Below are 72,089 nucleotides of genomic sequence, written 5' to 3'. Positions count from 1 at the left end.
ACATAATTCTTTCAAAGTTCTTAGCAGTTTTCTAGACTATTTGCTACTGGTCATTTCCATGAACATGTAAGGTTAGCCAACAATCTCATCTGCATCAATCTTAAGTTCATGAACACATTTGTTTACTCATCTCTAAACTTGGGCCAGTTTCGCTCCAATTCTGTAACAACTTTGAGGCCATTTAAAATAACAGGCGTGGGTGAGACAACAATACGCTTAATTCTATATTTGCCATTGGATTGGCTCCTCTGGTCGCATTCACAACAGGCCCTGGAGAAAGGCTCCGAGACACAGTTTATCTCTTTCTGTTTATGGTGCTGAAACTGTTCAAATCTCCAGCTCCATGAGGCCTAAATTACAAGACTGCTAGTCAATTCAGACGGCAGCCCCAAGCACAGGGGACATCCCTACCCGGGCTGTATTTCCTTCTGTCTCGACTGGCAAACTGACAAATCTTGCCAAACTTCATCGCTCTCTACTAAAAGCAGCAAGAAGCAGCCAATAGAAACCAACATTCTGGTTTTGTCTCACTATTTACCCCAGAGCTGCAGACCGGGTAAGCACGTAACCTGTCTTCAGAGTTATCATAGGAACCAGTTTTACCAATGTTTTGCCACGGTTTGACAAAGGCCATCAGCCTTTCAGCCTGCAATATCTGTTTCCTTGCTGCCCACCCCACAATTGTTAAAGGATCCATTTTAACACAAGTGTTAAAAGATCACACAATTGTGAAAGTGACATAGTGTACATTTTTTTTTACCCCTGCAGGATACTATTTCTGGTCCCAATTTATGTTTTTTTAATGATTCCCACGAAGCTACTGTCACAAAAGACCCCAAAATACAGTATTGCAAAATAGATTGAATTTTCTCTCACAAAATAAGGAGTTTGGGACATGAAAGTGTCTCTGTTTAGAACATCATCCAGGGACCCAGGTCTCTTCTGTATTTTGTTCCATCACCTGCTAGACCCCTGCCCTAGACCCATGGTCATGCGCACCACACCTGCACCCCAGCTCAGGGTGAGTAGAGAGCAAGCGATTCCTTTCTTTTGATGGGTGTGACTCTCAAGTTGCTCACATCATTTCTATTCACATCTCAATTGTGAGGCTGGCGGTGAGACAGGCCTGGGACCTGGGACCCTTTGCTGCAGTCCTACAAAGCTTGCACCTGGACACACCTCTTCTTGATCTACAAAACACAAAGAAACTATATGGGACTAAAATTAACTGTGTGCAGGCAGTTGGGGAAGGTTCTGGACCAAAAGATACAAAAGACTAAAGACAAAACAAAACTCAACTGCCACTTCTGAAGAGCCAGGAGCAAAAACGGCGTTGGGAGCAAAAGCAAGGTACTGAGCATAACCCCTGCACTCGACACCACCCAAAGGGTGGGCAAAACACCCTCCAGTTGGATCCCTGGACACACCCCTACCCTCACCCCATATAAGGAACAAGCTTGTCCCCCCTCAGTGAGCCAGCAAGGCTCGGAACCTGTTGTCTGTTCTCGTTCCTCCCTGCTGCAGCAGGGGCCCCAATAAAGTCTTGCCTGAATTTCTTGTCTGGCCTTTAGTCAATTTCTATTGATTGGGGGAGGCCGAGAACCATGGTCGGTATCAGTTGGAGACCCACTAGCCTGGGTAAAACTTAGTGTGGTAGGGGTCTGTTGCTAAATGCAAGATGGATACAAGGTTGCAAATAGAGCTATTCCACACCCATGAATGATGAATCATTGAACATTGCTTCCCAATTTGGTCTGTAATACATAATGCTTTGCTGATCGTCTTTTTTTTTTTTTAGCATCTTTATTGGAGTATAATTGCTTTACGTTGTTGTGTTGATCATATTTATTTAACAGTTTTTATATACATCTCTGGATGATTTACTTAATAGAGGTATACTTATACTGGAAATGTTACATATGAACACTATAAAGAATTGACTAGTTTCCTACTAGAAAAAGTGTGGCCATTTGTAATTCCAGCCTAAGTATGAAAATCTGCCTCCATATATAATCTCCAATACTTAATATATTTTTTTAATTACTGATATGTTTTGGCAGCACATATTTTGTAGAATATTTTCCATTTAAAAAATATGTATTTATTTTTTTGGCTGTGCCAGGTCTTTGTTGTGGCACACAGGATCTTTAGTTGTGACATGTGGGGTCTAGTTTCCCAACCAGGGATCGAACCTGGGCCCCCTGCATTGGGAGCACAAAGTCCTAACCACTGGACCACGAGGGAAGTCCCCTTAACATTTTTATATTTAAAAAATTCCCCCAGAGGAGCATGATCAAGATAGCAGAGTAGGAAGATCCTTGCATACCCTCTCCCACAGACACACCAAAACTACAATTACATATAGAACAACTCTCTGAGAACATGAGGCCTATCAGAACAGCTCTTCTACAACTAAGGATATAGAGGAAAAACCACATCAAGATGGGTAGGAGGGGCAGAGATCCAGTCTAGTCTGGATGCTCACTCCAAGCAGTGGAGGATACTACAAACTCGGAGGTCCTCCCTAAAGAGCAAGGGGTTGGAGTCCCACATTAGCAACCCCACTCCAGGGGACCTGCACAGGGAAGATAAGCTCCCATAACAATTTACTTATAAAACCAGCAAGGCCAATGTCTGGAAGAGCCAAAGGGCTGTGGGAAACCAAGACTCCACTCTTGAAGGGGCTCATGCACAAAATCATTCACTCCAAGTTCCAGCACAGGGGCAGCATCACTCCAAGTTCCAGCACAGGGGCAGCAGTTTGAAAAATAGCTGGGCTATAATGATGGAGATCCACTGGCTAACTTTAGAATGAGTGTGGAGGAGCAGGAATCTGTTGGAACTTTCTCCAGGAACTGAAGCACTAGCAGGCACCATTTTTTAAAATTCTCCCTCGACCTAGTTGGTCTGCTGCTGGCAAGTGCAATTTCTGATGTTTGCCGTCTACCTTGCCAGCACCGCTCACCCTGCACTGGCTTTCCCCTGCAGACCTGCCCCTGCTGATGCCCCTACATGGTGACTACCACTCACTACACCTGGCGGGAGGTCTCAACCAGTTATGGCACCTCCTTCAAAGCTGCTCCTATTCTGGGGGGCCAACCATACTGCTGGTGCACCTGCACTGGTTGTAGCTGGGCCCCACAGCCAGCCACACCCAGGCTAGCCAAGCCCAACAGGGCACCTGCAGCAACTGTGGCCAAGCCAGCCTGCCAGCCTGGGGGCCAGCCCCACCTGTTGGTTCACCCACTGGTGCCCAACTGTGGCATCTCCACAACAGGAGAGTGTATGCAGCCCATGCAGGGAATACCCCTGGAGTCCCTGGGTCTGATGACCAGAGGGGATTGCTCTTCTGGACCCCACAGGAAACCTTCTATGTAAGGCCACTCCTTCAGGATTGGGAGACTGAGCTGATATATCTAATACATAGAAACAAACACACAGAGTTAGGCTAAATAAGAAGACAGAGAAATATGTTCCAAACAAAATAACCATGGGTAGGGGGGAACTAGATGAAGTGGAGATAAGCAATCTATCTGATAAAGAGTTAAAAGTAATGCTCATAAAGATGCTCATCAAACTCAGGAGAAGAATGAATGAACACAGTGAGAATTTCAAAAAGGAAAGAAAATATAAGAAAAGAATAAATCAGAGGTGAAGAATGCAGTAACTGAAATGAAAAATATGCTAGATAAAGTCAATAGCAGATTAGATGATGCAGAAAAGCAGGTCAGCAATCTTGAAGTCAGGGTAGTGGAAATCACCCAATCAGAAGAGCATAAAGAAAAAAAGAATTTTTAAAGAATGAGGATAGTTTAAGGGATCTCTGGGACAATATCAAGTATAGTAATATTTGCATTATAGGGTCCCAGAAGGTGGAGAGAGAGAGAGAAAAGGACAGAAAGTCTACTTGAAGAAATAATGGCTGAAAAGTTCCCTAACTTAGCAAAGGAAACAGATATCCAAGTCCAGGAAGCACAGAGACCTAAACAAGATAAATCCAAAGAGGTTCACACCAACACACATTATAATTAAAATGTCAAAAGTTAAAGAGAAAGAGAAAAATCTTAAAGGCAGCAAAAGAAAAATAACTAGTTATGTACAAAGGAGCCCCCAAAGGCTGTCAGCTGATTTTTCTGAAGAAACTTTCAAGCCAGGAGGGAGTGGCATTATATATGTTAAATGCTGAAAGGAAAAATCTTACAACCAAAACTATTCTTCCCAACAAGGTTATCATTCAGAATTGAAGGAGAGATAAAGAGTTTCCCAGACAAGCAATAGCTAAAGGAGTTCATCACCACTGAACAGGCTGTACAAGAAATATTAAATGGACTTCTTAAAGTGGAAAAGAAAAGTCCATAACTAGAAATAAGAAAACATATGAAAGGAAAAAAATCTCCCTGATAAAATAAACCATATAGTAAAGGTAATGGATCAATCACTTACAAAGCTACTATAAAGGTTAAATAACAAAAATAGTAAGATCAATTTCAACTACAATAACTAATCAAGGGATACTAGTTATAAATAGTATAAAATAAAAAGATGTAAAATGTGACATCAAAAATGTAAAATGTGGAGAGGTGAGTAAAAATATAGTGCTTTTGAAGTGCACTCAAACTTAAGTGACCATCAACTTAAAATAAATGGTTATATACATATTTTGTTACACTTGAACTTCATGGTAACCACAAACAAAACCTATAATAGATACATGAAAAATAAAGAAAAAGGACTCCAAACATAACACTAAAGTCATCAAATCACAAAGGAAGAGAGCAAGAGAAGAAGAAAGGACAGAAAAGAACTACAAAAACAAGCAGAAAATAATGAACAAATTGGCAGTAAGTACACACTGATCAGTAATACTTTAAATGTAAATGGACTAAATGTTCCAACAAAGAGACATAGGGTGGCTGAATGTATTAAAAGAAAAAACAAAAAAAAAAAACCCAAGACCCACCTATATGCTCACTTCAGAGCTAAAGACAAGAAGAACAAAACTGAAGGTATCATGCTTCCTGAGTTCAAACTATACTACAAAGCTATGGTATTCAAAACAGTATGGTACTGACACAAAAATAGATGCAGAGGTCAGTGGAAAAGAATAGAGAGCCCAGAAATGAATCCACACACATATGGTTAAATAATCTATACAAAGGAGGCAAGAATATACAATGGGGAAAAGAGAGTCTCTTCAATAAATGCTGTTGGGAAAACTGGACAGCTACATACAAAAGAATGGATCTGGACCATTATCTTATACCATATGCAAAAATAAACTCAAAATGGATTAAAGACTTGAATGTAAAACTGAAACCATAAAACTCCTACAAGAAAACATAGGCAGTAAGCTCTTGGACATCCGTCTTAGTGATACTTTTTCAGATCTGTCTCTTCAGGCAAGGGCAAGAAAAGCAAAAATAAACAAACAGGATTAAATCAAACGTAAAAGTTTTGCACAGCAAAGGAAACCAGCAACAAAATAAAAAGGCAACATACTGAATGGGAGAAGATATTTATGAATCATATAACCAATAAGGGGTTAATATCCAAAATATATAAAGAACTCATACAACTTAATATCAAAACCATAATGAGATATCACCTTACACCTGTCAGAATGGCTATTATCAAAAAGACAACAAATAACAAGTGTTGATGAGGATATGAGAAAAGGGAACCCTCATGAACTGTTGGTGGGAATGTAAATTGGTGCAGCCACTAAGGAAAACAGGAGATTCCTCAAAAAATTAAAAATCGAACTACCATACAATCCAGCAATTCCACTTCTGACTATCTGCCCCCCCAAAAAAACCCAAAAACACTAATTCAAAAAGATATATGCACTCCTTTGTTCATTGCAGCATTATTTACAATAACCAATATATGAAAGTAACAGAAGTGTTCATTAATAGATGAATGGATAAAGAAGATGTGGTATGTGGACTTCCCTGGTAGTCCAGTGGATAATACTTCACCTTCTAATGCAGGGGGTGTGGGTTCGATCCCTGGTCATGGATCTAGGACCCCATATGCCTCATGGCCAAAAAACCAAAACATAAAACAGAAGAAATATTGTAATAAATTCAATAAAGACTTTAAAAATGGTCCACATCAAAAAAAATCTTTAAAAAAGAAAAAAAGATGTGGTATATATATGTGCAATGGAATATTACTCAGCCATAAAAATGAATGAGATCTTGCCATTTGCAACAACATGGATAGACCTAAAGGGTATTATGCTAAATGAAATAAGCCAGAGAAAGAAAGACAAATACCATATAATTTCATTTATATGTGTAATCTAAAAAACAAAACAAACAAAACAAAACAGAAACAGCTTCATAAATACATAGAACAAACTCGTGGTTGCCAGACAGGAGGGGAGTGGGGGATGGGCGAAATAGGTGAAGAGGATTAAGAGGCACAAACTTCCATTTATAATGGAATATAAATGTAATATAAAGATGTAATATAAAGAATAGGGAACATAATAATATTATAATAACTTTAAATGGTGACAGAGGGTAACTAGACTTATCGTGGTGATCATCTCAAAATGTATATAAATGTTGAGTCATTTATGTTGTATACTTGAAATTAATATAATATTATACTTCAACTGAAGTCAGTTATACTTCAATTTAAAAAAAAAACCAAGCTGAAAAAATCCTCCCCCAATTTGATATATTCTTGCCTTTAGAAGTGGTTTTTACTGCAAGAAATGAAATCATCAACCACAAATATTTACTGACCACCTATAACAATACATTTGCTGAAGAAACAAGGTAAATAGAATGATTTTTTAATGGTCCCTTTGTGTTTTAGCAGAATATTTAGGGAGCAGAGAAGAGTCAGTTTGGAGCATCTTAAACAAGTTTTAAACTATGTGTGTTTGCTTATAAAATGCATTTTCTAATTTAAAAAATTAATACGATCTCATTGGGAGATACTGGGGGAAAAAACAGAAAAATGTAAAGAAAATGAGAGTCACGCCTAATTACACCAGAATAGAAAAGCACCTTTTAACAGTTTATTGTATATCTACCTATTCTTTTTCTAACTACTTATATTTCCATTTATCTTTATATTATTTACAAATATGTTCTCTTAATTTATATATAATTTCACATCCTTTTTTGTTCATTTAAAAACATATTTACACGTTTTCCCATGATATTAGAAGTCCTTCAAAAATCTAATTTTTAGTGGCTACATTTTATAATGACTATGTTATATGGCTATATTTAATTATATATTATATAGCTATTATATTATACTATGGCTACATAATAGAAGCCAGCATTTATTCAACATACTAAAATAGCAGCAATTGAATTTTTTCTCATGAGGAATTCCTTCTACTAGGATGTTGGGCCTTGTGGATGGATCATTTGATTTTGTCTTTTATTTCTTTTTTTTTAAATTTATTTTATTGAAGTATAGTTGACTTACAACATTGTGTTAATTTCTGCTGTACAGCAAAGTGATTCAGTTACATACATATATACATTCTTTTTTGTATTCTTTTCCATTATGGTTTATCACAAGATACTGACTATAGTTCCCTGTGCTATACAGTAGGACCTTGTTGTTTACCCATTCTATATATAATAGTTTGCATCTGCTAGTCCCAAATTCCCAATCCAACCTTCCCCTGCCTCCCTCTTCCCCTTGGCAACCACATGTCTGTTCTATATGTCTGTGAATCTGTTTCCGTTTCATAGATAAGTTCCTTTGTGTCATATTTTAGATTCCACATATAAGTGATATCACATGGTACTTGTCTTTCTTTTTCTGACTTACTTCACTTAGTATGATAATCTCTAGGTCCATCCATGTTGCTGCAAATGACATTATTTCATTCTTTTTTATGGCTGAGTAGTATTCCATCTACACATCTTCTTTATCCATTCATCTGTCAGTGGACATTTAGGTCGTTTCCATGTCTTGGCCATTGTGAATAGTGAGCAGCAGTTGAATTTAATCCTCTGAAATCAGTTTAAGTTCAATAATATTATAATCCTCACAGGAGCAGATCTCATTACTGTACCTAACTCTTCACCTCTCCCTACAGACTAATGGTTCTCAACCAGGACCAATTTTGCCCTCTAGGGAACATTTGTTGATGTCTGGAGACATTTTGATTGTCACAGTTATGAAGGGGCTTCTAGTGTGTAGAGGCCAGGGATGCTGCTGAACATTAAATGATTCATAGGACAGCCCCCCACAAGGAAGGATCATCTGGTCCCAAAGGCCAAGAGTGCCAGTGTTGAGAATTCCTGCCATGGAGTCATAACCTTCACTGTGTGATTTGTTTTACTACTTGACTTGAGGTTTGGTCTATGTGACTTGCTTTCACCAGTAGAATGAGGTAGAAATTACAATGTGACATTGTCTTACACATCTTCGCATTTTCTTCTTGTGGCTCTTCTAGCACCACGTGAAGAGCATGCTTGTTGATCCCACTAGGATCAGAGAGAAGGATGAAGGACACATGGAGCAGAGTGTCCACAAGACACACTGACCTGTGGGGAGCTGAGGCGCCCAGCCCAGTCTCCATCAGGCCAACCCCAGCCAACCTGCACATGTGGAAGCTACGATAATTAATGATTGTTGTCTTAAGCCACTGAGCTTGGGGGCAGTTTTTAATTTAGCAATAGCTAATTAATACATTAGGTGAAAAAACTAATTTGCTCCGACTCACAAAGTTAGTAAGTTTAAGAGCTGTGTTTCAAACTCAGTCCTGGCCGACTGCAAAGTCCATTCGTAATGTTGAGACTATACTGTTTTTCTGATACCATCATTTATGAAATCATTCTTATGTTAGATAACTAAGTAATTTTCTGTATTTTGCAGTTGTAAAGAATATTTCTTTGGTTAACATCTTTTTACATATATGTGTCCCTCCCATTCTGGTTTCTCTAGGATAAAATTTCTCTGTCAAAGGGTATGGACTTTTTAAGGAACTTGATGCATTTTGACTGCATATTTTTAAGAAATTTGAATCATCCAAAGAATAATACTAATTTAAAAAATTCTAGTAATAATTTTGCAATATATACATGTGTGAAATCATTATCTTGTACACTTTAAGCTTACATGTTATGTCAACATCTCAATAAACCTGGAAGTAATAAAATAAAATGACACCTCCTCAAATTCTAATAATTAATTAAGAATTTAACATGTCCCAGAGCCAACATTAATTTTAGATAAAATATACAATGCATAAGGAATGCACTCTTAGGCAATGTTTATAAAATTTAAACTGTATGAGGAATGCTTCTATTACAGACAGTCATGGGGTTTTATGCAAGATGCAATATGTCTGTGCTCTTATATTATTATATATCACTGGCTGCATCTCATAGTCAGATATAAGTTGATTCTTATACCTGGAAATATTGCAACCCATTTCTATAGCAATTTATTTTGAGGAGTCATTTTTAACAATGAATCAGTTCCAAAAAAAATAAAAGTGGCCCTGTCTAAACAAGGCACTCCCTGAAGGTGAAGTTAGCCGCAACTGTGTGGCAGCAGAGGAGTTAAAGCTAGCTGAAGGGTGATGTTTTTCAGCGGTCGTACGTCTAATAAAATGCATGTCGAACTGTGACATGTGAATAATGTTACTTCTCCACTGTAAGCCTCGGTAAAAAAAAAATAGATGGATGTAAATGGCTCCCTAAAGCCAGCATGTGACCCCAGTGCGGAAGGCAGGATTTATTAGTGTTTATTTTCACTTAGCGTAACCACTTCAGCCCTAGAACATCAGTGTCCAAACCCTCCTCCCAATAGATGGTAGTCAGCAAAAACTAAGGCAAACAAAGACCATCCTTGGTCTCCTTGAAAGGAGGGCGGAGGAGGCTGAGCCTGTAGATCTGACGCAGGGAACCTAATAAAACGACTCTTTGTGTTTTCAAACTTGTGATTTGACGTTGCCTTTAGAAGACCTCCAGGCAGAACCGACCCCACCTCCTCCGCCAAGCCCACCTGGCTTTGCTGCAGAGTCTAGCACCCAACTGCGGCTACGCAGAGCCCGAGACCAGTGCGCTCTTCGCGGCCCTGCAACCTAGGGGTTTAAGACTCTGCCAGCACTGGCTTAAAGTTCTTAGTAATTTTATCTTTTAATTACTTGCTTTACAACTGAAGTCTGATAGAACAATGGAGCATGAGCTGGGATCTTGGAGTGTCAGCTCGCTGGCAGTCCCACCTGCCACTGCCTCTCCCATCCCTGTCCCCATCCCCTCCCCACTCCCAACTGCTCCCCATCCTCCCCAGAGGCAACTGTACCCCCCATCCTATGGCGACCGGGTCAGGGGGGTATTGGGAGGAGGAGAAGCTCACTCACAGCCCTTGGCCTCTGCCCCCAGCAAACACAGGGAAGGGAGAGAGGGGATTAACTTCCCCATTGTCATTGCGTCCTGTCCCCTCGTGCACCTTCTTCTCACACACTCCACCGCATTATTTACTGATTCAGTATTGTCGTGGTCAGAGGGGTCTATGTCTGAATGCTGTCTTCCTCTGGCTGGTTGCTCCCACTCTCCGCGCCTCTCCCAGCAGTGGGGGTGTGCCTGTTCACTCTTTCTTTCTTTCCTCCAATTCCATAGTCATGAAGATAATAGTCATCATTTACAGTCTTAGTATCTTCATCTTAGTAATGAGGAAACTTTACACTGAAAGGTCACATGGCTTGTTCAGGGTCACAGAACTAGCAAATGGCAGAGCCTAGACTTGAGCTGGATCTTGTGACTAAATCCCAATTCCAGATCCAGCCTCCCCCCACTGTGGTCACTGGGGGCCTTGATTAGAGGACCTAATAAACGATGGTGAAGCCCAATTCCTGCCCGACCTCTCCAGTCTAAAGGTAATGGCTGCATTGAGCTCTCAGTAACTGCTGTTGCCTGGTGTTTAGACAGGATGCGGATAGAAAATGGAAGACAGTGCATACCTGGCCCATTGTATTGTGTATAATACCCTGTTGCCTAGTGGCCTATGGAATATAACTGCCTGGATTTGAATTTGGGCTCTGCCACTTACTGTGTGCCCTTGGCCAGGTTTCTGACCTTTCTTGCCTCATTTCCAAATCTATACAGTGAGGATAATAGTAACAATTTTTTAAACATCTTTATTGGAGTATAATTGCTTTACAATGGTGTGTTACTTTCTGCTTTATAACAAAGTGAATCAGTTATACATATATATATATATATATATCCCCATATCTCTTCCCTCTTGTGTCTCCCTCCCTCCCACCCTCCCTATCCCACCCCTCTAGGTGGTCGCAAAACACCGAGCTGATCTCCCTGTGCTATGCGGCTGCTTCCCACTAGCTATCTATTTTACATTTGGTAGTGCATATATATCCATGCCACTCTTTCACTTTGTCCCAGCTTACCCTTCCCCCTCCCCGTGTCCTCAAGTCCATTCTCTAGTAGGTCTGCATCTTTATTCCTGTCTTGCCCCTAGGTTCTTCATGACCATTTTTGTTTGTTTGTTTTTTAGATTCCATATATATGTGTTAGCGTACGGTATTTGTTTTGCTCTTTCTGACTTACTTCACTCTGTAAGACAGACTCTAGGTCCATACACCTCACTACAAATAACTCAATTTTGTTTCTTTTTATGGCTGAGTAATATCCCATTGTATATATGTGCCACATCTTCTTTATCCATTCATCTATTGGTGGCAATTATTTTGTGGGGATGTTAAGCTTGATGGTGCCTGGTAATCTCTCAATAAATGTTAATTATCATAATGTGATAATATATAATTATTTTTACAATACAATCTTTCACTATTTTTGCAGCTTGGCATGGGGGTGGAATGAGGTGTGTGCCCATGTGTCCTTACCATCTTTGAACATCAGTATTTTGGATGCTGAAATCTGACCCTGCAGCAATAACCTTCTGACTGTTCTCCCCACACTCTTACTTTCCCACCCCCTCGTCCCCATAATCTCTATTTAGCTTATAAAGTGACACCATGTAGGAAATTCAACCAGCCTGAGGCAGCCGTGGTAGAAAGCACCTCTAGCCAACAGCATCAACTGCCAGCCATGAGGGAAGATGTCTCTAAGTGATTCCAGCCAAATGGTTGCTTTATGCAACCATTAAGTTTTGGGTTAGTTTTTTATGTAGCAATAATAATCAGAACAATGACACAAATATTGAAGTTATCAAGCATATCAAACTCAGATTAATCAGTTCAAAAGTAGATGACAAAAGGGAGAAGTTCAGTGAAAAACTACTTATGAAAAAAATCAAATAGAAATTCTAGGACTGGGACTTCCCTGGTGGCGCAGTGGTTAAAAATCTGCCTGCCAATGCAGGGAACATGTGTTTAAGCCCTGGTCCAGGAAGATCCCACATGCTGCGGAGCAACTAAGCCTGTGCACCACAACTACTGAGCCTGTGCTCTAGAGCCCGTGCTCTAGAGCCCACATTCTGCAAATGCTGAGCCCACACGCTGCAATTACTGAGGCCCACTCGCCTTGAGCCCACACTCTGCAACAAGAGAAGCCACCGCAATGAGAAGCCCACGCACCACAATGAAGAGTAGCCCCCACTCGCAGCAACTAGAGAAAGCCCACACGCAGCAACGAAGACCCAACACAGCCAAAAATAAATAAAATAAATTTATATAAAAAAAGAAATTCTAGAACTAAAGAATACAGTAATTAAAATCTATACATTAAAAGGAATTAACAGCAATAAGACACAGTAAAGGCTAGGATTAGTGAGCTGGAAAACAGATCAGTAGAAAATACCCAGACTGAAGCATGGAGATCAAAAATGATGGAAAGTGAAGAAGAGAGTGTGGGATGCACATGGAAAGAGTGAAAGGTCTAATATACGTGAAATTGGAGTTCGTAGAAAGAGAGGAGAGAGAGAATACTGTGAAAAGCAGATTTGCAAAGGAAAGCCCAGAGAAACAAAAAAGAGGCTGATCATCTGACTTCTGCATTCAGGTTCAGTGAGATGTGAAAATAGGGGCATTCTCGGGACCTTGTGCAGTGACATCCAAGGTTTAGAAACAACAGAGAACTAAAGAGCAGGGAAAGTTTATGAGGTGAGAAAAGAGGATGATGAAATCTGAAGTACCCAGAAGAGAAGATTGAGATAACTAAATTGTAGACCACTGAAGGCCATGTCTAATTATTTTCTTTTCTAATGGCATTTGGCACATGACTGGCACAGAAAAGACTCTCAGTATAGCATTTGCTGAGTGAGGAGCATCTGTTCCACAGAGAGAAGGCTGTGGCTGCGCTGTTTAGGCTGGCTATTGAAGAGCTGCCTGGGGCAGCTAGATACCCTCCAGATGTTACCTTCAGATCTTTTCATTACCTTCAGTCTTCATTTGTAGTCTTGGCCAGAGATAAGACTTGAGAGGGGGAGGAGGAGTACTAGGATTTAGGACAGCAAGTTGACCAGCTTCCTTCATTCCTGCTCCCTCCCTCCCTCCCTCCCTCCCTTCCTTCCTCCCTTCCTTTCCTCATTAAATATTCCTTGGGCAGCCCCTAGTTTCTGGTCATTGGGCTGAGTACCATGCCCACAAAGATGAATTTTTAAAAAAAAGTCCCTGCTCTAGTGAGGAGAACAAATAGTAAATAAATAATTACAATTTAACCTTTGAGCACTAAACCAAAGGACCACAGGGGCCCAGAGAAAGGATCAACTGGCTGAGGGTCATGAGAATAAAGAAAGTTTCATGCAAAAGATGATGTTGGAGCTGTACATTCAAGGATAAGGGACAGATATGAGGCAGAGAGGGGGAAAGCCCACCCAGAGCAGCAGGCACAGTCTCAGAGGGGTGAAGGGCATGGGTGGCCAATGAGGTAATAGGTGGTGTTTTGTTTGTTTGTTTTTTGGCCGCACCACACAGCTTGTGGGATCTTAGTTCCCCGACCAGGAATCGAACCCAGGCCCTCAGCAGTGAGAGCACAGAGTCCTAACCACTGGACCGCCAGGGAATTCCCAACAGGTGGTATTTTGGTGCAACGGGAGCATAGCCTGTAGAGGCCAGGGGACAGAAATTTCAGGAGAAAAACTTGCAAAAAGAGGTTGATGCCAGTAGATGTTTTGCACTTAGTCTGTGGGCATTGAGAAATGATGTACGGCTCCAGTGACTGACATGACTGTGACTGTATTTTAGAAAATCGTCCTGTCAAGAGAGGACCGTGAAGGCGGATTGGGAGCCAGCAGAGGTGGGGGTCGGGTCGGAAGAGCAGACTGGGCTTTGGCCGCATCAACTGGTTGACACACATTTGACTGTTGTTCAGCTGAAACATGTTTCTCCATCATCTGAATGACCAATTTTTGCAGTCATTTGGGCCAGTTGTGCAGTTGATCCAAAGCAATTGTTAAGTCATCTCAGAACTTAGAATGACTACTGATGTCATGTTCTGAGCAGCCAAACAAGTTTGGAACAACAAACCTCTAGCAAGCCAGGAAGGGCTCATGTTAAAAGAACAGAAAGCTTCCATATTACATCCTTAGTGTATTGGCTAGAGCAGGACATTTAAGGGGTATTTCAGATTTCAGAAAAAATGTGTGCATGCTGGAAATCCAGCCCCAAAGCATTACTTTTAAGCCAAGTAAGCATGGAGGGAAAGGTTCAGGTGAAGGTCACACAGCTGTGAGTGGATTAGCGCTCAATGGGGTTTTGCTGCAGAGAAATCCTCCAGTTTGCCTTCTGTACACAAAAGTGGTATAAAAATTCCTTATCAATATGGCTTTCCAGAAGCTGCGCATACAGCTTCCTCTGCTCTCATCTGGCTTCTAGCTAGAAGCCGGTTTGTGGGAATTGCAAAACTTACTCCCTTCACTGCTGGGAGCCCCTCAAGGGCACTGGCTAAGACTGGGCTAGCCGTGCTTATTATTTTTACCTCTGAACATTGTTGTATCCGGATTTGATGCCCGGAACTGCTGCGACCATTTTGCTAACATCAAGAGGGTGAAGCCAACACATGAAGGAGAACAGATCAAAGGGAACAGTAAGAAGCAGACCTGGAGCCTTGACATATATCTGTAGGCTGATCGTCCGCTGGATTTCTTGTTATGCAAAAAAAAAAATTACCTAATTCCCCCATTGTTTGTTTAAGTCACTTTGAGGGTGACTCTCTTACTTACAGATAAAAGCATCCTGAGTTATACTTTCCAAATACACATGGACGCAACACACATATGCACCCCCCCCCAAAATATCTCTTTTCTAACCAACGCTTGCTGTCTGAAATGCTTCTCCGTATGAGCCATTCTTTTTATTGGGGAATTTTCCTTCTACTGTAACACACATACCTCTCGGAGATCCTCTCTAAGACTTTTTATTTTTCTAAAAATTGGCTTAAATTTTGCTCTGTATTTTATTGAATCCTTATTAAGTGCTAGACACTCTAGGCTGTGAGGATTTTAGATGGAGGTGGTCTTTAAATGCTCTTTTTTTTTTTCTTAATTTGGCCATGCCACACACACCATGCGGGATCTTAGTTCCATGACCAGGGATTGAACCTGTGCCCCCTGCAGTGGAAGCACAGTCTTAACCACTGGACTGCCAGGGAGGTCCCTAAAGAATCATTTTTTTAAAAAATGAAGAATTATCTCAGATGCCATCTCCATGGACTCCCCTCATTTTTACCACAAGGCTGATCAGCTCCCCCAGGCTGAGAGCGAGAAGTATAGAAGTGCTCGGTGGACGGGGAGAAGAAGATGGATTTGGTCCTGAGACTGACTCATTGCTACTTCAAGGATATTTTTACTTTGCCTGCAGGAAAGAGAAAGTGATCCATTATAACTACGATGAAAATGCACTCCCTTTCTGCCTTTCCTCCTTTCTCTTCTTTCCTTTAGAAAAAGGAAAGTTGGAAAGAGATGAGCTCAGCCTATGGGATGTGAAACCAGAGCTCAACAGGAGAAAAACCACTTGAAATGTCAAATCAAAATAGAATTCATTTGAAGATCTGGGTCAACATAGAGACCAGCACATGAATTGATCCCATAGACCCCTAAAATCTTCCCCAGAAATGATTTCTGGTTGGGAGATGGTACCAAAGGGGGTGAGAATGAGCTGGACTTCAGGACAGCTCCTAGATGCCAATCAGGTCCAACTGAGTAACTGGTCAGACTGCCTTCAAGAATTATGACACGATTCAACCCATAGTATAATTTATTCCCTTTGACACGTTTGCACATTTGTTTTACTTGAACTCTCAAAAACTCAAGGTAGGTGAAGTGGCTATTATTCGTTGGCCAAAAGGTTCTTTCGGTTTGTTCTGTAAGATGGCTCTAGAAGCACTTAGTTGTCTTTAATTTAATTTGAAACAATTTTGTTAGATTGTATGTGACAGCTGTCATATCAGCATGCATTTTAAAAAAGACATCAAAATTGGTGAAATCTGTGTAGCCTTTTTAATATTGAAGATGAAAGAAAAAAAGCAACATTTTCAGCATATTATGCTTTATTACTTCAAGAAAGGTAAAAATTCAACTGAAACGCACAAAAAGATTTGTGCAGTGTATGGAGAAGGTGCTGTGACTGATTGAATGTGTCAAAGTGGTTTGCTAAATTTTGTGCTGGAGATTTCTCGCTGGACGATGCTCCACGGTCGGATAGACCAGTTGAAGTTGATAGCGGTCAAATTGAGACATTAATTGAGAACAATGTTATACCACGCAGGAGATAGCTGACATACTCAAAATATCCAAATCAAGCATTAAAAATCATTTGCACCAGCTTGGTTATGTCATTCGCTTTGATGTTTGGGTTCCACATAAGTTAAGTGAAGAAAACCTTCTTGACCGTATTTCCTCATGCGGTTCTCTACTTAAACGTAATGAAAACGTTCCGTTTTTAAAACGAATTGTGACACGCAATGAAAACTGGATACTGTACAATAATGTGGAATGGAAGAGATCATGGGGCAAGTGAAATGAACTGTCACCAATCACATCAAAGGCCAGTCTTCATCCAAAGAAGGTGATGTTGTGTATATGGTGGGATTGGAAGGGAGTCCTCAATATGAGCTCCATCCAGAAAACCAAATAATTACTTCCAACAAGTACTGCTCCCAGTTAGACCAACTGAAAGCAGCACTTGATGAAAAGCATCCAGAATTAGTCAACAGAAAACACATAATTTTCCACCAGGATAACTCAAGACAGCACGTTTCTTTGATGACCAGGCAAAAACTGTCACAGCTTGGCTGGGAAGTCTTCATTCATCTGCTGTATTCACCAGACATTGCACCTTTGGATTTCCATTTGTTTCGGTCTTTACAAAATTCTCTTAATGGAAAAAATGTCAATTCCCTGGAAGACTGTAAAAGGCATCTGGAAGAGTTTTTTGCTCAAAAAGATAAAAAGTTTTGGGAAGATGGGATTATGAAGTTACCTGAAAAATGACAGAAGGTAGTGGAACAAAAGAGTGAATATGTTGTTCAATAAGGTTCTTGGTGAAAATGAAAAATGTGTCTTTTATTTTTACCAAAAAACCTAAGGCACTTTTTGGCCAACCCAAATATTTTAATCTTGTGAATATAGAAGGTAAGCTACAGAAAGATTAAGTGTCTGATCCAAAATTTGAGACAGTTATTGCAGGGGCAAGACCAGCTCTCTGATCTCAAAACATGAAACTTGCTCTGCTTTCCACTCTGTTGTATCTCCCTGCCATGGGATTTGATGTAAGGCACTACACCTGAAAAAAATGCATAAACGTGGCCCCATTGGTTCCATTCCCCCTCCCACCACTCACCCCATTCTGTGTAGCCTCAGCAGGAAGTTGGGGCCAAAATTCAAGGGGCTCTTAAGAGTTACACACACAAATAGGGCTATGGATGCTTACGATTTACAGAGGACACAGGTGAATTCATCAATCATGTACTCCACAAGCCTGTATCAAGTTCTTTTCACCTGCCCCCCTCCCTTATCTGCTTGGCACATTTGGGAGTACAAGAGAAGCACAGAGAACAGCCTCCCTGGTACTGAAGCAGCTCACACCCCTCTTGGAAGACATGACCACGACTGAGGAGACAATCAAAAGTGGTAGAAGACAAGAGATAACTGAGTCTTAGATTTGGTTAAAACACAAAGAACAGTGCTAAATAACTCTTGGTTACATGAATGAATGATTAGACTGGATACTCACGTTAGTTGACTTGGAGAGTATGTATATCAGTCAAGGTTAAAGAAGAGAAGCAGAATCACTAGAATAGACACACATACCACACACATACATACACTCACACAGACACACAACCACAGAGAACAATAGGAATTCACAAGGAAAAGATGACTGATGGATTCATGGGGAATGTGGGGCTTACACAAGGTCTTGAAGGATGGTGAGAATCTGGTCAGGGGAGAAGTGGCAGGGCATTTCAGGTAGAAGGAATGATGCAGTCACATTGTCTGTGACTGCAGGAGTGCCAAAAAAAGCCTACTACATTTTCACATTCAAATCCCAAACACACAAACACACACACATACACATGCACTCCAGATGTCACTTATTATTTATGAGTCTATAAAATGGGATCATAACAGTCATTACACTGAATTGTAGTGAGGATTATAATAGATTATGTATGAAAATAGCCTAGCATAATGTTCAGTATATAGGAGACTCTCAAAACCTGAAAAGAAACATGTCTTACTATTGCCTGATTCACAATTTTTAACCATGGGACTAATGCTGGCATGGATTTGGTAAAAAAGAAACAAATGCAGGTATTTCTTAATCATTGATCAAGGCAAAGAAAAATGCATGAAAATGCATTAATAGACTTGATTTTTGACAATTGGATGTACTATAGTTCATAAGCCCTTTTCTGGGATAAGAAGGGAAATTTTTTTTTTTTTGAAAGACAGGTGACTGCAGTGTACATTTTACAGAGCCAAATTGGGTGGGCTGGCGGGGCTCATGGCTGGGGCACTTGAAATGTAAGAAGATAGAGGTGAAAAGGGTATATTTACTTCTCTGTGTGCCAGGAAGGAATTCATGTTTGTCCCCTGGGGCATCCGTAGAGATTTGGCTCCTAAGGGGTGTGTTCCTCTAATGAAAAGGAGCTGCTGTACTATTTACGGGGGTTCTGATGAACTTCAGCAGTCCTTTACACTGAGTGATATGCAAGTTTGGGCCAGATCTGAACTGTTCAGGACAGCCAAAAGGAGACTTAATATAGCCACCAGCAGCTCCCTTCTCTGCCTTTATATATTCATCACTCTTCTCTCTTAAAAATAACATTTTAAAATATCTGTTCAAGATGTATTTAAGTGGACTAAATTGGTCTACCACTTCTGGGTCAGGACCTGCATTCTGGTAGACCCAGGACATTAAATGACTCATTCCTTCCAGGGGTACCAATAACCACAGAAATCTCCCTAAGCCCCCTATAGAAACAAGATTATGTTATATTATGGCTTTTTAAAAATAATTTAAAAGCTATGATATTAACAGTGCACAACAAATTTCAAAGGATTTTATTGTGAAGCACAGATAAGAAAGGTTTTCTGGGACTTCCCTGGTGGCACAGTGGTTAAGAATCTACCTAACAATTCAGGGGACATGGGTTTGATCCCTGGTCCAGGAAGATCTCACATGTCACAGAGCAACTAAGCCCATGTGCCACAACTATTGAAACCTGTGTGCCTAGAGCCCGTGCTCAGCCACAAGAGAAGCCACCGCAATGAGAAGCCCATGCACTGCAATGAAGAGTAGCCCCCATTCGCTGCAACTAGAGAAACCCTGTGCTCAGCAACGAAGGTCCAATGCAACCAAAAATAAATAAATAAATAAATAAATTTATTATTTTTTTTTAAAAAAAGAAGAAAGGTTTTCTACCCATGTTTGCCTGTTTTCCTCCCTTTAGCCAGCCTTTACTGATGGAAAAGCAGAATTTTTGCAATGGTATAGGGCCAGAAGCCGAACCCCCTTTTCAGGCCAGTAGATGCTCTATAGACACCATAGCTTGCAGGTTTGGACTTCAATGGGCCAATATTTCAGACTTAAATAAAAATTCCTAGGTTTTGAAACACCGAAGTTTCTGTTTTTAACAAATGCCTTCATTGCCTTTATCACCAATCCTTACTATGTCACAAACAAAAGTGTTCAGCTGACTTGTTGAGTTCCTTTTAACAATCTAGTTTTCTTAAAAAAAAACACAACCCACACACCTAATTAAACAGCCATGCCACAAGGATGCCATCTTTCCGTCTTTACCCAAGGAGCTTGCCAGCTAAGGGGACATTTCAATTAACTTGTCTCTGTCTATCAAGCTTAGTACCTTGCTGAGGGCAGAAAACAAGGTGAACAAGTTGTCAAGTCATCTTTAAAAATTTAATTCAGAGCCTCCTGGGTTTAACACATTCAGGAAAAGATTCGTCTTTGAAACTGTGCTGCTTCCTCATCTTGTCTTCTAAAATCAGGAGAGTGGTGGAAAAACATGTATCAGAAGAGAATGAGGGAATGTTGGATGATAAGCCTGTTCCTGTTCCTAATTTCAACACTGGGGAGAGGTCACTTCTTCTCATTCTAAAACACACTTTCCCCAAGCTTCTAGAGTATTCCATTTCAAAATCACAGGTCCATGGACCTAGAGATTATCATATTAAGTGAAGTAAGTCAGAAAGAGAAAGAGAAATATCATATAATATCACTTATATGTGGAATCTAAAAAAAAATGATACAAATGAACTTATTTACAAAACAGAAATACACTCACAGACATAGAAAACAAACTTATGGTTTCCAAAGGGGATAGCGGGGTGGAGGGTGGATAAATTAAGAGCTTGGGATTAACATATACACACTACTATATATGAAATAAACAACAAGGACCTACTGTATAGCACGGGGAAATATATTCAATATCTTGTAATAACCTATAATGGAAAAGAAGCTGAAAAAGAATATATATGTATGTATGTTTGTGTGTATGCATAACTGAATCACTTTGCTGTACACTTGAAACTAACACAACATTGTAAATTAACTATTCTTCAATTAAAAAAAAATAGCACACAGGCTTACATCATGGAGCTCTAGGATTATTTAGCGCCAAAAGCTTCAATGTTGTTTCTCTATTGAAAAGATCAGCTTTAATGCTCTTTATTATTGAATTCAATGGTAGTGTCATAACAGGAAAATTTTGAAATGAAGAAAATATCCCTAATTCCATCTCCGTAACACAGCAACAGTCTCATATTTGTTACCTCTGGGATCTGTCTCCATGCAAGCCACAGATCGAGGGATTTTTGGATCATTCATTCTTTTACTTACAGTTTCCCCAGTCCCAGCCTCTTCCCTGGAAGCCATCGCTGCCGAAAGGAGGATACCAGGGTGGCTGGTCCAATTAATGGTTGGGATTTGGAAAGTTTAGTAAGTTGAATGGTGGCCCCCCAAAGACACGTCTACATCCTAGCCCCTAGAATCTCTGGATGTCGCCTTATTTAGGAAACAGGTCATTGCAGATGTAATTAAGGATCTTGAGAGATCTTCCTGGATTATCCAGGCAGGCCCTAAATCCAACGACAGTTATCCTTATAAGAAACAGAAGGAAAGAAGACATGGGGAGATGGGGAGAAGGCCAAGAGAAGACAGAGTCAGAGACTGATGTGAAACAGCCATAGGGGACTCTTGGAGCCACCAGCAGCTGGGAGAAACAAGAAAGGAGTCTCCCCTCGATCTACCAGAGCAAGAGCAGCCCTGCCCAAGCTTTGATTTTAGATTTCTGGCTCCAGAACTTTGGGAATAAGTTTTTTTGTTTTAAGCCACCGAGTCTGTGGCTATTTGTCCAGCAGCTCCAGGACACTAATAGGGAGGGTAACAGCCTCTAGCGGTTTCCGGATCAGGATTGCATGGAAACTTCCTGACATTTCCCACAAGGAAGCCCACCAGCCCACCAGCCAGTCAGTCCAGTTCTCCCAGGAACATGGACACTGGGGTTTCTACACAGCCTAGGGCTCCCCCATGTCTTGGCAGCGGGCACCGCCCGTACCTCCAGACGGCTGGGGCTGGACCCACTTCTGGGGATCCTGCCAGTCTTCTTTCAAAATTGAACCCCTGCTTGAGCCTTTGGCCACACACTACTCATCCCTGAACCGACATGGATTCTCACCCACAAGTTGCTTTCCTATTTCATTCCCATAGGCCAGACACTCCTCGCAGCTCCCTAACTATTGACTTGGGCCTAGTAGGGGATGGGACTTGCCTTTTGGATTACGGGCCACCTATTTGGTGATTTTGTAGAAAAGAAGGCAACGGAAGGTGCCGCTTCTGTTTCTAGTATAGACCTGACACGCCGTGGGTGTCTCTTTCTTCCTCTGCTGCAGTGTCTCTCTGCACCTTGGGATTTAGGTAAACTCCTCTAGATGCCCCTTGCCTATTTCATGATGTGTTTCCTCACTTGGACATTCTTGGTAAGTCTCATTTATTATTTGTGCTTTCCCTAGAAGTTGTGTGTGAACTTTTCTCCTTTGACTTATTAGGGTCTAGGATGTCTTCCTTCTAAATTTGAATACTCCATCTTAAACCTGAACAAGTGTCCTCAGCACAGGTTTCCCCACCCAGAGAAGGTTCAAGGACCCCGCCTCAAAGTACAGCACCTCCACCCCAAGGTCATGGCTGTGGCCCCACACTTCCCTCCTCTCCTGCTTCTGCAGGATGCTCTGTTCTGCATCTCACAGTGTTTGGGCAAATGCTGTCCTTCCACTGGCTCCCACCAGAAATGCAATAAAAACAAACGCATGAGGATGCTGGTAACTTACCAAAGATTTCAGGGTCACAGGTGTGGTTCTGATCTCTCAACCCCCCCTCCCTTCCTGCCACCAGCCACGTGACCATCCTGCAGCCCCAGGAAATTAATACCATCTCTCTCCTGGTGTCCCCCGCAACTCAGAGCATAGTGCTTTGCTCAACACAGGCTGTGCCAGGCAGCTAGAGAAAAAGAGGACAAACTATGTGTGTGACCTGGGACTCGGGATGTAGCAAATGGGATGAGAGGTTAAAAAACGGTGGCTCCAGGCTTCCCTGGTGGCGCAGTGGTTGAGAGTCCGCCTGCCGATGCAGGGGACACGGGTTCATGCCCCCGTCCGGGAGGATCCCACATGCCGCGGAGCGGCTGGGCCCATGAGCCATGGCCACTGAGCCTGTGCGTCCGGAGCCTGTGCTCCGCAACGGGAGAGGCCACAGCAGTGAGAGGCCCGCGTACCGCAAAAAAAAAACCAAAACAAACAAACAAACAAAAAAACGGTGGCTCCTATTTGAGCACCTCCCATTGCTAATCCTCACAACTCTTCAACACAGACAGGGAGACTCCTGCTTTACAAGGAAGGAGACTGAAATCCGAGTGGTGGCCATCTGCCCAGGGTTACCAGGCAGCAGAGCTCAGATTCCAAGCCTGAATCTGGCTGATGCCCAAATCTGCGATCCTTCCTCCAAAAGATGTTCATGTCTCATGAGGTACTTTCATTCCACCAACGTGGGATTGTTGAGATCAGTCTTTTGAGGCAACACAGCTTCTTCAGAATCCATAGGAAAAGGAAGAAAATGGATTTTTCCCAAGAGAATGACATCCCTTGATTTTAAGACCCTGATAAGGGAGACTGAAATATCTATTATCTTTTATCAGGAGAACTTCTTGTCTCTGAAACCAGCCCTGATCCCCGGTATCTTAGCTCTGGCTGCTACAAACGGAGCAAGTGACTCCTAGCTCGTTCCTTTGCCAACGGAATGGGCTTACCTCTTTGAATTTTCAAAGCAGATGATTCTACAGGATTTTTCTACAGATATGGAAAGCCAGTGGCATATGAATAATGTTGTAAGTGGTCCACATCTGATAATATCAAAGAGCTTGTCACTGCAAATAGCCAGAGCAGTGGTCAAGATGCAATAACAACAGAAAAAAAATCAGTCAGCAAAGGAGGAGGGATGTGAGGGTAGATGGTTAGGAAACAATTTTTGAACTACAAGACTAGAAGGGTAGCAGTATCATAAAAGTATTATTAATCAAAAGGATAGATTTCTGTTTTATAGCTAATACTCACTGTGTACAAATTTTTTATTGTACAAAGGGACACAAGGCTAAATCATAATAATGTGACTCAATAACTAATTAGCATTTATAAATGCAACTACTGGGGAACATATATCAATTTCATTGCAAGGAAGCTAGAGAATCATTAACAAAGCCAAGCCTGAAGCCAGCACGTGCTTGGAGTGCCCCTCAGTGACTCCACAGGCTAAACGTGGAACTGCAGGTTGAGTCAAAGTTGGGTCCCTAAAATGTGTACGTATAACCCCAGGCTGCTATCTCTAGCCACATTGATAATTATACACACAGAGAGAGGATGAAGCGTGAGCTGCTTAGGTTCCCACCTAAGTCACTGGGGAAATGGATCTTCTCTGGTTAGTTCTCTAGGATGGCCTGATGGAGATGAATGAGACAAAAGGAAGGAGGAAAGGGAGGAAAACAAATTTGCTAGACAAGGATGGCTGCACATGTAGTGTTTTGGGAAGATGCAAGGATGCATGGACCTGGTATAGATGTCAAAACCGACTCAAGAAGAGAGATGACTTCAAATTTGGCATGCTTCCCTTGCTTCAGATTTGGCAGGTGTTGGGAAGAAGATTGAAATGGAGTAGGTAAAATAAGCAAACAGTTCCATTTGCCCTAGCATCCCGTATGTGTTGGTTTCTTGACATATTTTGTCACTCCTCAACCTTCACTTCACTGTGCTGAGTGCTGACATGGTCGGGTACTATTACAATCAGATGCAGCAGCCTTCTATTCCACGAGGGCCATCAGAGAAACTAAATAGTCCTCTGAGGCAAGAGCCAGGAATTAGGGGAAAAGAAAAAACAGGATTAAAACACTCAAGAGTGGAGGTGGAAAAGGGGGTGAGTGAGAAGAAAAAGCAGGAGTAAAAAGTAGCATGTGAGTGGGAAAAGTAGAGTTTGGATCCTGTGTTTTGGATTCTGCTATTCAGATCCTGGAAAGCCTTGAGTGTCACTAGAAAAGAGAACAAGCCTTTCCCAGACCTCCTGGCATATCCATTTGCTACAGTTGCCTCCTTCAAGGCACAGGCCAGTTCACACCAACATTTCATTGACATAGATTCATTCCAGCGAAGCTCTAAATATCCCTGACCTATCAGGTCGTCAACATACACAAAATTCACATTACGGTCAGGCTGAATATTCAAGGTCTTCTCTAGAGGATCTCTCTTAGCATGGCAGACCATCCACCATGTTAGTTCTTCAGTCTGGCTAGTGCCACCATGTATTTTCTTACTAGATTCCAGGTTTATTCCATCCCTAGGACTTGGGTTTTAGCTCATTTTTGAGAGACTGCAAGTTAGTTGCCTCTAAGTTAAAAGTGGGAATGGATATTCAGCCCACCTCCTATCCAGTTTTGATTTCATTTCTAGACCTCCTGTGATCCCCACTATTGGGTTCAGTGGCCTCCTTTCTGTTCCTACAGCATTCTGTAGATGCCCAAGACTTGGAGATTACCACACTGTTACTAGGCTGACTCCCCACTGAAATGAAGTTTCCTGCAGGGCAAGAGGAGTGCCATAGTATCCCCAGTGCCTGGTACAGTGCCTAGCACATAGTTGATGCTCAATAAATAACGTGCAGCAAACAAGCAAATGAATGAATGAATGTTATTCACCTTTGGAAATGATAGAATCATATTCTAGAAGCCAGGGTAGCTAATAAGGCTCTCTATGTAACAAGATTTTGTGTCAGTGGAGAGTAGAGAAATTCTCCAGTGGCCCCTCAAAGTTAATTTTTCCTTAAACAAAGAATATCTGGGACCAACAATTGGGATATGTAACAGACATTTTGTACAAATCTACCTCAGATTTACTGATAGTTTGAAAACAATAGGTGTATTTTGGTCAATGATCAAGTCCCACCCCCAAAAAGAATTGACAATTTTTTTCTTTGTAACCTCTGCCATTTTTCTCCTTTTATCCTGTTCCAACCATCAAGAAACATTTATCCACAAATGGCAAGTGCCTTGAATTATAGCTTCCTGTGTCTTCACAAGCTGTTCACTTCCTTCTGTCTCATGTGGAGTAATCAACATGGGCTAGATGGCTCCCTCACATAAATTTCCATGAGGACGAGCATCCATACACTCTTAATGCTTCTTCACTAGTAAGAGATACAACGTTCAGGGTTTCCTCCAGGTCAAATGATTGTTCTGAAGGGCATTATGAACTTGTGCAAAGCACTATTTTTTCTCACGATATAGGCATAACAAACTTTTCTTTTTTGAGTGGTGAAACCTCTGTGTTCTATCTGGCTACATTCTTGCATACAAATCCCTTGTAAATTATTTTTCAAATTCCGAGGTTCAACAATTTAATTGAATCGGTTCCTAATTTTTAATTAAATCTGCATTTCTCCCAGTAACCTTTGGAAAGATAGAAGCCACATTACCATATTGGAGAGAAAGGATCACAGAGCAAGACAGACATAAAAGAGAAGCACAAAATCACAAGGCAGGTTTTCCTATAAATTTATTTTCATACCAAAAAAAAATAACATTCTAAGGCAATGTTTTTATTATATAGTATAAAATAACGTCCACTAAATTAAAAATGGAATTTTTTTTTTGCTATAAGCCACTGATAACTTTTCCATGAAAAAAATTTACAATTTGCAGCACCTGTAGAAAAAAACACCTGTTCAATAATTATATAAATACTCTTGACAGATCCCAGTAGCCCATTATGTATCCTTTTTGGCAATGTCAGCTTTCTAAAGCTGTCATTAGCTTCTAAATTTGAAAGGCACCTGGTGGTCAACATTCTGCTTATTATTCAAGGCATCCATTTTAATTTTTTGGAAATAGACTTAAGAAGTCTGAAAAATCTATTAAGTTAAAAAGAATGAAGAAGTATCATACAGTTGATATGAGCAAACAACATTTTTCCCCTTAGCTGCAAGTTTTCCCCAGGGGATTTACAAAGTGCACCAGTTAAATACGTCTGTACATTTAAAACATTAAATATGTCAACAGCAAGACATTTTTAAATATTTTGAATCAAATACTATAGCACAAATATAATTTACAATACTTTGCACAGAAAACATTACATCTGAAATATAACTTTAGATATTATATAAAAATACATATATTTTTTTTTCTCCTCATTAGAAAAAGTATTTATTTGCAGGTTCCAGCATGATGTAACAATTCAAAAGAATTTAACCCTTCAGATGGTCATCAGTTTGCAATTAGACGACCCCCTTTCCACTTCAGCTGCATCTTGGCACCTAACCACGGATTAGAGACAGAGAATTAACCCCTCCCATAGCCCAAAGGCAGTTTTTCATAAAGGCAACCATAATTGCTCCAATCTGCTTTAATTCTAGGAATTCATTACAAAATTTAAAAACCACTGTGTAAGAAAACCCTTAGATTGTAACACACCTTGAGTCCAACATCTCCCATCGGCTGTAAATACATTCGCTCCCTACAGAGTCAAAGGCATGGGTCTTCTTGTACCCTGTGGGTCATAGCCCTTAGTAGTCTCACACACCTACATATATCTTTCTTGGCTTGTTTTTAAAGTTTTCTATACATCCTAGGAAATACGTGAAAACACTTCATAAAATGGGGCTCAATCTATATCTCGAACTTTAAAAGCCCCAAAGTACGTTGCATCTTGATCTGGATCCAGTAGTGAAGGGTTGGATACCTCAATGCTTATTTCCTCACCAGACCGTAGCTTAAAAAATCCTCCAACATTTATGGAGTAAAAATGGAATTCAGAATTCCCCGACCAGTATTTGGTGCTTCCTCCTTTCATGAGGGTATGAGAACTCGGGATTTTGATGCTGGTCTTGGTGACATACACCATTAGCTGCAGATAATTCGCAGTGAGGTTTCCCGAAGTTTCATGATGTCGAAAGCAAATGTTGGCATACAGGTAATAAAAGCCATCTTGGTTAACTATTAGTTTTCCATTGCTGAAAGTCATGTTGGAGATCTTGGCCCAACCTCGGTCATGGTACCAGCAGGACAGACTCACTTTATGGGAACCTGAGGAAAAGAGAGGCACGTGATTTAAAGCCCACCCCTTCAAGGAGAAGGACATCCTCACAATTCTATGAGGTTGGAGAAGGACTTACTGTCCAGTCATTGTTCCAATGGGAAAATAATTTCTCAGAATTTATTTTCTAAAAGGGGAGTACCAGTACATTAAGAAGTACTTGTGCTGTCTGCTAGGCACCTGAGAGGGGACAAAGACAAAATCTCAATTTTCCTGCCCTCAAGGAGCCTATAGTACACAAGGGATAAGTATGATATACGTTCAGACAGGAAGCAAGGCGCGGCCCTGATAAGAAAGGTGTGGATATTGCAATGGGAATTCAAAGGAAAGAGATTACTTCCTCCCAGAGGGCTCAAGAATGATTTTGCTGGGCTACTGAGCCTGATAACTTAAAGGAGGAATTCAGCCAACAGAAGCATAAAGGTCATTCAAGGTTGAAGGAAGAGAATCAGACAAAGGCAGTTGAAACAAGAAAGCAAGAAACAAGTATAGGAAGAGAATATCCAGACTTCACATGACCCCACTTTCTCTTTTAATTCACGGAGACAGGTATATAGAAGGAGCTGAAAATCTGGGTCACAGCAACTTTGACCAAAAAGTCAAAATCTTAAACTATATTCTCATCACCATTGATTTTCCCCTCCTCCAATAGCCCAAATGCCTCCCAAGGCCACACGACTGAAAAGCTGCCCCCAGAGAAGTTCACAAAGAACACATCCTTGGCATTGCACTCCCCAGCTTCACAACTTCATGCAATCCTTTGTGCCCAAAGGATGGTAAAATCTCTTCTAATTATTAGACCAGAACTCTCCTTTAGCTCCTTCTCACACCTGAAATGTGACAACCGATCTTCATGTCACTGTTTCTGGAGCAGCAGAAGTTTCTAGAAAATCTTCTAAGTCAGCAAAGCATCCAATGCTTTGAATATTTCAGGTCTTTAGTGTACTTTACTAGGTCTTTAAAAATTGGGACTACCTCCATGATAAACCTCATTAATCAAATATTTATATTTATATGGATACCTATTAGCCAACTGGAAAAGATGTCAGCTAGTGGGGAAAAAGCTGTTATACGGTGGAAAGTCCAGAGTTTTCCTCCAGAGGATTTTGTAAACACTTATGCTAAGTTAAGGTTGTCATCTGCTAGGATTTCAACAAGGCAAAACAGAGCTGAGGAGTCTCAGAATGGGGTGGGGAGTAGTTTCTGAAGCCAGGGAGAAGTTCTTTGCTGCCTGTCACCCAAGAGAAATCCCCCCACAGAATTTAGACTTAAAGTGGATTCCACGGATCCATCAGAGCTGACGACACTTTGGCTAGAGTGGGTCTTTGGGAGATCTTTATAGACCAGAAACCCACACTGGCTAACTTGCAAGACTGGCCTGAATCCTGGGAAAACGTGAACACCTGCATCTTACTCTGGAGAGCCACAAAAAAATGTTCTATTGTCCCTGGATGGGTACTGGGCAGCTGGGATATGGTCTGGGGACCTCAATACCAGGCTGTTCCAGAACCAACTAGATGGTAGGGTAAGTGGAAGAAAAAAAAATGCGGCGGCGTCCAAGCTATGGTGGGGCAACCCCCCATCCTTAGACATGCCTGCAAAGGCAAAGAAGCCAATGGTTTCGATCCCCGTGCTCAGGGGCAGGACAGATTTCCTGAACTGCACATCGTATCCACAGGAGGGCGCCCGAGCGAGCCTGAGAAGCCATCACAGGCACTGCTGCCTCCAGAACCCAACACAGCGCCCTGCCCTTTTTCATCGGAGGTCCTACCTCAGATCATCCTAAATTAAAGCATCCCAAATGTAAATATCATTCCATGGTCGCAAGTGAGTCAAAATGAGACTGTAAGACTCTATGCATCACATCCTCATGAACACTAGCAAAGAAACTTCTCCAGGCTGGTAAACAGCCACCTAGTCCATTGACAGAGCTAAAAAAACTCAAGGTGTTTCCTATTTCAAACCATCCCATGGTTACCGCCTTCTTCCCCTACTCTTGTATTCAATCCTTTATGCAATCAATTATCGGTCTTATAGTTTATCTCCTATGACGGCCCTTAACAGATAGCAGCAGAATGACTAAAGTGACGTCTACCCTCTCGACAGGTTGGATCAGCTAGTGTTAAACCAAGGGCTCAGTGATACAGTCCAGGGAAGGCAGGGAAGGATATGAAAGAGAGAGGAGAACACAAAAACCCTGACCGCATAGCACTCCTGTTGTTAGCTCAAGTCAAGTTGAAGGAGTGTCCTTATTTCCTTCTATACGTGCCTATATTTATCCATTCACTGATCAATTTAGTCATTTAGTACATATCTGAATGGTGCTTTCTATGGGCATTCACTCTATCCACAGTTAAGAAATGCATCAAGCAGTATACCCTCAAGGCACTTAGTAGTGGAGAAAAGAAGAAATGGGCACACCAAATGAAAAATATAACATTTTCATGTCTGCAGGTCACACAGCACATGGTTGAAGTTCAGTTAAAGCACCTGCCAAGTGGAAGGTGCAGAAATTAGTGGCGACCACGTGAACTCAGCCCAGTGACAGAGGGCAGGGAGAACTTGCGTCAAATGTGGACGGGCTGAGAAAAGGGAGAGGATTGTGATCGAGGGAAACTGTTCGAGCAAAGAACGCAATGCACACAGCACGCAGAGGAAAAGGGAGAAGAACTGTCAGTGTGAACTGGAGGGCTCATGAATAGCGATAGTGGGAGAAAAGATGAGAATAGCGGCCCCATCAGGTTAGAGGCCCTCACACAGCAAGCCTGGGCTTCCATCACTAGAGACCTTCAGCCTCCCCAGCTGCCCCAGCCCCTAGGGTCACTGCTATTAGATATTAGAGAAGAAGTCTCTCCAGATATTTAGCCTGAGCTGCCCTTAAGAAAGCCATGAATGCTGACCTCACAAAATACTCCCCAATGCATTTTATTCAAGAAGCTTTGAAATACAGTCAGTATAAGGCAGATTCTGATTTCTTTCTTATGTGTAAATAAGTACAAATAAGTATGGAACAGAGGCCCCGAATGAACATGCAAAATTAAAGCCATCTTCCTCTGAAGTATCCAATCCTGGCCCAAACTGGGAGATACATGGACTCAAGGAGTCACTGGCCAAGCCAGAAGAGCAAATTCTATTTTCTTAAACAGAAGCATACACTAACTCATTTCACTCTGTCTCAAGCTCAATAACCATCCGAAAATAACCAGGAGTTTTGCCTTCTTTTTGGCAATGATTTGATGCGAGGTGCCCGGAGGGAGAGCTATATATAACTAAAACATGCTTGTTATTGCCAAATAGACTTTGGCACACAGTCTAATGCAATATTTATCATATGCCATTTAAAATGAACTGAAAAGATAAATGCAGACTACATTCACAGCACACACAGCTGATAGATCAGTATTAATTTGATTGCCTTTGCTAACATGCAAAATAGTTTTCCACTCAGAAAATTAGTGCAGTTCCACCATAAGACACACACATACACACACACACACAGAAAGAGAGAGAGAGAGAGAGAGAGAGGGAGAGAGAGAATTTGTTTATGAAGCAAATATCTGGGACAGTATAGATAGTTTAGGAAAATCTAAAAATCAAACAGTTGGTTTCTCCTTTCAATGTCTGTAGTCAGGAAAAATTCCTTTGTGGCCCATACTATATTAGTAGCTTCAAAACTGCTTATTAAAACTTGGATTTTTTTTAACTCTAAGAAGAACTTGCCTTGAATCATTTTTGTAAAACAAAAAATAGAATATATAAAATTATTTAATTAAACTTTAAATAATGACAAATTACATTCACTAAGTTCTTACTATATGCCCACTTCCATATAAGCATTTTAGTATATAACCTCATTAAATCTTTATAGCTGCCCCATGAGGTACAAACTGTTACCATCCCCATGAAGAAGCTGACACACAAAGGATTCCAAGAATTTGCACAAGGTCACCCAGCCAGGTAGTACAGTGGGACCTCAAACCCAGGCCATCAGACTTGAGACGCCCTGCTATTAAAACCACATTAATCTACTTCTTTGATGAAAAGAGGAACATAAGCGCTCTGAATTTATTCCCCTCTGACAAAGCCAACAGGCCACAAGATACTTACGTGATAACCTATAGTATAAAAAGCATGGACTTGGGAATCAACTAGAGTGGAATTCAACTTCTAATCCTGCCACATTGTAACCTCGATCAGATAACTTACACTAGGTGGAACTTGGTTTCCCTGTTTGCAAAATCTGAATGATAATCACTGCCTTGCAGGGTTGTAGTAAGGTTTAGAGATAACGAATACAGAGCAAAATGCCTGATACAAAGTGTGTGTATAAATGGTATAAGAATAATAACAATAATATTCCATTGTCACTCCATCATAATGTCCTTTGTGATCTTTCTGATGCTCACCTAACCCGAGGTGAAGTAACCAGTGGGGATTATATGATGGAAATCACTGGTACATTAGGAAGATGTAGACACAGAGCTCTGGGTTTCCTCATTTCCAAAAGATAATGAGGTCTCCAGTCTATTGAGCTAAATTCTTAGCCAGAAAAAAATGATAAGTCCCTGGAGAATGAGGATGTCTCATTTTCTAGAGGGCTATTGCCTCTTAAATATCACTCTGTTGAGCTCCTGCCTGGAACTCTGCAGGAGATGGCTGAGTATATGACTACCTGGAGGAATTCATGCACCTCACAGGCCAGCAATGGGGATGTGTCAACTTTTGCTTGGAAAGATAAGAGATGAGTATAACACGGGATTATCCTTCCCAGTTATGCAACCTCAACTTGCAGTCTTTTAAAATAAACTCACTCTGATGATCTGAAAATGAATATAGTGATGATGTCCATTCTGGCACGATTGAGAATCACTGTTTCCATGATGTGGAGGACCAACTGAAGAATAGATGATCTTTCTTCTGGTCTAGAAGTTAAGGGCTCTCAAAATTTTGCTAACAGGCTAAGAGTAGGTCTGAGTATTCAGATGGGCTGATAAATGACTTTTTTTAAACATCTTTATTGGAGTATAATTGCTTTACAATGGTGTGTTAGTTTCTGCTTTATAACAAAGTGAATCAGCTATATGTATACATATATCCCCATATCTCCTCCCTCTTGCATCTCCCTCCCACCCTCCCTATCCCACCCCTCCTATCCCACCCCTCTAGGTGGTCACAAAGCACGGAGCTGATCTCCCTATGCGATGCAGCTGCTTCCCGCTAGCTATCTTTTTTTTTTTTTTTTTCTTTTGCGGTACGCGGGCCTCTCACTGTTGTGGCCTCTCCCATTGCGGAGCACAGGCTCCAGACGCGCAGGCTCAGCGGCCATGGCTCACGGGCCCAGCCGCTCCACGGCATGTGGGATCCTCCCGGACCGGGGCATGAACCCATGTCCCCTGCATCGGCAGGTGGACTCTCAACCACTGCGCCACCAGGGAAGCCCCTAGCTATCTATTTTACATTTGGTAGTGTATATATGTCAATGCTACTCTCTCATTTCGTCCCAGCTTACCCTTCCCCCTCCCTGTGTCCCCAAGTCCATTCTCTATGTCTGCATCTTTATTCCTGTCCTGCCCCTAGGTTCATCAGAACTTTTTTTTTTTTAATTCCATATATATACTGTTAGCATACGGTATTTGTTTTTCTCTTTCTGACTTACTCTTGAAATATTTTTCAGGCTGGATATAAATGGAACTTACCTGATGGGATGTCAATGGCATTAATCGTGAGATGGGCAAAGGGCTGAGTCTCAGGCTTGTTCCTTCTGGCCAGATCTAACCATGAACCTTCCACCATGGCTGGAGACGAGAGAAGCCATGTTAGCTCAAAGAGGAGTCACCCTAGGGGTTTTCAAATATTTATACAGATCCATGCTTACCTTTTTCTGCTCTGATGTGTTGTGATTTAACAATATGTTGCATTTCCTGCAATAAAAAGAAAAAAGAATCTATTTATACACTCTTTTGATAAAGCAGTTAAGAATTCAGTACTGTCGGACATACAATAAATTAATCCTCTTTCCTTCAAAATATGCCAGAAGTACATAGGCAGTAAAATTTCTTGATGTTCTAAGTAGCTATCAAGGGAAGTTCACCCCAAAGAATTATGTTGATGTGCTTAAAAAGCAGACTACACACATACCATCCAATAAAATACTTTGGACAATAAGAGGAAATAAAAGACAATGTAAATTATAAAACACGGAATCACTGAACATAATTAAACACTTGTAGCAGGTACACAAATGGAGATGAAGTTAACTAGGAAAATAACAATTAACCACAGAATATATGACCCTCTTAAATTTTCAGAGAGTCTCTTTTTATGTCTGTTTCATGAGTGAATTCCTGTTATAATGTTGAAGCTCAGCCCATAAGAAATAGAAAGATGCTTGGCTTCCAGTGGTTAATTTTTTATTTTAAAAAGTCACAGTGTATTTAAAGTACCACATGGAAGTCTAAGAGCTTTTTAGATTACCAATCATTAACTTAAAATATTGCCACAAATAGAGGTTTAGAAGTGCAAGCCAGTAAAAGAAAGAACTCAAGTATATAAAGAATATAGGTAATTGTGTATCTCAATTTGAGCCCTGACGATGAAGGGTCCAATAAGTAACTGCAGGCCCACCTGGATCAAGACCTTAGCTACCATTAAATAGTAAAGTGATGCGGATGGAACTTCAGGCTTTGACTTCAGCTCAAATCCCTTCTCAGTCACCTACAAATACTGAGGATATTAACAGCACCTTTATCATCAGTGGTTGTGAAGACTCAATAAGATCATGCATGTAGGCATTCAGCAGAGGGTCTGGTAACTCCATACATCTAAACATGACTAGAAACACTCTGGAGAGATTCCTAATTTCTCGGTTATTGGGGTGACCATCCATGCTCACTACCCCACCCCCTCATGATGTTTGAAAGATAGGCCAGATAGCTTAAGTTCTTGGAATGTCTGGAGAGAAGGGCTTTGAGATAGAGGATAGTTAGATAGATAGAGGCTATAACAAAACTTCGACTGTTAGCAGTTGGAAGGGTTCTAGTGGTAAAATTACATTGATTCTTCTCTCTGCCTTCAAGACCCCCAAGAGAGAAGAGAATCAATTCTATTTTTTAAAGACCCTTGGAGGATAGCACAGCTGTCTTCAGTTCCCTATTCTAACATCCTAAAGAAGTCACAGCATGACTGATTTTTAGAAGGAAACTTTATAGCCTCATCCAAGGCTACTTCCTGCCCTTGCCTTGACCCAGGGCACTGCTCTGCACAGCTCTGGGAGCATCTCTGCAGGAAATTCCAGGCAAATGATGGCTGGCTCTTTTGGGTTGTGCAATGCAGTGGCCCTTACCAGGCTTTGTTCCTCTCCCCACTCCATCCAAGATTTATTTCTCTCCCCTGCTGACTGCCAATCTCCCAAGTCTTTTCTCATGATCTTTGGATTCCCAGTGGTACCCTGATTTCTGGAATTTCCTGGTTTAGTCTTCCCTGCATTCACAACAGAGATTTATATATGCACAATGTACCTATTATACATTGTGTATACCTTTATACATTTATATATACACAGTGTATCTTTTACCTTTATAAATACATAATACATTCCATATAATATATATATAGTGTATCTTTATTCATTGTATATATCTTTTTACATTTATAATGGAGATATATACACACACAATGTTTACTATACATTGTATATAGCTTTATACATTTATGATACAATATATCTTTTTTTTTTGTGGTACGCGGGCCTCTCCCTGTTGTGGCCTCTCCCGTTGCGGAGCACAGGCTCCGGATGCGCAGGCTCAGCGGCCATGGCTCACGGGCCCAGCCGCTCCGCGGCATATGGGATCCTCCCGGACCGGGGCACGAACCCGTATCCCCTGCATCGGCAGGCGGACTCTCAACCACTGCGCCACCAGGGAGGCCCGATACAATATATCTTTATACATTGTGTATCTCTTTATATAGTTATATATTTGTATATAATGTAACTTTATCTGATTATTATCTCTTAAAAAATTGGAACAAATAGGAACCTGGATGACAGTAATTCAGAGATTTAAAGCTACCCCTCATTTTCCCTCTAGCTCCGATCTGCCTCATCCTCAGAAGGAAGAGGGGAGAGAGAAGAAGGAAGGAAAGCAAAGTATGACATATGCCTACAAATGCCTGCTTGGTGCTTTTCTATTGAGAAAAGCATACTTATTATTGAGAAAAACAAGGTAAGATCCATTTTGCTAGCTCAGTGGTTCTCAACCTTGAACATGAAGCACGATCTCCCAGAGGGCTTGTTGAAACACAGTTTCGGATCTGCTTGGTCTGGGGCGGGACCTGAGAATTTGCATTTCTAACAGACGAGCTGGTGTTGCTGACCTGGGGCCTCCATTTGAGAAGAGCAATCCCTCTCACATCCCAAAAGATTTCAGAGATGAGCAAATCTGAGATTTTCTTGAAGCTTGAGACCAGGCCAAAGGAGCAGCGGACAAAAGTCACTGATTAAGTGGGCAGGGAAAGTTTGTTCTCTCCTACCTGGGAATGAACTTCTCCTGCCCATTTAATCAGCAGGTGCTAGGTCAGAGCTGTCACGGAAACTTTTCATTTCAAGAAAATTCAATAACCAGTGCCATTCAGAAACACTTTCAATGTCTGCTTAAAAAAAAAAAAAAAAAGTGTGTCATGACCCAAGATGAATTAAAACTTGAGCTAAAGGCCCATGAGGTAATGCTGCTTTCATGTTATATATTGTTGGGTATCCAAGAATTGCAATGCCTCTTAGAAACCCTATAGGTAAGTTTCCACATGAAAAGCAAAGTACATGATGTGTCTATAGCCTCGGCTACGAAAAATGTAGTCTCAGTATCTGTTCTTATATCCCTACCACACCCCAATCTTTTGAACTCAATATCATTGTTATTTATGTGCACAGATATCAACCACAAACATAACATTCTTCTAAGACTACAGTTTTAGGGTACCCTGGCCCAACTCCAGCCAGTCTAACTCAATTAGTCTGATATTGACTTGGTAGCTTTTTACAAGAATCTCCCCAGGTGATTCTAATATGCAGCAGGCATTGAGAAACATTATGACTAATTGAGCATTTCCGTGAATGGTTGCTTGGCGACAGCTCTATTTCGTCCTAGATTTATTATATCCTCACGATTTATATATATTCCAAGTGTTGAAAATTAAATCATCCCGGGCTTCCCTGGTGGCGCAGTGGTTGGGAGTCCGCCTGCCAATTCAGGGGACATGGGTTCGTGCCCCGGTCCGGGAAGATCCCACATGCTGCAGAGCGGCTGGGCCCGTGAGCCATGGCCGCTGAGCCTGTGCGTCCGGAGCCTGTGCTCCGCAACGGGAGAGGCCACAACAGTGAGGGGCCCGCGTACCGCAAAAAAAAAAAATTAAATCATCCCTTACATCTGCAGCCAGCAAAAAGCCAACTATCTCCCCTTGTATTACCCTGTTTGATTCATGTTAGAATCAGAGGCTGGGTAACTACTACTAAGCTCACTTTTCAGACTGGAAAATGGAGGCCAAGGGAGAATAAGGATGCCCCCAATAACTCTGGGACTTGAGCCTACACCTTCCCAGTCCTCTTCTAGAGCTATCAGCCCACCCCCCTTCACAAGATGTGGTCAACAACTCTACTCCTGGAAGCTGGCAGGAAAGTATCAGTGGCCTGTGATGGGGTTCAGGACATGCTACCCCCAAATATGGTGCTTTGGCAAGTGGAATATTTTAAGCTAAAGGATTTGGGGAAATGGCAGAGGCAGGAAGGACTACCTGGCTTTGTCCTTCTCCCCTGAAGCAGGTCACAGACCCTCATGTGAGAAGTGCCTTACCACTGGGAAGAAAGGAGCGTCTTCGTCTCTTAAGACGGGAGGACGCCTAGAGGAATCTGAAGGAACAGGCCTTGCTCCGTTTCCCCCAGTTTACCATCCTTAGCTCAGACCCTGTCCTGTCCTGTCCTGTCTCATTTTTCTACACCTTTCCACCCTTCATCAAACTGGGTATAAAAACCACTCAGCTTAACTATTCCTGTGGGTCTTCATTTCCTAATGAAAGCTCCTGTATCACATAAAACTTACATTAAATAAATTGGTATGCTTTTCTCTTATAATTTATCTCTTGTCAGTCTAATTTACAGGGCCCCAACTGGTGAACCTAAGTGGGGAGAGGGAAGAAATTTTTTTTCCCTCTCTATACCTGTCAGGAAATTCTTAGAGGGTGGTCCCCTCCCTGAAGTAGAAACTCTGAAAGGAGGCCCACCTTGACCAGGGATCTGACAAAAAGGAACCTCAACATCAGGAAATATGGTCTCCGAATTCTTGGGGAGGGGGCTTCAGAAAACAGCAGGCTCAGAACCTGCCAAGACTTGTTCAGAGCTTGGCTAGTGAAGCCTCCAAAGTAAGCCATGAGGGCCCTGGACACGGGGGCCTCACGTCTCTAAATGTGACTCCACCGAGGCCACTCCACAGAGCAGGGCCACTCTGTTTGGTCATTTTTCTCAAAGATCAGATACTTTGCTACGTACATACCAAGCATAGTTTTCTCTTGAATGGCCCCCTAATATTTTTAATTTTCAAAATTATAAGAAACTCTTTTAAAGGAGTACCCAAACTTCACCCCAACGGACAATTCCATTTATTTCCTAAGCTTTGCATTTATGTTTATTTTCATCCACAGTAGTCCTCTTCTTTTGTCACATTAATTAGAGTGTTTTAAAATTTGCAGAGTTCTTTAAGTCCCAAATTTAATCATTCAGACATTGCTTCTGGTTTCTTTGAATGCAGAAAGTTCTGATTCATCTATTAATAATTTGGGGAAGACACTACAAAGAACATCCTAACTCCTTTCCTCTGAACAAATTATTCACATGAAAGAGATCTTTTAAAAAATGTTATATGTGTTTTATCTTATTTTATATCCAGCTGTAAATTAGAAAAAAAAAGTTAACTCTCTGGATAGACATTCAATGCACTCATATGTCGTCTACACTCTCAGAATGCCCACAGCTTTTCATAAAGACGTATAGGCAGTTCTGATACACCTCCCAGCAAACAGCCTCCAACAGAAGCCAGAAACAGTTTCCAGGCTGAGGAAGCCGGGCAGACAGCCCTCCGTGCGCTCTTCTCTTGGCTGAAAGCTACTAAAGAGAGCCCAGTGCCCCGCTCCCCAGGAAGATCAGCGATCTACCTTCTCAGAATACAGCATGTTTAGCATCTGTCACATGCAAGGACAAAGAGAACTACCCCCTGGTTTCCAAAACCTACTCATGACCGTTAGGATCACCTGTAAGTTACTAAGAAAAATCCCATGAATGAAGGAACCTATTTATGGTCACACTGTAACAAGTAGGCTTTTCAGAGAATTTATGCACTTCTTAAATAAGCATAATTTGCGCCTAAATTATGAGAGCTCCATTTAACCCTTCAAAACAGGACAAAAAGGAAAACCGACCGACTGGTAGACAGCCAAAGAAATCGCTGCCAATTCAAGGATAGAAGAAATCCTCTGACATACTGCCACCTAGTGGACACTGTCTAACATTGCCAAGCCTGGGCTTCCACAGCCAGATCTCGCAGATTTGAAACTGCCTTGGCCCCCAACTCCAAAGTCTAAAAACAAGAGAGATGCAGAAGTTTCACAACATTTGAAAATCTGCTCCTTGTGGTATCTTCCTATTTAGACTGCACTGACTTTTCGTCTTTGCTGTCCGAGTACATTTTGAACAGACAAGAAAACAACCGGTATGATTTTTCTTTCCTTTTAAATTTCGACTTTTTATTTCACTCATAGAAAAAATGTTGGGATTTCACAATTTCTCCTCCAGGAAAGAAAGTACACAAAAGATTAATATGATTGTGTAACTGTGGTCTGTAGGACTGCTTCTCTTTAACTTCGCCTGAATTCAACATCCCAGAAGTACAATTCCCAGGAGTGTGACAGGGAGACTGCTGGGACAGGCTCCCTTGAATATCTTGGATCTTTTTCCAAAAGAGGGAGGAGGGAGACATCCCAGAACTGGCTCAGTCTTGATATATCAAAGTCACTTAGGAGAGATTGTACTCCGTAAGAATAAATATAAACACCTATCAGTACTTTCAACTTCTTTTGAGTAATTATGGGAATTTTGCTCCAGGTAATTTAAACATTTACAGCAAATGCTTAAGCCAGCCTTTGCAAACTCAGCTGGATAACTGCCCCAAACAAGACTTTGATAGCATACCAATTCAAGAGCGAATGTTATTAAATTGGCCTTAGTTTGTCTGACTGAAGTGGTTTTTTTTTTTTTTTTGGTCTTACAAAATCATATGTATAAATAGATTTAAATTTGCACTGGGGACACTCCCAGCTGTAAAGATTCCCTGAAAAAAGGTCAAGTTCCTGGAGTCTGGCCTTATCAGACTGAAAATCCCATCTGTTCATTGTGATGTGAATTGTGTGATCCATGTGGGACCTGTCTATCAGCACAGGAGAAACAATTTGTCTAGCCAGATGCTTCCAGAAACCACTGGCACCAGCTCCTACCTGGGGTCTCAGGTGGCTGGCTCCCCCTGCAACCCCAATGGCAGCTGCAGGGACATCTGGCTGGTTGAACAAGGATTTAACACCCCGTTTGCCAGATATAATACAGGGTTCATACACTTGTTAACATATGCAATGCATTCATTTTAACATCTGAATGATACCCTTCCTGTAATTCTTCTCCAACTTAGTTACAAGAATAGTGTTTTCATCAGCTGAGTTAGCACATAAATGCCACATATGGGTTGCTTCTGAAAATGAATAGCCAGTTTCCTAATTTTGCAGAGAAATCCTGCAGACTTCCACCTTGTAAATAGCTCAGAAATCCATCCTCTCCTCTCCAGCCAGAGGACCACTGCCTTCCTTCAAGCTTTATCATTTCTCATTAGGATTCCAATAATAACCTCCTACCTCCTCTCCTGATCTCCTGCTTTCCTCCAACTGGTCCATTGCTGCTAGAGTGAGCATCAGAAAGTCTGCATGGAAGCAAGCCCCTTCTCTTCTTTTTTGAAAGGTTTTTAAAAATTCTTATGGAAATAGAGTTGATTTACAATGTTGTGTTAGTTTCAGGCACACAGCAAAGTGATTCAATTATATAGATAGATAGATAGATGATAGATAGATTCTTTTTAAGATTCTTTTCCATTATAGGTTATTACAAGATATTGAATATAGTTCCCTGTGCTATACGGTAAGGCCTTGTTGGTTATCTATTTTATATACAGTAGTGTGTATATTTTAATCCCAAACTCCTAATTTATCCCTCCCTTTCCCCTTTGGTAACCGTAAGTTTGTTTCCTATGTCTGTGAGTCTATTTCTGTTTCGTAAATAAGTTCAGTTGTAGTATGACAATACTACAAATACTACTTAGTATGACAATCTCTAAGTCAATCCACGTGCTGCAAATGGCATTATTTCATTCTTTTTTTATGGCTGAGTAATATTCCATTGTGTATATATACCACATCTCCTTTATCCATTCCTCTGTCAATGAAGTCCCTTCTCTTCTGAAAACCCTCCAGGGGCTGCCTGCAGACTTCAGGAACAAGTCTACATTCCTTACCTGGGTTTATAAGGCCCTGCACGACCAGGCTGGTTACCATTCCGGACCCTCCAGCTATTCCTCCCCTGCACCCCCAAACTCCATCACCCCTGAGGACACTCTGGACACTCAAGCCACACAGAACTACTTAGAGTTATTTCTCTCTGCAGGTCTCCTGCCCTCCCATCCGTGCAGACTTGGCGTACAACTGCTCCCCTGGAGAAATGTCTTACTGCCTTATCGATAGCTCATCTTTAATTGTAAAGATTTTTTTCCCATGGCATTCTTGGCTCACAAGGCACCGAAAGAATAGCCACCAGGTGTTGTGGAGCAACTAAAGAGACAGGATTAGAATTGATGCCTTAGCTTCGCTTGCCTGCTCTCCGAAAGCTCACGTGGAGCTTCCAATCCACAGGACATGCGGGAACACTCTGTATGCACTTGGATGGAGCTCGAGGCCCCCCAGCTTGTCATGAAGAGTCAATGGTGACAGTTCGAAAACACTTCAAAGCAAAGAACTTTAAGAGCAGGAGCCATTAAAGGTTCTGTCACCTAAATACATGTCATTCAGCTAGAGTGGAGCCTGTGCTTCTCAGCCCAGATCCCCTGGAACAGAGCCCTACAGGGTACCCGGCACCAGCAAGGAGAGGGCAGGAGCACGGGGAAGGGGGAAGGGCATCTCCCCCCAATCCCCACAGGGGAGGGGGAGGGGAGGGGAGGGGGATATAGGAGGGGCCCAGGGTCCAGCAAGGGTCGGGGCAGGTGAGAGAGTAGATAAGGCATAAGCCCCTCTAATCCTGAAGGTGAGAGACTTGAATTTGTAACTTTACCCTCTCGTCCCTAAAATTCTTGATTTCTTACTATGAACTACTGATTTTAAAAATTCTCTCAAAGCCAGAGTCTTCTCCACGGGATTCTATCTCCCCCGCCCTCATGCACCCCAGCTCTGAACCCCCTCATCTCTTTGTCTCCTCACTGAATTAGCCACCAACCCACGACCATCCCCGGAAATTCTCAAGAAAGAGTTTTACCAAGAAAAATGTGGACTGGCCTCCTCCTTCCACCCCAAGTACAGTCAGCGAGGGCTCATTTCTCCCAGAAGAAGTCTGCTGATTGGAAAAGACATGTCTTTGCACACACATAATGTACTCTACCCACCGAACGGCTAAAGAATACGGTGCCCTTGTTTTCCTGAAGCACAGTGATGCTTTCCCGGCAGGGCGATGGCTATGCTGGGAATAGAAAATTAGTTTTTATTGTTTAACCTTCATGGTTTAAATGAGGAAGCTTCTGCTCTAGATAAAGGTCCCTTCGGGTTTTCATAAAGTAGCCCTATGACAGCAATATTAGTCTTCATAAAAAGCCCAATTTTAAAGTGTCTTGAGCTAGGGTACTCGTTTAAAAAGTTTCATCTAGGGCTTCCCTGGTGGCACAGTGGTTGAGAGTCCGCCTGACGATGCAGGGGACATGGGTTCGTGCCCCAGTCCGGGAAGATCCCACATGCCGCGGAGCGGCTGGGCCGGTGAGCCATGGCCGCTGAGCCTGTGCGTCCGGAGCCTGTGCTCCGCAACGGGAGAGGCCGCACCAGTGAGAGGCCCGCATACCGCAAAAAAAAAAAAAAAAAGTTTCATCTGAGGCTTGGCAGGGTAACTGCAGTGGGGAATCTTGGGCTAACTGTGCTATTTACCACGTCTCTGCTCTCTTTTGCCACTTGAAACATAATTATGCCATCTCACATTGGCAGAGCTTCTGACATTCACAAAGCCCTATCTCCTCCGTAGAAGGCTTACTCTCACATCGACCCTTCCCCAAAGTATTTCTGACTGCTACAAATGGAACTAAAGGGGAACAGAGGTACCAGGCCAACCACTGTGGACCAGTGAGGCCAGGGAGGGAAGGGGCAGGATGGCCGTGAAGGTCCTCCAGACTCCAAGTCCCTATGGTGTTCATGCCCCAAAGAGGGAAGACGCTCCCTCTTGAAGAAGACCTCCACCACTTGACGAGAACCTTCCAGGCCCTTGTAATGTGGCTAGCTTCCGACAAGATTAAACAACCAGCCACCTGATGACACCGAGAGCAGGGATGAGCACAGATCACTCGTGTATTCATTAAACGTGTTCTTTAAACATTAACTGAGCACCTACTCGTTGTACCTGTCATTGGCTAGAGAAACCAAACATCACATAGTCTCTGTCCTTGGAAAGCTCACATCTGGGTGAGTCAGACCCACACCCGGCTCCTGGGGTCAATGCTATGATGGGGTGAATATGAGAAGCCCTAGGTGTGCACAAAAGGGGCCCCTAACCCCAAAGGTGGGCAGGCGGGCATCACTGGGGGACTCTTTGGGAAGTAATGCCTGAGCTAAATTTTGAAAGACAATTAGAAAACTGTACACAAAGAGCCTGGAATGGCACATAAAGAACATGCGCAAAGACCCATAATTCATCCATCATTTCATCCATCCATCCATCCATCCATCCATCCATCCCACAAAGCTCACTGATGGCTGCTAGGGCCAGATGCTCTGCAGGATGCTAAGATGCTGCATGTCCTGGATGGATATGCTCTCTGCCTTCACTGTGTTTATGGCTGTAGCAGGGGGGCGGGGGTGGGGTGGGGAAGGGCACAGCCAGGTTAGGGAACTTCTAGCACCTTCCTGAGGTGGGTCCACCGAGCACAAGCTGAGGTGGGGTGAGGAGATGGAGCCACAAGGTAATGAGCCTGGAGAGGCTGGCGTTGGAAGGAGGGTTCCAGAACACAAAAGGCTTTGTGTTGTGTGTTCAGCAGCTCAGAATTTATCCTGATGACTATAGGGGGTCCCCCAAAGGATTTCCTTAAGTAGGAAAGTAAGATTGGAATTTGAGAAGTCACTCAGCTGTGGAGGATGGACTGGAGGTATTGTGAGTAGGATGGGGTGCCCACTTGCAGTGGTCCAGATGCAAAATGACAGTGGTGATGGTGACACCTGTGTTCAGGTGACAACAGCAGTGACACAGAGTGAAGTATGTGAAGGTTTCGTAAGGAGGTAGAATTCCCAGGACGGGGGTGAGATGAAAAGTCAGTGAGTAAGTGTCTAAGACCATCTTCTGCCTTCTGATTTGGGGTGATGGAGATAATATCATAGTAATTCACCACACAAGGGTAGATCAGATGAGAAGCAGGTACAGGCACTGAGGAGAAGAGATTCTGAGTTCACCTAAACTTTCTGATGAAGATAAGCCTTACAGTTTATAATTATCAAGATTATTTTTACTGCTGCTACTGCTGCTATTACCACCTAGTGCTCTCAAAGGGCAATAACTAAGGACTGGTGTAGCACCCTCGTGATGAGGAAGCTACGAGAGAATGGACCTCTCAGACCCTGAATCTCAAAAAGTTCAAGCAAACATTTATTGTCTGGTCATCTCAGATACGGACTGTTCTCTGCAACTTCCAAGACCCGTCTTCTCCACACAACACAGGCTGAATCCTACTTCTTAAATATAGTCATTCATTCATCAATGGCTCCCCTGTCCTCCAGTGGCCCTCAACTCTTCTTAGGATGCTTAGAACACCTCTTTGGTCAGTATCCACCCTGAAGCCTTCTTGTAAAGATGGACCAGCCCCCAGCCCTTCTAAAAAAAGATTTCCCATGTCACAAAGTCTACTCCTAAACTACCAAATCAGAATCTTTGTAACAGTAATCTAGGAACCTTTTTCTTTCTTTTGTAAACAAGGCCCCCAAGTGATTCTTAAGATCAAGCAGGTTTGGAAAACGCTGCTCTAGGGCAGGCCATTCTCTCCAGTTCCACAGGCTGTACTTCTCCTAGGACGAGCCACTCCTGGTGGAGCAATCCAACCATCCTTTACCAAGTCCCCTCCAACTGAGGACCCTCAGATTTCCTGACTTCTGGAGTCTTAGCTCAAGATCCCCATGCCACATAACGAGATGCTCCTCTTTCAGGAACGTCCTTCTTCTGCTCTGTTTCTTTAAAAATGTCAAGCCAGAATATCTTTCCTTCCACCCTGGAGTACTTCTAGCACGAAGATAAGCCCACCTCTGACAACATCACTCCCTGGTTATTTCCCACGTGCAGACCCTCCTACCTTTTGCCCTGGGTCTCCCCTGAGATTGAGCGCATCACGGCCAATGGCCCATTGTTGGGCAAAAGGCAGTAGATGGCCTTGGTTTTGTAGGAAAATTCTGTGGGTCATACTTTGGCTTTCCCATAAAGGCAGCTTTTATAAATGCTAGATATAATTGGGGTTGATTGAATTGCAGTTCCCAAAACTGTTATGGCAGAGATGAAATCCCATTGGAAAACCACTACATGACTAACATCTTGATTTGGGAACATCAGTGCCCCCAAACCCCAAGTTGCCTTGTGGGTTTACAAGAAACTTTCTTGGGACACATACTCTTATATACAAAGGCAAAGAGATAATGAACGGGGTTTAATTTTTCCCCTTGTTTCTGTTGTGTGTGTATTAACTAAAAAGCAAATGAGAAATAATGGCTATGTAACAACTCCAGTGATTACAATTTCATAAACAGTTAAGATCTACTCAACTTTTAATTGATTTCTTATGTACTTTAGTTTTAAAAATGGGAATAGGTTTCCCGTAATAATTGACATTGGAATTCTAAGGAATCAGCTTCACAGATGAAAAAAACAACCACTCAATCTGATGAACTTTCTGGTTTTAAATTAATGTTCTTGAATCCACAAAACCTACTAAAAACTGGACAAGTGAGAATCAAGGTTTATTCACAGATCACAGATGCATATGACTAAATGAACCTTTGAGAGTTCCTCAGAAAGATGCATGCTGTTAAATCTACCTTCAAATTTCTCTCTCTTCTGGAATCTAAATAATCTTAAAGTACTTTAACTTTTAGAAAATAAAATCTTGACTGTTCCAATTTTTCATAGACTTGTATATATAAAGAGTTACCTCTTGTTCATAAAGTGAACCCACTTTCCTGCCTAAATAGGGTTTAATGAGCACTGGAGATCACGCACTGTCCCCCTAGAATCCATCCTCTCCTCTCTCCAGTTAGTTACAGGCAACCCCTTTCCTCAAGCTTTGGTGCAAATGGTTGCCCCGCTAGAGACTACAATGTGTAGCCTACTTTGACATGACATCCATGTGTCATTTTATGAGTAAGTTCCAGCCAATAAGACGCTACTAGAAATGATTGACCTCTCAACTTCCAGGTACCACCTTGACTTTTTCTTTCTCCCTTTCCTCTGTATGGAGATGACAATATATGGAGAAACCAATTTGGATCCAGAGATGGAAGGTACCTGTTGAGGATGGAGGTGCCTTCCTGCCAGCCCTGAACTGCCACCTCCAGATTACTGCACACGAGAGCAAAAACTTCTATCTTATTTTGTCCAATGAGGGATGAGTCTCTTTGTTAGGGCAGCATAGACTATATGAAATAACAGTGAATATATGACTGAGGATCAAAGGGCTGTGAATCTTTGGGTACATCATTCTTAGCACCAGGAGATAGTTTCATTTATATTGTGAATCCTGCAAGAGATAAGGCCAACTATGCACTGATTCCCAGGGAATAAAATAAGAATTCCAGGTAAGAATTAATTGTTCAGTGATTATGGCTCTGGTTTTACTCCCCATTTTCCAGTAAATCTTTGGAGGCTCAGAGACTAACTGACTCCAGGAAATGGTTAGTCAAGAATATGCTAACAACATAGCTTACTGGTAGTCATCATCACCATTGGCTTTTCATATTTTGGGATGAAATAAGAGAGTTTTACAAAAACATATAAGAAGCCAGAGCTGTGTTTTTAGTTCACATTGTAAACCTGCCTCTACATAGTTTATAAGCTATGAAGAGGCAAATAGACCTGGGGAAAACATGATTAAAGCAAGAAGTCCAGATGAACATAACTTTCAACAAAAATTAACCTGTAGTATGATTATATGGAGGCATTATTGCTTCAGGCTATAATATTAATAATTATCAATTATAACATTGGTAAGACATCCAATAGATGAGAACCAGGCTTATAACATTCTGAATGGCTTTGTGAGTTGGTCAATGACTCATGTTTATTTAAAAATATTAGTTTACAGAGTTCAAGAAGTCATCAGTCATTTACTTGTTCTTTTCCTTCAATCTTTTTTTTTTTTTTTTTTTTTTGGTGGTACGCGGGCCTCTCACTGTTGTGGCCTCTCCTGTTGTAGAGCACAGGCTCTGGATGCACAGGCTCAGCGGCCATGGCTCACGGGCCTAGCCGCTCCGTGGCATGTGGGATCTTCCTGGACTGGGGCACGAACCCGTGTCCCCTGCATCGGCAGGAGGACTCTCAACAACTGCGCCACCAGGGAAGCCCTCCTTCAATCTTGAGTCTACATTAGATGTGATATATTCAAATGTGAGCAGTGGCTGCAGTTCTTGTCCTGATGGAACTGCAGATTCGTTCCAAGATCTCTAAGCATTTCTGACTGTGTAGCTTCTTCAGGGAAAAATTTTTAATGCTCCCAAACATGCATATTTATTTATTTAAGTATTAAATAAAAACCTTCCTGTATATTAGCTACCTTATAAAATATTCACAAAAATAGTTTGAAGCCAGTATTAAAATATACAGATACATGTAAATCACCTTGCTTCCTTCCAGCGTCCTAGGGAGGTCACCTTGAATGCACTGAACAACCCACATTGGAGAGCAAGGTGATTGGTGTGATTTGCATATTGATCTCTCTCCTCCATATCACCCTTTCAGATACATTTCAAAGTAAGTTTCAGGAAGTCTTTCACAAACAGGTACCCAATGTGAAATCAACAAGCAGGCATACTAACATCAAGTAGAGTCACATCCCAGGGCTCAGGATGTATAAATATGTATAAACAGATGGCTTTCCACTGAGACTGGTCGGGAGGTCTGAAGGCCAAGTGCTCCTGCTTAGGCCTGAGCCCCCCGCACTGCTCCTCAGGCTGGCAGAGGCCAGAGAGGCGGCCAAAGCTGGAGCAAGAATTGCTTTATACATCGGACACCGTATTTGTACTAGTGTTTTCTTTATTGTCATAGACTGTTATGAGAGACTTTGTAAATTGTGGTTGGTAGGGTTGGATCACTAAGAGGCTTTCAGAGTTCTGTGCTAAAGGGAAAAAAAGCCAAGAAAACCCAGCCACAAACAAAAAAGGCGGAAAAAACAGCATTACTTGTCTGACCAAAGACGGGCTGGGTAAACACCACTTTTTGCACACATAGAATGTGATATTGTGCTTATGTCTAGCATTTGTTACCATTGGATGGGTAGATCTCTCAGTAATGACTGCAGCCACAAAAGTAATTGTGTTTTATGGGTTCACCCCATATCTATATTAGAACTGAAACTAAGATACAAACCTACTTATGAATGCCTGATACATCCATCCTATTTTTAGCATCAGCAAGGGACATGAGAAATTTGATTATTTTGGCAAGATGTGTAGGCTGTCACCTTAACCAATAATCCTCATCAAAGGATAACACATTAGGCAAATTGTTATTTAGCCGAGGTAAGAGAAGGGTAAATCCTTGGTTAAAGGACAAGTTATAGCAAAGTGCCTAGCACAGTGTGTGCACTGAATAAAACTGCTTGAGTCTAATGATAAGATGAATAACGTGTGTCTCCTTCCTAAAGAGTCTCTTGTCTGGGGGAAGAAATGGTGTCTTCTACCTCCAAACACACAATGGTATATTATGACAACTTCTTATTCCTTAAAAAGAATGACCTGTGTGTAATATTGTCACCCATGAGTAACAATCCTATAGCACAACAAAAGCAAATATTAAATTAATGAAATAAAGTTCTACTCATCCTGTGAGTCACACTAGTCTGTTAGTATAATTAAAGCTGTGTGTCTTGGGAATTCCCTGGTGGTCCAGTGGTTAAGACTTTGACTTCCAGTGCAGATGGTGCGGGTTCATTCCCTGGTCGGGGAGCTAAGATCCCACATGCCTCACGGCCAAAAAACCAAAACATAAAACAGAACAACGTTGTAACAAACTCAGTAAAGACTTGAAAAATGGTCCACATCAAACAATCTTAAAAAAAAAACAAAAAACACCTGTGTGTCTTTAATAAGAGCAGTTGACTATTCTTGTCCGCCCACAAATCTTTCTCCTTCTGGCTTCCCAGGCACTGAATCTCTCATAATTAGTGTTACTCATGTGGAATGAGGCACCCTGTCCCCAACAAGCTCCTAAAATAGTGAAAATTCTTTCATTATTGTTCATCAACATCTTTAAGTACAAATTGGCTTATCGTACTTTCTATACAGTCAGTTAGAAAGCTCAAAGGAAATGGGACAATGAACAAGTAAGTTCTGATGGGGGAGTTAGCGGCGGAAAGTTCACCGAGGGAGCAGAAGTGTCAGACTGCCAGGGAGCAGCTATTGGCCACGTCTCTCCATCTGGCATTTGTTTTCACTTAGGACGTGAGATAAGGCTATCACTTTTTAAAAAAACAGCAAACTGTCCTAGTCCCATTTTTGAATAACCCAAATTACACTCACTTATTCAAAATAATTTTCTATTATATTAAATTATACACACACATACATTCACACACATAAAATGAGGTCTACTCCAAGGTGTATGTTCTCGTTCATGGACTATGGCTTTGCATAGTTCCGTCTTTACATTATCCAATCCTATTTTAAATGCCTCTATAGAGTTTTCTAGCTTTGTACATTCCTTGTTAAGCTAATTTTTCAGGCTTTTTAAAAATTATGAATGAAATCTTTCATTCATGTTTTCTAATTATTGTTTGAAATGGGGGCAGCTAGTGATTATTACCTATTAACTATTTTTTTTAATAAATAAATAAATTTATTTATTTATTTTTGGCTGCCTTGGGTCTGTTGCTGCGCACGGGCTTTCTCTAGTTGCAGCGAGCGGGGCTACTCTTCGTTGCTGTGCATGGGGGTCTCATTGCAGTGGCTTCTCTTGTTGCGGAGCACAGGCTCTAGGCACGCGGGCTTCAGTAGTTGTGGCTTGCGGGCTCAGTAGTTGTGGCTGACGGGCTCTAGAGCGCAGGCTCAGTAGTTGTGGAGCACAGGCTTAGTTGCTCTGCGGCATGAGGGATCTTCCCGGACCCGTGTCCCCTACATTGGCAGGCGGATTCTTAACCACTGTGCCACTAGGGAAGTCCCTACTTATTAACTTTTACAAACTGATTTATTTTGCTTGTAGCTTTTCAGTTCTTTTGAATTTTCCCAAGTATACGATCATATCACATGCAGATTCTACCTTCTATATATTTTCTTTCATTCTCATATGTAATTACATTTGCTGGCACATTCTGAACAATGTTAAATAACAAGGGGACAGTGGGCATCTTTGGTGTATTCCTGATATTAAGAGAAATGCTCCTATTTTTCATCATTAGCTAACTTTTAGTTTGAGCTATTTAGGATAAAATCAGGAATCCATCTCGTTCTGTTTTCTAATGGATTTTAAACATCAGAAATAAGTGCAAAATTTTGTCAATCACTTCTCAGTGTCTATGAGATAACATTTTTCTCCTTTGACCTGTTAAGATGAACCATCCTTGCATTCTCATAGGTAAATGTTAATGGTATCTGTTCTTCTTAATATTACTTATTTTCCAAATTATCTTGGCTGATCTTGCATACTTATTCTTCCAGAGGAAACCCAAAGTATAATTTTTAAGAACCAAAACACCATTGAAATTAAAAGTTTATCTCTTTTTCATTGTAAGGATATACAGTATGGGTTGATTTAAACAGAAAATTAGGAGACAGTCATTTACCTAACCAGAATTACCTTAATTAGAGGTTCAGCTTTGAACTAACAGATTACCTCTGGTACATGTCAATGTTTATAGATAGACCACTCAGTATTTAGGAGGTGGGATAAAAAACTGACTACTGAAAATGAAACATAAAACAAAAACAATAAAAAATGAAACATAAAACAAAAACAATAAAAAATGAATTAGAATTTGTCTTTCTCTGACTGACTTAACTTCACTAATATAATATTCTTTAGGTCCATCCATGTTGCTGCAAATGGCAATATTTCATTCTTTTTTTTTAATATATCACTTACATGTGAAATCTAAAAAACAATCCAGAAGAATGTATATGCAAAAACAGAAACAGACTCACAGACAGAAAACAAACTTGTGGTTACCAGAGGGGGAGAGGGAGGGAAGGAGGGACAAACTAGGAGTATGGGACTAACAGATACAAACTCCTATACATAAAATAGAATAAGCAACAAGGATTTACTGTATAGCCCAGGGAATTATATCCAACATTTTGTAATAACCTATAATGGAATATAATCTGAAAAAAAACTGAATCACTTTGCTGTATACCTGAAACTAACACAATATTGTAAATCAACTATACTTCAATAAGAAAAGAATAGCAAATTGAGTATTAGATTAATAGATAGCTCAGTAGATCCTCTTTTTCCCAATGTAGATCAGGATTTTTAACGATAATTTTAAATTGAGGGTCTTGCAAATGTTATGTCTTTCTCTCCTCCACTAATACACTATCCTTCAACATATAGCTTAAAATGCCTTAAGAATAGGCTGTTTAATTACTTACTGTATTAATTAAATTAATTAATTATACATCTTAAATAGACCTAGAAGTTTCCTAAGGATAGTATATAATCAACATGTTTATTGCTGCTGGTGATAAAAGTGTCACAGTGGTTTTCTGCAACTTGCTTCAGTGTCCTATTGTTTTGTCCTATTGCATGTTTAGAAAAATGATCAAACCTGCTCTATCTAAACTTTTAAAATATGTCTTTGATTAAATCATCAACAGTGACAATGAATTAGTAATAATCATGATAAAAGTAATATATAAACATTTAATGAGTGCATACTATATTTCCAGTACTGTGCTTAGGTCCTTTACATCTTTTATTTCAAATCAGCCACAGTCCTGCTATGGAGGGATTGTGAGCTCCACTTTTTAAAGATGAGGAAGCCAAAGCGAAGAAATGTTAAGTATTTTCCAAGATCACATTTATTTAATCATAAGTCTGACTTCACATGCCACGATTTTTCCCACAAAATATATATGAATTAAGATGATGTGAGCAGAGGTAAATACAGTATAGTAGCCATTAAATTTCCAATTTCTTTCCATAGTAAAAAATCAGAAGTTAGTCATTTTTCTCTTATTTTTAGTAGTTTAATTTTTTGCAAAAGCAGAAAAAGAAAATGTTATAGAACTTTAAAACATGAATTAGACTAGTGGAATTGCTGTTGCTGTAGCTCAAAAATTACAATGTAAGATAAAAAGATCAAATTTAAACCCACATTTTAAAATATGCATCTACTGCGTAAAGCTAAGCACCTACACACTATAATGAAAATGTAATATTTTTAAGCCATAGCTCTTATAGATATTAGAATAATATGTACTTCCTTGATTCTATGATTTTTGTGTGTGTGTGGTACATGGGCCTCTCACTGTGTGGCCTCTCCCGTTGCGGAGCACAGGCTTCGGACGCGCCAGCTCAGCGGCCATGGCTCAAGGGCCTAGCTGCTCCGCGGCATGTGGGATCTTCCCGAACCGGGGCATGAACCCGTGTCTCCTGCATCGGCAGGCAGGCTCTCAACCACTGCGCCACCAGGGAAGCCCGATGTATTATTTTCATATTTCAGAATCTCTGAAATTGATGCAACGAGAATCTATAATGATCATGTTTAATTCTTCAGTTAAAATTTTTTTCTTTCTTTGTGATGCATGAAATAAAGTAAGCTGAAAATTCGTGGTATCTTAGATTTGTTGAAATATAGCAAATATCAGTTTTAAGGGTTATATAAAACAGCTTTATCGCCCTACTTCTATGTCCAATACATATCCTCTTTTTATTATTTTATTTTTTTATTTTTGCAGTACTCGGGCCTCTCACTGTTGTGGCCTCTCCCGTTGTGGAGCACAGGCTCCAGACGCGCAGGCCCAGCGGCCATGGCTCACGGGCCCAGCCGCCCCGCGGCATGTGGGATCTTCCCGGACCGGGGCACGAACCCATGTCCCCTGCATCGGCAGGCGGACTCTCAACCACTGCGCCACCAGGGAAGCCCCCCATATCCTCTTTTTAAAAAATGCTATTACTATTTGTGAATCTTTAAGAAAAAAACTAATTAAATTTTAGTTTAGATTCAAGGCATTTGAGAACTTTAGTATTTACTCTAAGATAATCAGAGATAGCCCAGGGAGTTGCAAACTAGAGGTTGGGATGTATGAGCGGATGCAGGAATCCATGCAGATGTGCACGCACGTATGCAATGTATACAGATGTGCATGCACTGGAGTCACAGGATTCTACCTGGTTTTTGGGTAGAAGTAAAATAATTGCAAGGCTGCAGAATTCTCAAGTGACTTTATCCAGGAAAGTAAAGCAGGCAGTTATTACAGGGTTTCTCAGTTGAGGCTGTCGGTGTAGAGAAGTCATCTGTCTTCTCTGTCCCCATCTCCTCCCTTCTCACCCAGCTCTCCCGGAGAATGAAAAATGGACAGAGAATTTCCATCTCACCCACCACACCAATTCTTGCTCTACTCGCTTTACCCCCTCACTTCGGATGACAACAGTGGACCAGCTCTAGTTATTCTCAACAGAGACCTGGATCCACAGATGTGGAATAGAGGTTCCTACAATTGTAAAACCAAATATAAAGGAAGTGGCCAGCAGAGAATCCTGTGAGCTAAAGGAATGTCTTCTAAGGCTGGGAATTCAAACTAGCAAACTAACCCACTGACTACCACAAACCATCTTTGTCCTCCTTCCAAGTGTGAATGTAAATCCCTCCTCCAAAATAAGAGAAGAAAAAGAAAGAAAAAAAAGAAAAGAAAGAAAGGAAGGAAGGAAGAAAGAAAAAGAAGGAAAGAAAGAAAGGAAGGAAGGAAGGAAGGAAGAAAGAAAGAGAGAAAGGAAGGAAAGAAAAGAATATCTGCATGAATGTTGCTGGTCACCAAAACTAACCACTACCAACTTCAAAAGAATTCTGCTAATCCCGCAAAAAATTCTCTTTAGCTCTTTTACAAATTATTAAAATAAAAAAGAACAAAGTCAACAGCACTTAGCCAGTTTTAATTTTCAATATTAGGAGAGTCAGTGAGGGCCCTTGACTTATCTCAATGTGGACTCACCTTTTGCACAGCTGCTTGAAAGGCCTGTTTAATTCTCTTACACGAATCAGGTACTAATTTTGAGTCTTGACTCTCCAGAGTTGCGTCTTGCAAATCCGTGTTTTCATGGAATTTGAAAATTCTATTAATGCAGTGAGTGTCATCTTCTGATATTCTATTAGGATCCATCTGAGGGGGGAAAAATGTGAGGACGTCAGAGTGGTTATCACTGATCATTCTGTTATTCAATAAAGTGTGACTTAAGGACAAACGAATTCATTCTTGCAAGAGTCATTATGTCCCCAACAACTAATAGTTAATACAGTTACCATCGAGTTGGTGAAAAAATTGACTTCTTTTTTTTTTTTTTTGCGGTATGCGGGCCTCTCACTGTTGTGGCCTCCCCCGTTGTGGAGCACAGGCTCCGGACGCGCAGGCTCAGCGGCCATGGCTCACGGGCCCAGCTGCTCCGCAGCATGTGGGATCTTCCCGGACCGGGGCACGAACCCGTGTCCCTTGCATCGGCAGGCGGACTCTCAACCACTGCGCCACCAGGGAAGCCCTCTAATTCATTTTTATGAGTAGCTGACTACCATCCACAACACACCTGTACACATGTGATTCATGGGGAAATTATCAAAATCGTCTGACATTGTAAAAGTGCTCACTGAGGGGAGGGGAATCAAAGAAATGACATGTGTTCAGTACAGGGAGAGACGGCCTTTTATCTTTAAGTCCCCCCCATGCAGCACACTATGTGGGATTATGAAGCCCACTTGGATGTTCAAAGCATGAAACCTATGTAAGTCAGGTGAAATTAACATCATGTTCAGCTCCCATGTTTGCCTGGCCTTTTCCCTTAATCAATGTGTGTTTTAATCAGCTGAAGAAGGGAGGGAGAAATCCATTTCCTAGCCCCAAAGAAAATCTAAAGCCATAAGCATAATTTCCCTTGTCGTTGATCCTCTCATCAGTTTTCTTAACCTGGAGTGGCACGTCTGTCAGAGGGTGCCTAAGAATGTGTGTGGTGATACTTGGTGTGAGCTGGGATGAGGAGGGCTCATGGTGTGAGCAAGCTCCATGGATACATGCTGAGGGGATGCTAAAATTCTTGTAGTGTACTGGATAGTCTCACCCAAAATATCCCCATCAAGCTATTAGCTGGTCCCCTGGTTAAAACAGGTGCCAGCATAAGCATTTCTTTAAGTATTACTCTTAAAATTGTCTGCCAGCTCCTCCTGGGGCTCCTACAAGCCTTTGTAGTGGTGTCAACTGCCAAGTAAACAGTAGAGGTAATTAGCTACCTGATTGTTTTAATTGGTTTAATTTTTAAGTGGTTTAATTTATTTTCCTCTTCTTTCAAAAAAGTCAAGGTACTTCATGTGCATTTGCTTATGACTAGGTACAGGCTAGATGAAAAAAAGGGAAAATTATGTAAGTTTCCAATAACCAAAGCCCAGTCAATTAATATCAAGTCTCTCGTTCCCTGGTTTAATCATCTTTTTGAAAGTCATCGGAAGATGTGCAGGTTTATTAACCAGCTGTCAGAAGTAACCTAAGAAAGTACCCTATCCATACCTGAGATTCTCAAAATGAAATAATAGCCTTTCAACAAATGTGCACCCACTAATACAAATTTTATCATTCCACTTTTGCACGGGGTGACTCAGGAGGCAAAACTATTTGCAATCCAAGTTTACTTTTTATTTCTTTAAAATAATTAGTACGAATCAGAATATCTGAGATTTTATATAAGGCAAGTGTTCAGTTCCATACTTTTTTTAAAAAGCTCACTTATACCAATAAGTTTCACAAAAAAACAGAGAAGCCTGGACAGCTGATATGAAGAGTCGTTGGGTTCAGACCTCAAGAAAGAAGAATCCTGCAAAGGCCTCAGCTGGCTCACCACCAGAAAGCCGCTGAGCTAAAGGAACAGTGTGATATTAATGGGGAAATGCCTGGGTACCCTAACATTGGTTAAGCTCCAGTCCCGCTGACAAGCTAAGTGCCATCAACAGAAGCAGCAGTACCAGCGACTCTTGCTACGGAAACTATAGTCCAATCACTTGCAGCGTTACAGGCTCACCCAGAATTTGTTAGAAATGCAGACGCTCAGGCACCACCCCAGGCAGTGCCTGTGAATCTGCATTCTAACTAGATCCCAGGTGATTCTGATGCACATTAAAGTTTGAGAAGTAATGCTTTCAAATACCAAAGATACAAATATCGATTGTCTGCTATTAAAATGTCTCCAGGGCTTCCCTGGTGGCGCAATGGTTGGGAGTCCGCCTGCCGATGCAGGGGACACAGGTTTGTGCCCCAGTCCGGGAAGATCCCACATGCCGCAGAGCGGCTGCACCTGTGAGCCATGGCCGCTGAGCCTGTGTGTCCGGAGCCTGTGCTCCGAAACGGGAGAGGCCACAACAGTGAGAGGCCCGCGTACCGCAAAAAAAAAAAAAAAAGTCTCCAAATTTCTTTGGACACCAATTTTAAAATTTTTTCACAAGTAATACCAATTAGTATTAATACAAAATTACTGAAATGGTCAATAATGGCTAAGGGTTTAATGCAAAGAAATATAATGCAAAGATTTTTGTCCCTTCTCTCTTAAAAATATGTCCATGCCCAGGTCCCACCCTTGGCCAATTTAATCAATATCCCTAAGGGGAGGTGTTTTCCTAAATGAAAGTATGGCATAATTAATTTTGATATACTCACTTATTTTGTTTATTTAAGGGTCATATGATAGAATTTTATTTTTATTATTTTTAAAATTTTATTTTATTGAAGTATAGTTGATTTACAATGTTGTGTTAGTTTCCCGTGTACAGAAAAGTGATTCAGTTGTACATATATATAACAGTTTGCATCTGCTAATCCCAAACTCCCACTCCATCCCTCCTCAACCCTGCCCGCCCTCTTGGCAACCACAAGTCTGTTCTCTATGTCTGAGTCTATTTCTGTTTCGTAAATAAGTTCATCTGTGTCATATTTTAGATTCCACATATAAGTGATATCATATGGTATTTGTCTTTCTCTGACTCACTTCACTTAGTATGATAATCTCTAGGTCCATCCATGTTGCTGCAAATAGCATTATTTCATTCTTTTTTTATGGCCGAGTAATATTCCACGGTGTATATGTACCACATCTTCTTTATCTATTCATCTGTCAATGGACAAAATTTAGGTTGTTTCCATGTCTTGGCTAATGTGAACAGTGCTGCTATGAACACAGGGTTGCATGTGTCTTAGAAATTTATTTTTAACCTGCAAGCAAATGTCTTTCTTATTCCAGTGCCCTTGCAGCTCTCCTTTCCTGAAGATGGAGACCAGGAGAAAGGGTGGCATAGAGGTGCAGGGATGCAGGGCCAGCAACACACACAGGCAAATGATGGCCTCTGCTCCTGTGGTCTCAGCATTGCAGGAGCTGCAGGGCAGGGCGCCGGACTGATGCTGGACCCTCCACATTACTCACCGAGCGGCTGGACAAATGTAACCTCTCCCCTAACAACCCATCCCCTGACACAGCAGTCTGGATAGAAAATTTATATGATGGAAAAATTGCACTTTTTAGTCTATTTTAGCTACTAACGAGATCATTTACACATTAAAAATTAGAAAAAGGTATATTTCTAGTGCTGCAAATCATTTGAAAAGCTTTTTCAGTAAATTCAACACGCAAAGCCCTAGGCTGGATGCTGTAAAGAAGGTAGTGAGCAAAACAGGCAGTCCTGACCTTCAAGGAACTTACACTCGACAGAGGAACGAAGAAACTCATCCAAAAATCACAGTAAACAGTAAATGAATTCATTGTACCTAGAAATGACTGAAAATATTAAGTGAATCTTGAATATCTGATTTAAACTGGACTTCAAAAATACAGTGATCAGATGATGTAGTTCATGTGAAAGGAACTCAATCTTTAAAAAAAAAATACTTCCTTGAAACTTAATCATCTGTAGGGTTAAATGAGGCAGGATGCTAGACATTTGTGCTACTTTGTTTTCTGTTTTTTTCAAGCAGGCAGCCTATACACCTCCACATCAGATTTTCCGTTCTCCTGTTTGGGTAACAAACAGCCCAGGGAGGTTGGTGTGCATATTGGGGGTTTGGCAGAAGGGGTTAAAAGGGGACAGAGATTGAGTTTCCTGAAAAGCTTATCTTGTAGCTAAGCTCTAAACTTTGAATATGGTTATATGGATGCTTAAAAAAAAAAAAAAAGGCACATAAATTTTAAAAGCAACTTTTTGTAAGGGTTTTTTTTTTTCCTTTGTAAACCAAAGTATGAATACTATGTGGTAAATATATAGCACAAGCCACATGCTGTTTTTTCTTTGGCAAGGTTGGTAGGGGAAAAGCCAATCTACACTGGATCTAGTACTTTTTTTTTTTTTTCTTAATCTAGGCACAAGCAATCTACAAACATTCAGGAGGCTGGTTCATGTTTAGCTATTCAAACATGAGTGGAGCAGGGGAAAATTTTTTGTCACTATGATTTTTACATTATTTGGGGGCATTTTTCTAAATGCATTTAAAACTAAATTGAATTGTTTTTTCTTGAGGATTTGCATGGCTCCCCCCTCCCATCTTTAAACAAAAACAATAAAACTGGCTCCTTTTCTTTTCTTTTTTTTTTAACTGTTAACTGCAAACATATTACCTGATATTAGATGATTTCATTCTAGTTCAAACACATTCAGAAGCCCCAAGTAGTTGACCCACAAATTTAGTGGAAATCAAAAAACTATCTCTTATTTGGTACCAAGTTCTAATCCAAGGAAGCTGATATAAGTGAAAGTGTTAAATCAGTGTCAGGTCAAACTGAATCTACTCTCTCAACTAGAACTTTGAAAGAAGGCTTCCAGCATATGTAAAAGTGGAAAGAACTGTAGACTTGTAGAGCCTCCAGGTACCCATCACCGAGCTTCAGCAATTACCAGTGCATGGCCAATCTTGTTTCATCTATAAGCAACCACTTCCCTGTTCCCCAGGCTCCCCACCTATTATTTTGCAACGAATTCCAAACATCTTATTTCATTTGTAACTACTTCCGAATGTATCTCTAAATGATTAGGACCCCTTTCAGTATTAACTGTAGATACCGTACTCAGCAAAACATAACCACATCTAGTGGAGTATCCTCCTATGAAAACATTGCTTCTAATGCCTCTCCTGTTGCGGAGCACAGGCTCCGGACGCGCCGGCTCAGCGGCCATGGCTCACGGGCCCAGCCACTCCGCGGCATGTGGGATCTTCCCGGACTGGGGCACGAACCCGCGTCCCCTGAATCGGCAGGCGGACTCTCAACCACTGCGCCACCAGGGAAGCCCAAGGAGAAGACCTTTTAAAAATGTAATACACAGTTGGGTTCAGAGTAATGGTTAATATATATTTGCATAAGTCTTGGAGAACCCCAATCTTCATGGCATTTAGGAAAACTGTACCCCGAAATTCAATGACATTAAATTCTCCATCTGAAAATTTTCTATCCATGTGACATCAAGATTGCTAGATGATCATCAGAAGGCTAGAATCCTCAGCCCACCAGGCCATTAATATTGAGAATCTCTACAAAGAAGCTGAACACTTTCTTCAACAGCCCAACAGGTCATTCTTTCCTAAATGGTCACACCGATTTCCATGGTTCCTGCCAATCTAAGCTGTTCCTGGTCCCTAGAACTCATTCATTCCCTACTGCTCTTTCAGTGCTGAATACTCACTTCACTACTACTGCTATGAAAATGCCATAACCCCAAGCTGTTAGAAAAGATAAAAGAAAACTACTGAATCTTCTGTCCCTTTTCTGAATGCTTCTCTCTTATTTGGCTAAGAATTTAAAGTCTTTTGTTCTAGGCCCCTTCATTACCTGGCATCATGCAATGCACACAATGTGGCCATTGTATGTTGAATAAATGATTCTTTTGTTTGTTTGTTTGTTTTGGGGTTTTTTTGCAGTACACGGGCCTCCGGACGTGCAGGCCCAGTGGCCAAGGATCAAGGGCCCAGCTGCTCTGTAGCACGCGGGATCCTCCCGGACCGGGGCACAAACCCGCGTCCCCTGCATCGGCAGGCGGACTCCCAACCACTGCGCCACCAGGGAAGCCCTGAATAAATGATTCTTAATTCATATTCCGTACCATTTAATAGTGTCATGTGCAATGCAGGCACTCAATATACAGACATTAAATGGTGGGGCGGGGCAGGGGGAGGAGGGGGACAGGACCACACGCTGGATGAGAAAATGGATAAATCACTCATTCTTGGCTGCAGCATACTCCAATGAAGGAAAAATGTTTCATCACTTTCATATAGATTTGTGTAATCTACGTTGCAAGTAAACCACTTGAAAGTTGTATTTTTAGAAAAACTTCCTCTCAATAGGAAAAGATTATTTTTATTAATATTCAAATACAAATTTTTAAAGCACTGCACATTGTATGTCTACCTTTTAGTAGACAAACTAGTTCTATAACATGCAAATTAGTGGATACTGAATATTTAACAAAAAGCCTATGATTACAAGTAATGGAGTTCAAGACTCTGGCACACGTCAAAAACCCATACAGCCCAGGCAATGTCTTGCCCTGATGCATTCAATTTGGTTTAGTAATCACCTTTGAATCTGAAAACAAATGAAGTCCAAACCCAAGTCTCTTTTCCCATAAAAAAAAAAAAAAATGCACAGTCAGCCCCCCACTTCCTTTGAGAAAGAGTTCACAGCACCAGACAAGAACACTTGAATGAATCCAACCAACTGCACTGCAATTTCCAAGAAAACACAAGAGCATAAACCACCAGAAAGCATAAGGTTACAAATTTACCACTTCCTTTCTACTATCTCTCTGCCGTTCCTAACCGGCTTCCTCACCTTTGAAAAGCTGGTTACTTGCTAGATTGTCGCTAGGCTGTGCCGGGGGAGAGAACACCTCCACACACACTTTGCTTCCTTCCTCCGCCCACTTAGTGGGAAGAAACGAGGGCCCTTCTTTCTTCTCTCACTCCGCGCGAGCGGAGCCCGGATCCTAAGACCAGGTTTCTCTGGCCGCGCTATGTCTTTCGGTCCATCTGGCGACTTGGGCATCGCCCCCCGGGGCTCCAGCGGCTGCTGGCAGCGCACGCACTGCGCGGTGCAAAGCAACCAACCCCAGGACCCCAAATCCTCCCGGGGGTGGGTGGGAAGGGAAAGGGTCGATCCCCAACGGTAGGCGCTCAATTGTTTTTCCTGAGTGGACCTAAGTTCATTCTTTGCTTCAAGTGGGAAGTGGAAGCAGAGAAAAGTGTGCAGTCGTTTCCCAAAGAGGTGAGCGGCCAATGCGGTCTCGCCGGGGGAAATTCAAACGCACCAGGCCGGGCGAGCTCAGCTTCGGCGCGCAGCGGGGCCGGGTGCGTGCGCGAGGGCCAGAGGCCAGCGCGCCGGGCCCCGCGCCTGGCTGTGCCCCAGGCGGACGCTCCCTTTTTAGAGTCACTTTCCCCTCCCCAGATATGCAAGCTCTGGGGAGTCAAGCCGGGGGACTAGACTCCATCGCCTGCAAAGTGCTGGAGGATGAAGGCGGGTGCGCCCCGCCCGCGCGCCCCTGGGAGGCGAGCACTCACCTGCGCTCGGAAGTAAAGGAACAGGGCGACGCTGCACGCGACCTGGCCCAGCCCCAGCCCCAGCAGGGCCACGAACGTGGAGCGGGAGGCGGCGGCGGAATGGTGCGGGGCGGGCTGCGCGGGCGGCGGCGGCGGCGGGGCGTGCAGGGCACCCTCGTGCGGGGCACCGGAGCCGCCGCTGCCCATCTCCTCGGAGGCGCGCAGGTACTTGGTGTAGTCTCGGCTGGCGCGGCGCATGGCGCTCGGCCCGCCTCGCTCCGGCGCTCGCCTCCCTCCGGGGCTGTTCTGCCGGCGGCCAAGTGCAAAGGCGGCGCAGAGCCGGCGCGCGGCCAGGCGGGCCTCGACGTAGGGGCGCTCAGAGCCGGGCGCTGCTCCTGGGGCGCGCGGGCGAGCGAGGAGGGTGCCGGCCGCCCCAACTCTTATAAACCGCTTCGGGAGGGCTGGCCCCGGGAGCCAATCAGCCCCGGCCGAGCCTGCCTCTTCCACTCCCACCCCTGGCTCCCCTTCCTTCCTTTCGCCCTCCCTCCCTTACTCTCTCCCTGAAAGGCCTCCTCCCTCCCCATCGGGGCCCTCGGAGGAGGAGGCTGTGGGTTGTTCTAGCGGTTCCAGAGGCCACTTGCCCATCCTCAGCGGCCTTTCTGGAGGTCCAAGAGATGGGCTGGGGGAGATGCAGATGAATGCCTTGGTCAAGGATAAAGGTGACATCGCAGACATTCCTGGGGCAGTTAGCATCCCCGAGCCTCAGTTTCCCCTATAGGATTTAGAAAGTTGGACTTGGTGATGTCTGAAGGCCCTTCCTATTTGCCTCTCCTCCTCCCACCACCCCCGTCACATTTTTTTTTTTTTTTTTTTTTTTTTTTTTTAGCAAGGAACACCCTCAGAGATCCTGAGGGTGCAGCCTCTAGCATGTTTCCAAATATAGGTTCCGAAATATGTATTTTGGCAGGCTTAGGAAACCAGAACCCTCTTCCCAAACCCCTGTTTCTGCACCCTCAAAGTGGCTTTAAATGAGGCAGATTTTGAATGTGGCAGCAGAGAGCCGATAGGCACCAACTGTGACTTAAAAAAAGAAATTTGGTACAGAGAGAGGGGTAAGACCCAGTAACTTTACATATAGGACCATATATATGAAGAGAGTTCAGTCACATGCCATTCCTACTGCTTGGCAGTTACTTTCCTTCAGTGTCCTAAAAATAAGAGAGGTATACACCCAGAGGCGGGCCACCCAGGAGCGCTCATCCAGCTGTCAATCAGGAAAGAAAGATGTTACACAAAGCTGAGGTATAATTAAATGTTGGTTTCCTTGCTAAGGAAAACTTTTTTAAAAGTCTGTCTTCAGAATTGTGCCCCTTGGTAAGAAAATGAGAATACGAACATTGCTCACAGATTCTGATACAGCTTCAGCAGGAAGGAACAGGGGTACTGGCCAATTTAAACACCTATAAAAACTTAGGATGTTTTCACTTTTTGTTACTACGTTTGAATTTTGTGTCCTCTTTCTGCATAGTTCTCAAAAGGGCATTTCATAGGGAAGATTTTTCACAAATGGCACATCTCTGAGTTACTAAAACTCGTGTTCGCAATTAAACACTTAGAACTCAGCACGTGTTGAGGAAGGGCAATTAGGATGGGTAAAAAATAAACACCCAGATGAAATGATTTGTTCAAATTCAAAGATGCTTTTAGCATTCATTTGTGTATGTATCTCAAGTTGGATGAGGAAAGAGGGAAAAACACAATTTTCAAACTCCAACAGAGAAACAACAAATGTTGATCTTCTATTCCATGCAGTCTGAGCCTCTTCTTACTTTTTGTTGGTTAACTTTGGGAAGTAATGGTTGTTTTCCCTCTCTTTCTCTTCCTTCTCCTTTTTCTTCTTTTGGGAAACAATTCTATACTTCATCCTTTTTATAAATCTCGACTAGAATCAAAGATTTTTAAAAATGTGTCATAATAACTACACCCACGGTGACATTACTGTAGAGCCCTTTCCATTCTTTTTCAATTTTTTTTTTTTTTTTTTTTTTTTTTGCAGTACGCGGGCCTCTCACCTCTGTGGCCTCTCCCGTTGCGGAGCACAGGCTCCGGACGCACAGGCTCAGCAGCCATGGCTCACGGGCCCAGCCGCTCCGCAGAATGTGGGATCTTCCCAGACCGGGGCACGAACCTGCGTCCCCTGCATCGGCAGGCGGACTCTCAACCACTGCGCCACCAGGGAAGCCCTCAATGTTTTATACATGTCTTTTATTCCTTGGCATCTTGATCCTCAGATTAGAAGAAGTTCCCTCAAATCTCTGAATCTGTTCAGTTGTGTTTGACCTAGTCGCTTCATGGATAGGACCGTATATTACATTCCTACAGAGTTCTTCATGCGACATTCCTCCTGCAAGGCAGTTATTTTCCTTTCCTATCCTAAAGGTGTCATCCCTCTGTGTTCCTGCATCCACAGGCTGGACTGGAAACTCCACTGTCAGTCCACTTGTTGCTTCTTCAAAGGTAATGAAACTTTCTGGCCTATTAATTAATTTATTTATTTGTCAACATTTCACTCCCTAATTACTCGACATTCGCTTAATAAAAGGGGTGGTCCCATGGTCGGCTTCGCTTGGAAAATCCTGCGTTAAACAAAATTAGTTGTTTTTTGTTGAATGCGGATCATATCAGTGACATGAATGTACAAATGTATTTTGTAAATCTCCAGAAAAGGGGTTTGGTATTCTCTGTTTTTCAAAAAGTTTTCATCCTTTTTTTTTTTTTTTTGAAGGGATGGGAGGTTCACATATCAAGGGTTTAAGAAACAAATTTTGGTAAAAACCAGATGAGAAACATCTGTAGAACACGAATGGACAGTGCAGCACAAATGGCCTGTATGTCAGTAAAATAGTCCGTAGCCCGGGGAACCTACAGGACTGAACGAACAGGAAGAGAAGAGACCAGAACAGGACCATGGAGGATACTGAAGACTCTGTCAGATTGGGAAAAAGCATTCAGATCCATTTTATTTAATTTTTATTTTTTTAATTTTTATCTTATATTGGAGTATCGTTGATTAACCATGTTGTGTTAGTTTCAGGTGCAGCAAAGTGATTCTGTTATACATATCCATGTATCTATTCTTTTTCAAATTCTTTTCCCATTTAGGTTATCACAGAGTTCCCTGTGCTATACAGTACAGATCCATTTTAAAGCATCATTCTGGCCATCCGAAGCATTTCCACAGACCTGCAGGTTTCAGTCCTTGCCAGGGCTTCATGGAGCCCCTCTTAAACACCACTGGCCCAGCAGGTGACTCTCAAGCTCCTTACCATGTTTTAGATCAACTTCAGGTTCCTATTGCTTCATTGCCTCACTTTTTCCCCCTGCAGCCTTACACTTTATGCCCCAGCAACACAGGACTGCTTACACCCTCCCATTTCTTGCCCTTATACCTTTGGTCATTCAGTGTCTTCTACCAGGATTGATCACCCTGACTTTTTCACCTGATTATTTCCTTATCTTCAAACATTCAGTTAAGGTCCCTTGTCCTTAGGAAGCTTTTCCTTATAGCCCACCACCCCCAGGCTGTCTGTCACGCCCCACTATTTCTATCTAATTCCTTATTACATGATGTGCATATGTTTATCATAGTTCTGAAACTTTTTTTTATGATCTTTACTTTGCTTCTCTGTCTCACCTACTAGACTGTAAGCTCCCTGAGGGAAGTCATGACCTTTGTATTCCTACTGCCTTAACACAGTGCTTCATGAAGGTCTGTGAAATGAATGAGTAATTAAAAAAAAAAAGTAAACTTTTCTGACATTCCAATAACAGAGGGCTGAACTGGGGAGAACACTAAGTGTTAAATAGAAAACTACCCTGAATAACATCACTCTCTAATTACACTGATAACCTAATCTGACTAGGAAAACATACAGCAAACTTAAGGGCATAACATGCCCAGACAATAAGGAGAAATAGATATATGTATTTTTTAAGGCTAATATTGTAGAATTTTATTATCAAGCTTATAGAACTTAAGAAAATTTGAACCTGAGTGACTTTCAGATTTTATGTAATTATCTATACACTAGCAGCTCTGAAACGTTTTAGTCTCAGAATCTGTTTACTCTCTTACAATGGAAATTTCCAAAAGCTTTTTTTTAATGTGAGTTGTAGCTGTCAATGTTTACCATATTAAAAATTCAAACAGAGAAACGTTTGCTCATTTGCGGTAACAACATTAACATTATTTATGAAATATAGATCATTTTAAAAATAAAAATATAAGTGAATAAGACTGCATTGTTTATGTTTGCAAATCTCTTTAATAGAAGACAGCTGTATTCTTCTGTCTGCTTCTGTACTCACTCTGATGTGATACATTATTTTTGTCAAAGTGTATGAAGAAAATACAGCCTCACACAAACATATAGTTAGAAAAAGGAAGAATATTTTAATTGCCTTTTCTGATAATTGTGGTGTTTTCCTTTTCTACTACACCAGAACTCAACAAGTGGTCACTTCTTAGCCATTATTTGGACTATGGAATCTAAAACCATCAGTGGAGTTTTCCTCCTCTGTTACAATAATATCCATTGATCTATATTTTTATTTGAATGGTTCTCTTACCCAGGGATGATTTATAACACTGGTCATTTGGAAAATATTCATTCACTGTGTTCCACAGATTTTCTAAGTGTTGACATATTTCATTATACAATATCAAAAACCTACATTCACTAATATCACCACTGATTTTATCAGGAAAGTCTTTACTATTGGGAAGCTGTTAAGTTCACAGAGGCAAATAGGAGTTTTTCAAAGTTCTAATTTGTCCTTGAAAACTTGAATTGTATTGGCAACAAATACTGCCAATTGCTTTTCTTGAACTGACAGACTCACTTTGTTCATTTTTCAAATGAACAAATACCCAAGTCTGAAAGGCGTAAATGTTTGTCATTAATTCATCTTACAACTTGAACAATGACTTGAATGCTTTTTCTCATGACAATCCTACTTAGTTATGTAGCAGAAGTGCCTCAATGCAGACATCCCATTTTGTCCCATGTAATATAAAAAAATGTATATTCAAGTATTAAGACTTAATAAAAATAATAGTTTTTACTCCATCAAAGATTTTTTTTAACTATTTAAAAAAAAAAACCTCTGAAGTGTGTAGCAGTGAAGAATACATGACTACTAACACAGTTTTCATGTCAACTGTACTGATTTACGCTATGGCTCCAGCATTTTATACATTGGTGCAAATGCCTACAAAGTAGAAAAGCAAGTTATGATCTTAGTATTACTATAAAAGTAGCTCAGATCTTGAGGATCCCCTGAATGGGTCTCAGGGACCTCAGAGGTCTGAGGACCACACTTTGAGAACCACTAATCTGTACATGTCTTCTGCAATGGTGGACACACAGGAAGTGACCGACAAGGAAGGTGTTTCCTCACCTTACCAGGCGGCTAGCTTAAGGAGGGCCAGTGGGATTCTCCCAGGGCTGGGAATTTCAAGTAATTCCCAATGTCTCTCAGGATGCATGTGGATCACCTGTCCAGAGCCTCTCAGGAAGCTATGGGATTGTTTTTTCAGATTTTCCAGAGTCTGTTAATGCTTAGGTCTACTCATTGCTGTCAGTAATTTTGTCCAGAAATTAGCCTGTGCTTTTCTGTTTCTCTACTGAATCCTCAGGACGTGAAGCCTCAGGTAAACCTCCCATCCCCACATACTACATACTTTATTCTTTGAGATGGGAGTGAGAGGGTGACAAAGGTATTTGATGCCAGCTTCCCAACATGCTTCTTCCCTCCTCTTTGCCTCTAAATCAGCCTTTTGTCATTTCTTGCCTGTAGTACTAAAACAGCTTCCCTCTTGTCCTTTTTCCCACCAACCTCCTCCTACTTAAACCTGTTTCCAGAAGAATCTATCATGTGCAGCTGGCTGTATCATTTTCCCATTTGAAACTGGTCAGTGGCCTGTGATTACTTACGCTACAAACTCCTTCTTAATTTTTTCCCATCTGTATCTTTAGCCTCATCCTCCATCACTTTCTCCATGTACTTAAAGTTCTAGTTTTAGAACATAAAGAAAAATTGATAATTTCCCTATACTCTGTGCTATTTATTTCAAACTCCTGTGTCTTTGTTCATGTTGACAACTATTCATGCAACAAACATTTACTGAATACCAGCCACGAGTCTGGCACTGTGGTGAACATAGGAGGTATGATGCTGAGTGAGATACATAGTTGTCACCACAGAGCTTACATTCTAAGACGAATGTTGCACTTACACTGAAAGAACAAAAACCTAATAAATGCAAAAAGAAAACGATGTGCATTATTTCCTGCCCCTGCAATGGGACTTTAAAACCATTCAGTAGGGCTTCCCTGGTGGCGCAGTGGTTGAGAGTCCGCCTGCCGATGCACGGGGCGCGGGTTCGTGCCCCGGTCCGGGAGGATCCCACATGCCGCGGAGCGGCTGGGCCCGTGAGCCATGGCCGCTGAGCCTGTGCATCCGGAGCCTGTGCTCCGCAACAGGAGAGGCCACAACAGTGAGAGGCCCGCGTACCGCCAAAAAAAAAAAAAAAAAAAGATCAACAAGATGCAGAGATGAAAATGATGCAGGGAAATTTAAAGGGACTGAATTCTATATGAACAATCTTTCCTAGGGGAGAAAATATCACTAGCCACTTTTCTCCCGGAGAGCATTTGCCAAGCAAACACAGGCAAGTGTAGGTAGGATCAAGTTTGCTACAGGCAGAGAGATTCTACCGGAAAAGACATGACACATTAAAATCTGGAGGAACTCCAAATGCCTAGGTAGTTTTCTCCAACTACTTGTTTTCTCCTTCACAGGACTTTTTCTGAGTACTGGGCAGCTTACAAGGCTGGGGGACTGGATTGAGACGGTAGAGAGGGATCTCCCGGAAGTCTCACAGTGTATGTGAGAGAATATTACTGGAGAGAAAGGTTTACAATAAGCACTAAACAAATACAGCCTCCAAGATATTTGAAACAAGAGTTGTGCTGAAGCTAATTAAAGCTACGGCCTAGCTCAATTTCTGATTGGATTGAAGTCCTCCTCACCTTAGCTGCAAAATAATATCTACGTCAGTTCTTTGGTACACAGTGTCTGGTGTGCAGATTTTAAAATTACATGACATGATAGGAAGTTAAATGTGTGTTCATAATCATGAGGAAAAAATATATCCAATAGAGGCAGATCAGCAGATGACCCAAATATTGGAAATAGTAGGCAAGGATTTAAAAATAACTATTATAAGTATAATAAGGAACATAGAGGAAAAGATAAGGAAAATAAATGAAAAGATAGACTATTTCAGCAGAGAAATGGAATGGTTTAAAAATAATCAAATGGATATTCTAGAAAATAAAATAAAAATAAGACACCTGAAATTAAGAATTCATTAGATTTTTGTAATAGCAGACTGAATACAAAATGGGATCAATGAATTCAAAGGCAGTTCAACAGAAAAGTTCCAAACTGAGGCACACAGAGGAAAATAATTAGGAAACAACAGAATATATCATTAGAAATATGTGGAACATTATCAAATGATCTAACATATGTGTAATTAGAGTTCCAGAAAGAAAGGAAAGAATGGGGAAGGAGCTACACATAATGAGATTACTGTGAGAATTTTCCAAACTGATTAAAAACATCAACCCATGGATTCAAAAAGCCAGGAAACCCCAAACAGGCATATACAAAGAAATTCACACCTAGACACACCATAATCACACTGCTAACATCTATATTCTTAGAAACAGTAACTCCTATTTTTCTTTTCCTTTTAGGTGGAAATCTCAGACAAGTCTCATAATTTTTTTGTTCACACTTAAATAATAAAATGTCTTCTGGACACTTTTAGTCATGAGAATACCCTTGGTTTAGTCATTCAAAGGAGGAATTCAGTTTAATAATAACAATGTTGATTCATTTAAAGTTAAATTCTCTTTCCTCCCACAGTTTAGAAAAATGAGTCTGGAAAATTTACGGAGGGGTGCAGCTGTGTCTTGGGTGGAGTCAAGAGCAGCCAAGGAAGGGGCACAGTTATAGCCTGGATTGGTGCTCTTTGGGCTTGGTGGCTGAATGGTCAGAGCTAATCTTTTCCTGGGGCATTTTCATGTTCCCATGAAGACTTTCCCACCAAAAAACATCTGACTGAAGTGCCCTGTCCTCTGGCTAATTATTTAAAATTCCCGCCTCGGTTTCTGTAACCTGTCTCTGGCTAGAAGCCCTTTTGGTTGGAGTCCCGTTCAATATTATCCTCAGATTGTCTCCCCCTTGGTTGCCCACATCATGTCCCTGGGTACACAGTTCTGCCCTGTTGTCCGTGAAAGCATATTTTGCTCCCAGTGCAGCTTCATCTTAGCCCTGCCACCTGACAGGCTGCTTTAGACCTACCACTTCCCTTTGGTCTTCTTAGACATAGGCCAAATCCTGGTCGCTTTGTCATCTCAAGCTTCAGAATAAATATCAAGCATCCTAACTGGTTCTTTCAAAGCCCTTCTCGTAGTTTCTCTAAACAAACTATCTCTTTAATTTATTTATTTTAATTTTTAATTGAAGTATAACTGACATATAACCTGATATTAGTTTCAGGTGTACAACACAATGATTCAATATTTGTAGATATTGCAAAATGATCACCAAGATAAGTCTAGTTAAAATCTATCACCAAACGTAGTTTAAAAAAAGTTTTTCTTGAGATGAGAACTTTGAAGATCTACTCTCTTAGCAACTTTTAAATATGCAATACAGTATTGTCAACTATAGTCACCATACTGTATATTTCATTTCCATGACTTATTTTCTTTTATAAATTTATTTATTTATTTATTTATTTTTGGCTACGTTGGGTCTTCGTTGCTGCCCACGGGCTTTCCCTAGTTGTGGCGAGCAGGGGCTACTCTTCATTGTGGTGCACGGGCTTCTCATTGCAGTGGCTTCTCCTGTTGCGGAGCATGGGCTTTAGGCGCGCAGGCTTCAGTAGTTGTGGCACGTGGGCTCAGTAGTTGTGGCTCATGGCCTCTAGAGCTCAGGCTCAGTAGTTGTGGCACATGGGCTTAGTTGCTCCATTGCATGTGGGATCTTCCTGGATCAGGGATCGAACCCATGTCCCCTGCATTGGCAGGCGGATTCTTAACCACTGTGCCACCAGGGAAGTCCCCCCATGACTTATTAATATTGTAACTGGAAGATTGTGCTCTTGATTACTTCAATCATTTACATCCTTAACCTGGTTTCCAGATTCCTTTTCTGCAAGTAACTTTTTTTAAAATATGGGAATTTTTGCCACCTAGAATCTTATTCCCACCTTATCATTCTGTTACACAAGGAAATAACCACTTATCATATGGTGTAATTAGTAAAATGTGCTCTGGGAAAACCTAAGAGTAGTTCCTCACCTAGATCTGGGAGTTCAGAAAACACTTTTTGGAGGGAGCCATATTTAAAATGAGACCTTTGGGATGAGTAATTGTTATCCCAAACTATTGGGAAAACACACATGTAGAGGCCTAGAAGCAAAATAAGATGTATTCAAAGAACTTAAGAAGTTCAGTATAGCTTGATCAGAGTGTGAGAAAGAATTAGGCAAAGGTGATACAATGAGTGAGCCTGTGTGCCGCAGTTACTGAGCCCATGCGCCACAACTACTGAGCCCGCATGCCACAACTACTAAAGCCTGCACGCCTAGAGCCCCTGCTCTGCAACAAGAGAAG

The 72,089-nt window shown here is 41.6% G+C and overlaps 1 protein-coding gene across 1 annotated transcript; it reads right to left on the bottom strand.

Moving 5' to 3' along the window:
- Positions 1 to 27,630: 27,630 nt before the first annotated feature.
- Positions 27,631 to 62,592, bottom strand: TNFSF11 (TNF superfamily member 11; the record flags this gene model as incomplete). Its single annotated transcript, XM_079721826.1, has 5 exons — positions 27,631 to 28,052; positions 33,759 to 33,857; positions 33,938 to 33,983; positions 54,781 to 54,948; positions 62,356 to 62,592. The coding sequence occupies 5 exons, from the start codon at positions 62,590 to 62,592 to the stop codon at positions 27,631 to 27,633; spliced, it is 972 nt and encodes a 323-aa protein (XP_079577952.1).
- Between the last annotated feature and the right edge of the window lie 9,497 nt (positions 62,593 to 72,089).

Source organism: Hyperoodon ampullatus (assembly GCF_949752795.1).
Source record: "Hyperoodon ampullatus genome assembly, chromosome: 16".
NCBI classification, from domain to species: domain Eukaryota; kingdom Metazoa; phylum Chordata; class Mammalia; order Artiodactyla; family Ziphiidae; genus Hyperoodon; species Hyperoodon ampullatus.
The sequence above is the reverse complement of the archived record's forward strand: the minus strand, read 5'-3'. Positions and strand labels throughout refer to the sequence as shown.